This window comes from Seriola aureovittata, chromosome 10 (genome assembly GCF_021018895.1).
Source record: "Seriola aureovittata isolate HTS-2021-v1 ecotype China chromosome 10, ASM2101889v1, whole genome shotgun sequence".
Classification (NCBI taxonomy): Eukaryota; Metazoa; Chordata; class Actinopteri; order Carangiformes; family Carangidae; genus Seriola; species Seriola aureovittata.
In genome coordinates, this window is record NC_079373.1 from 20665626 (window position 1) to 20737714 (window position 72089).

General features: G+C 40.2%; 2 protein-coding genes across 6 annotated transcripts; one reads left to right on the plus strand and one right to left on the minus strand.

Moving 5' to 3' along the window:
• Positions 1-3572: 3572 nt before the first annotated feature.
• LOC130176671 (protein arginine N-methyltransferase 8-B) lies at positions 3573-28272 on the plus strand. Of its 5 annotated transcripts, none has more exons than XM_056387883.1 (11): positions 3573-3897; positions 4524-4854; positions 9192-9443; positions 11080-11235; positions 15818-15881; positions 16622-16764; positions 17739-17826; positions 19171-19286; positions 22685-22835; positions 25527-25648; positions 26111-28272. In XM_056387883.1, the coding sequence occupies exons 2-11, from the start codon at positions 4786-4788 to the stop codon at positions 26192-26194; spliced, it is 1245 nt and encodes a 414-aa protein (XP_056243858.1). In that variant the 5' UTR covers positions 3573-3897; positions 4524-4785; the 3' UTR covers positions 26195-28272. The 5 variants fall into 5 exon arrangements, with proteins under 5 accessions (XP_056243858.1, XP_056243860.1, XP_056243857.1 ...); XM_056387885.1 differs by having other exon boundaries at positions 3573-3842; XM_056387882.1 differs by lacking the exon at positions 3573-3897 and adding an exon at positions 4063-4426.
• Positions 28273-28351: 79 nt separating this feature from the next.
• On the minus strand, positions 28352-45018 carry cracr2aa (calcium release activated channel regulator 2Aa). The gene is made up of 18 exons (XM_056387880.1): positions 44887-45018; positions 40866-41261; positions 39134-39245; positions 38857-39046; positions 37496-37642; positions 37059-37149; positions 36830-36925; positions 35543-35730; positions 34861-34932; positions 34032-34077; positions 33767-33855; positions 33273-33624; positions 32788-32920; positions 32110-32191; positions 31636-31750; positions 31181-31282; positions 30710-30786; positions 28352-29831 (listed from the first exon to the last, which is right to left on the minus strand). The coding sequence occupies exons 2-18, from the start codon at positions 41073-41075 to the stop codon at positions 29744-29746; spliced, it is 2190 nt and encodes a 729-aa protein (XP_056243855.1). The 5' UTR covers positions 41076-41261; positions 44887-45018; the 3' UTR covers positions 28352-29743.
• Between the last annotated feature and the right edge of the window lie 27071 nt (positions 45019-72089).

Sequence of the window (72089 nt, forward strand, 5' to 3'; positions counted from 1 at the left end):
TTCTGTTGCTTCACAATATTTAATAAACACAACATCAATACCAGAGCAATCAAACAAATATGTAAAATTAAATAAAATGTCAGGTACCCTTTAAACTTTAATTGACCCTATCAAAAACACTTAATAAACAAAAGATTTAGACTAAACACACCTCAAAATTAACACTTTTTCTTTTTTTTCCCCGACAGAAAAATATGCCACAAACCAAAAACCTATGTGTATGTTTATCAGTGTATAGGTGCGTGTGTGTGTGTGTTGGTGAGAGTGTATTTGTGTGAATGAGCTTATTTATCAATCATATCAAACAGATAATATTGTAACCGGAATTGTATTCACCACAATGGAAAAGTAAGAATCAATTAAATTTGTGGTTAGACCGTTCAACCTTTAGAGCAGTGCTGACTATTACCAAGCACTTGGATTTCTAACTGTTGGGGCCCATTAGTTGGTGCAAATAAGAAGAAACAAAATCTGGCACAGTCAGTTACTCACAATACATGCAGTTCAGAAGAGTCCATGAGCTGGTAGATGATGTAGCAGCAGGCGAGGTGCACAGGTAGTTAGTTGTCTGTATCCAGATGCTGGTGCAGTAGCTGAGTCTGTCCTCACAAGCAGTAGCAACAGATGCCAATTAACACAGTGCTCCAGCACGTCCGTTTCCTTCCAGTCCTCAGCGAAAAATGAGGCTGGTGTTTACAGCTGACTGCCCCTCACGACGGTGCTAGCTTACACGTCCATGTTTTACAGTCCAAATTACACTTTTTACAATGCGAGTGAAAACAACAAACCGCGGATAACCTGGCTACACTTTCACTTTGAACGTCGGGAAAACACGTTATATGATAATACTTGTGCCGATACTATAGAAGTATTTTAGTCTACAAATATTAATCACCTCGATTATACAATTAGCTTTCACCGCTGCGCTGGCTATGTACACCTCTCTTCTTCAACATGTGCTCCTCTTTCTCCTTACCTATTTTTTCCAAGCTGATCTCCAATTGGCTAAGAGTGTAGCTCTTCCCGAAACAAATTATTTTGGGCCAAATCCCAATGTCCCACCCTCACAGACTTGGAGGCGCGTTCCCGGTGAGTTGGTGAGGGCTTAGGGCTGTCCCACTGTCAAACCATGGAGGGCATGAGGGCTCTCTAGCAGACAATTTGAGCTCTTTATGCAGACTTTTCGTAAGTCCGCATTTCTGCAGACTTTGCCTGAGGGTATTACCCAAAGTTCATAGCGTTGTGACATTCGACACGGTGTTGCCATGGTTATCAGGGGACTCCCGGAAGCGTTAAAAATGGCAAACAACGGCCATAAAACGCAAGTAAAATAGGATAGAGGAAGAACTGTTAACAAATAAGTATGAAAAGAATGAACCCTAATGTTAGCATAACAAGAAAAAAGACAGTATAATGACACCCAGATATTAATAAAACATAAAACTCTGTTATTTAGGTGTATTTTGTAGGTCTCTACATAGGCCCTCTCTTTATCTCATTATCTTATCATTTCCCTATAATGTTAAACAGTATATATAACCATGCATGGCACTGTGTTTCAGTCTTAGTGTTATCATCAAAGCCACGTTACAGCAAAGGTATTCAAGCTAGGTAGGGGGCGAAAAACATTTGAAATTTACACATCTACAGGTCGACAGCCCTCAGTGTCTTTTTAAAATCAAAATTCTTTTTTCCATTTTGTCAAAACTGGTAACCCTCCAACAAATTTTGCTTGCCTGTAATTTTAGTGCTTATGCATCGTAAGGACATCAATAACCCCATAAGATCTTGGGCTATTTTTTAAAAACTGAATCAGAGAAATAGCATTCCAGTTGGGAAAGAGATGTTAGGTTAAATGGGAAATGACAATGAAAACTAACTGAAAAAAAAAGAAAAAGCTCCCAGCCAAACCAAACTTTTTTCACTACACTGTAAAAGTAGACAAAATTCAGCACTCTCTATTAAAGCTCCATAGTTACACCAGACATGTAAACCTGTGGGGAAGATCTGCTCCATGTTCTATCAGCACCACAATTCATGTATGAAAATGTATATTTACTCTCTGCCAGGAAATGTATGTGAAGCAGTTTGAAAAATCCCTTCACTCAGCTGAAGATGAACCCACCGTGAACTCTAGATAAACCGACATAGAAAGAACAAATGCTAAGCCGAAATCAAACAAGAGCACGGGAGAGAGGGTGAGCGGGTGCAGGGTAAATGGAATACAGTTTGAATATTTATTAAAGTTGACTTTCCGTGAACTGAATGTATAAGTAAAGCAGCAAATACAAGTATTCTGATCTTTTTACAGCTGCCCAAGCTGAATCATAAACTGTATAATTAAGCATCTGACAGTTGTTCCTGTGGCTCTCATTTTACATTGAGGTTAATGAAGTCCAAATGATTTGATGCTTCTGTTACTTGTGCATGTTTGTAAGTGTGTAGCTACAATTCAGGAAGTTCATGTAAAAATGAAAGACGCAGAATTGCCTAATTAAGCTTCACAAGGCTGCAATGCCTTCTCAAAGATAATGACTAGCTCCTCACACACATACACTGAGAGAGTCAAAACACAGCTCCTCACTACACCAGAGGAGGAAGCAATTATTGTAACTCTGGACAATGGGCTATTACCATTGATCATAGCTTTGCTCTTTTATCAGAAAAAAAGTAACAAGGTATTTTCAGCGGCAATCAGCCCTGCGATGATAAAAGACACATCAGATACACATCAGAGGGAGCCAAAACGAGATAATTGAAGCGATTTCAGTGCATCTCAGGTTCTGATCCTCTCGCAGTGAAGACAGAAAAGGAGCGATGACCCAGTGAGAGAGCCAACTCATCCACAGTCGTTGTCAGAAAATGATATACCGCACATTATAGGAGAGTAATTACTAAGATCAAAGAACATTTTAGCAGTAATCTTCTTGACTGCATGATCAATTGTCTGTGTGATGAAATATTGATCCTCATGCTCTAGGAAGATCCAGAATTTGTGGGCTTCTCAGATGTTTTGGTCATGCTAGCAGCGTGGCTATAGAGATGATGTCGGTGCCGGTTCACCAGTTTGGTCCAGACTGAAATATCTCAACTATTTTTAGATGGATTGCTATTGCTATAATCTTTATACATTCATGGCCCTTAAATGATGAATCATTGGGTAATAAACATTAACATGCAAGCATTCTCATTCCTATCATGCTAGCATGCTAAAATGAGCATTTAGAGCTCCACCAAGTGTGGCTGCAGTTTTATTTGTTTGCATGCAATCTACATGCTTTCTGTGAGGCTGCCATGTTCATTTTTCTACAGTGCATGTGTACATCCATATTTTCATGCAAGACATGTGTGCATGTAACAGGTGTATTAACATATAAGATGGCACAATGAGTAGGCAACAAAAAGAGCACCGGGGCAGGTTTCTGTCTTGGTGCCTGCTTACTGCCCGGTGAGTGTCTGCCTACCCTCCCTGTTGAATAATGTAACAAGTGGTGAGTGGTGTGGGTGGCAGAGAGGGATGGCCTCTCCTCAAAATAGACTCCAGTGCAAAAGCTGAAGGCTTCAGAGACAAGATACAGTAGCACAGTTCTGACAGCGATGGCACTCTGCAGTAATTTACAAAATCACAACCACTGCAGTGTGAGCAGAATCCTATAGGTGCTCCAAAGAGATCTCCAGAGATCGTTCTGCTTGAGTAAAAGTCAAACAAGAGAGATTAAAATTGCAAAGAATAATACCACGTCAGCACATTACAGTGGAGTGAAGTGCAAAGAGAAATTTTCATTAGAGAGATACTGCATGGATGTAGCAGCTGGGAGAAGAAAGACGCATCAAGGAAAAGGGTGCGTATGTGTATGTGGAGGATATCCTGCTTCATCCCTGGAGTGAACAGAGCAGGTGAGCCACAGAATTGGCGTGCAAACAGCAGCCAGCACTGATAATGCCTCTCTGGCCAGTGAGACAGGAGTGGTCACTCCCCTGTACACTCTGTGTGTGTGTGTGTGTGTGTGTGTGTGTGTGTGTGTGTGTGTGTGTGTGTGTGTGTGTGCAACCTGAGCACAGAGCGTCCTCGTTTTTCCCAACTCCAACTTTCTCTGGACAGGCGACGGTCAGCACTTTGCGGAGATGGAGAGCGAATAAATGGCGCAAAGAGAGATCCCACTGAAAGATGATGAGCACCTGAAGACTTTAATGGTGGCATGTGTTGATAATAAATCCGTGGGCACGTTTTGAGAGTCATCAGATTTCTGTGCATGTACTCAGCAGTAAGTCTTTCCACTGTGTGAGGCAGCAGCGGCTGCATTGGTACTATTTTTAGCAACAATGTTGCGGTAGAGGAATCAATCAAACTGGGGCTAAAACAGTGTTTTCATGACAATCGGCTTTGGTGCTGCAGTCATCTGAGATCCCTATCTGCGCTTACCAGGTCATGGGATAGGACGTTAGCCTACATTTATAGCCTATCTTTTTTTTCTTAATCTCAGCTGATGCCTAATTATCCATTTTCCTCTCATGCTCTCCAGGAACCGGTGGACTGCAAACTTTTGCACCATGGGACACGCTACAGTTTATGGCAACAGTGGCTGCAATGCTTTTGGGACCTCCTGTACTTTAGTGTCTCTTCACAGTCTCATAATTTTTAAAGAACACTGCAGTTTGGGATGTGAATGAGAATTATTTGATGATAAAGAACAAAAGAGCCTGAGAATTGGGAGGCGCGTGTTGGGTTTTTTTCCTTTCTTCTTTCTCTTCTATCAAGTGCAAGCACATTTTTCGCTGGCTCTTATGGGAATTAAGCACTCGTCCCGCTGCATGCTCCTCAGGAGAAAAATGGCGGAGTCTGAGAGCAGTGAGGTAAGTGTGACAGACACCTTTGATTTTCCCTAATTAAAATGACAGCTAAGGGTTTTTTGGGGTTTTTTTTTGGAGTCCTCCTAAATGCACCCTGCAGCATGTGTCCTACCTTTAACAGAAGTTGCATCCCGGACAAAATGCAGTATGCTGACTGTCCGGATAGTGAGACAGCAATCTGAGTAATGAGTCTCGGTAAGGATGTTTAGTAGCCCCCTCGACAAAACAGGCATTTTGTGCCGAGCAGGCGCAAGAGAAGTGATTGTTCCCAACATCGAGTGCACTTAGAAATTTGTATGCAGTCTTGCTGTTCTTTTTTTCTCTTCCCGTGTATCTCCCAAGGTTAGGATGCTGTGGAGGAGGAGTAGCCTACGGTTTCACTTTTATTCTACTAGACAGAGCAGTGACAGGATGGAACAAAAAAAGTATCTGCTTTCCCTCCCATTCGTTCTCCGGGTAGAGATCCCTCTGCAAAGGTCTCATAACATCTACATGTATTTGCGGTCAAAGCACGTGAAAAAAGAAGCAGTTTGAATGAGGAGTGTCCTGTGAGAAATATGTGTTGGAACGGGAGGGAGTGCTGCTGCCTGACGCTGCGCTGAGATCGGAATTCCTTGCGCTGTCCAAGGTACTGCAGCACCTTGCAGAGGGAGCGGAGAGCGCGGGGACTTGATGTGGAGAGCAATTCTGCAGAAAGTAAGGTGAGCAAAAGACGTGCTGTGTCTTTGGCTTGAAAATGGACACGATGGGAGGTCTAAGTTGCTAGTTTAAGTCCAGCTTTCACAGCCCCTCCATCCCAAAATCTTGTACTGCAATTTCCCCAAATGCACAGCGAGGAATCCATCCACCCTGGCTCCTTTCTTTTTTTTTTTTTTTTTTTTTTTTTTTTTTTGGGGGGGGGGGGGGGGGGTGTACATTCAGCACAGCACAACATGATCCCTATGTTTTATTGAGTCCTGTGCCACATCTGTATTCACAATGTGGCTGGATACTGTAGGAGAGATTGCTGATTTATTTGAAAGTACTGCTTAGAGGATTCAAACACCCTGTGAAGTTGTAGACAGCCTCGTGTTGCTTCCTTATACATTATTCATTAGAAAACGTTTCCTCAAAGCAAGTTTATTCATGGCAGAAGCCTTCCACCTCAAACTCTCAGTGTTTTATCAATAGGCTCATACATCTGAGGGCAGAAGGAACCTGATACACGATAATAAGAGGACACTGGTTGGATGTTAGATGGATGAAGCTTTCTCTTCTGCTGCTGCTCTCTGCTGTTTGGGGTTGTCAGAACCATCTAAGAGGTGTAATGACAGAGGACCAAAATGAAAAATTAAGATGCCAATTTCCTTCGATTACTAAAGAAAACACCTTCCCCACAGAAGGCCATAATAAGTATTGTATGTGATTTTTTTTCATTGCAGTAAAACACCAAACATCCTTCAGCGTTGACATAGAGTTTACCCACAATCCAACCCCTGACATTACCACTGACTTCAGAATTAACAATACACAAACAGGAGGGGTCAACGTCAACAGTCAGACAGTTACAAAGTGAGTGTGTCCCCTCGCGCAGACAAGTACCGAGTCAATGTCCTTCTCAAATAACACGTCTCACTTCAGATGAGGATCCAGTGTGAAATAGAACCTCAGACGTGTTGATCTGTGTTGAGGGTCAGCAGCAAGGACGTGCGCCACCCTCTCCATCCTGTGTCAGGGCATCTCAGTTACACTCACTGCAGCTGCTCCCCAGGTCGACTTTAATCCATCCTTTAATGACACCCTGTAGTGACTTTGTTTTCTCTGCGCTGCAACTTCTGATTCTGTATTAAACTTGGCATCCTTAATCATCTCCTCGGTGGCCCTGTCTTGTAATTATTGACTCTGAGTGTTGGCTTCTTGCCAGCTGTTTATCAAATGCTGTTTTATTTATTTATTTATTTATTGCTTTTGCTGTTGTAAGTTGTTTTTTTTTTTTTTTTTTTAGAGATGCCAAGATTTAATTTGATCTGCGCTCTTTACACCCGGGTAAGAGATCAGTTGCTAAATGGAAAACATTTTATTAAAAGCATCAATTAAAGCACAAATTCAGGCAGTCACATTAAAGTTACCTCGACGACCCCAGTGATTAACATATTGTGTGAATATCTATAACAGAAATAGTGGGTTAATACTGTAGGCTGCAGTGTGCTGAGCCTCCGCAGATCATCGCCATGGCTTAACGGATTAGGAGAAGTTCAACAGTTGGTCTTTGCTTCTAAATTAAAAGTCAAACCTTCATTAAGTGTGTCATCTTTTATATAACCATCACAACACTCTGAACTTTACCCAGCACTTTTCCCAGCAGTTGGTTGCTAAAGAGTGAATGTTACTCTGCTTTCATTCATGTGACTTTTTCAAAAACAGTTTTCATGTTCAGATGCTTTATCACTGATGTTATTCATCCCAGTCAACTTCAAAAAGAATTTTCGTACAATTTAAGGTTTACATTTTGTATGATTTCATTCACTATTGATTTATTCAATCATGAATTCATTTATTCAGTCTAGCAGGCTCTGCGCTTACAGTGGTGCTTTAAAGTAAATGCGAATGTCAGCATGCTAACATGCTCACAGTGAGAAGTGTTTGGCAGCTGCAACATTTACCATGTTCACTTTTTACTTCAGCTAATTGCCACTAAACACAAAGTGCATCTGAGGCTGATGTCTTTAGCTATGCAGGTATTTGCTCATGATCCAAAGACAAATTGAAATCTTGACCTGATGATTGCGCTGGATGAAAAGTCAGGGGATCACCAACATGGCCACAAATCATCAAGAATATGAATGTCTGCATCAGATTTCATTGTAATCTATCATCTAATAGCTGTTGAGATATTCCAGTCTGAACCAACAGACAGGCATCGCCATAGAGCGACGCACAGCATGGCTTCTACTCTGACACAGGTCAGCTGCAGCCTGGATGCACCATGTTGTGACCAGGTATTTTCACGCATCATTTTCTTGGTCACCATGTCCTGGTCTGTGCTGCAGCAAAAAGGAAGAGGAAAATAGATACTCAGTGACGGCTGTTTTGAAGAGATAGATAGAGGTGAGAGGAGAAGAAGGGGGAACAGAAGAGCAATCGACTTGCACAAGGAAAAATCAATTCCACTGACAGAAATCTGGCTTAAAGTCCAGCAGATCTATGTGCCACAGCGCTGTTGCTGCTCCCAGCAGTACGACTTCATCCATTAATGAAGCCCACCTCACTCACTCTGCTGTATGTCAATCCTATTAGATTAAACTGAAGAATAAATGATAAATGTTGTCATTTAACTGAAACTGAAACAATTAACTGAAACTTCCTGAAATCAGAGTGGGTTGCACTTGCTACCGCAGGTTATTGTTGTAATTGCAACACTTCAGCCGCGGCATAATGAATGAAGCTGCTCTTAGACAACTTGGAATTCCTCATTCACAGGTGACGATATGTGCGACGCATAAAACGCAGCTCTGAAAAGTACACAAGCAAAATGTAATCATGCAAGAAATGCTTTAAATTCTAGCAGCAGCATGTTACATAATGCGCTGCAAGATCAGGCTGATAGATGCGAAATGAAGAGGCGATAACAGTAGAAAGATGTGAAGAAAAGATGTGTTTTTGCCACACTTTCAGGAACTAAAATGTTTTATCTTCTAGATAGGATATCAAATATTTATACTGTTGTAATACTGCAATATCCCTGTTAGCTGTCCAGCAACACATATTTCTGTCCACCTTTATGTATTTTTAGAAGCGTGAAAGTTGGAATGAGAATAAACACCAGAACGGCTTCCTGGCTCTCAACACTGAGATGCTGTTTCTCCATCCCTCTCTCTCTCTCTCTTTCTCTCTCTCCATCTCTCCATCTCTCTCTCTTTCTCTCTCTCTCTCTCTCTCTTTCAAACTCATAAACCAACACACACACTCCATGACTAGACCTTCCCAGCATGCTTTAGAGGTGATAATCAGGGCATTATGGATGTACCTTCTGTGCAGAGCAGAGCACTCTTGCCTTCTGCCTTCTGCTGACAGACTCTATGTCAGTGATCAGTGATCCTCCAGACTCAGTTGGACTCTCTGGTCTGGCCGAGCAGCGAGCTGACAGATGAGCTGAGAGGCATGAGAGCAGATAAAAATATTAAGGGGAATGGATAATGAGTCTGAGCCAATTACTGTCCTTGAATGCAAACCACACCCTCTGAGGTGTTGCTGTCACATCCTTGTTTTGCTTCTTACTCCAAAAGGAGTTGGACTGACTGAAGTCCAGGGTCTCCAGCCTTAATAAAGACTTTTTTTCTCCTTTATCTCTCCCTCTCCAGCTGCCACAGCCGCAGCCACAGCCGCAGCCAATCCGCATAATTCCATCCCAGTCGGCACAGCCCACCTCGTTGCCCAAGCCTGTGCCTTCCATCCAGCATGCCACGAGGCCTCCTCTCCCGCCGCACACGCCCCACGCCGCCAGCCTCCCAAGCTGTCCGGGGCGGGGCAAGATGTCCAAATTCCTTAATCCAGAGGAGATGACCTCACGGGACTACTATTTTGACTCCTATGCTCATTTTGGTATCCATGAGGTACGCCTGTACGTCCTATCACTGTATCTGTTATCGCCAGTGACAGACAGACGTGAATCATGCATGCTAACTGTTTTTTATGGGCTCTTGCACCACCTGTAGACAATACTTGACCATGTGGAATATGCATCTTCCCTGACAGACAGGTAATGGTAAACACAGCTCCACATAAAACTATGAGTTTTTGCAACAGCATAGAGTCAAAATTAAAACTCTTGTATGACACAGATGTTCACTGAAGCGGTGTCATAGTGCTAACTACTTATTTCTCACATTGTGAATCACTCAACGGCAGTGAATGCACCTGTTCTCATGTGTTGCATTTATAAAACTCTGTTTGGAGATGCAATAGATTAACATTGAACCAGATGTAGTTGACATCTACATGGCCTCTGTGCTTCCCCCATAAATGGCTCAGATAATACAGTTAGACCTCTGACTTCCTGTTTGATTACTGGTTTGGCTTCTCAGTGAACCTCTCGCAGAGTCACAGTGACTGCAGATCACAGCTATGAACTCTGTAGATGAGATGTCATCATGATAACCAATAGGAGTGATGGCTAAATAATGATTATGTCTATGTCTATTATGTCTAAAATTGTAATAGCTCAAAAAAAGAAAGAAAAAGAAACAAACATGAATGTAACTCACATGCAGATACAAATGCAGATTTTAGATGTTGTAAAAGCAACACTAATATTTACCTTCTTTTTATGCTGATGTTGGTGTCCACTTCTTTTTTCTCCTTTGTTTCTCCTCCTCTTTTAGACATAATTGTTTTACTCTGATTGTGATTTAATGATGTGTGACTTTTAGCTCACTCTCTTGATCTGTACTGCCCCAGCAACCTCTAAAAACCAAGAGCTTTATGTCATAAATGGTTAGGGCCGTGGTTGGGGTTTCGGTCAGCCAATCCCATCAAAGGACAGGAGATATGAACCCCCGTCTGGGAGAAGTTTCTGCCTGGGAGGCTCAGCTCAGGGCAGATGCCATGCTTAAGCTCTACACAGAGTGTGGGCATGGCAGAGAGTGGCTGGAGACTGGCGCTTGTTCAAAACTCCTGAAAGTTTTTCAACAGTGAGACATTATTTAACACCTTTCTTTATGTATCTCGCATTTCCACCATTCTGGAGCTGATATTTTCGTCTCTGTATGTGGTCGCCTCCTCCCTCAGGGTTCAGCGGCAGTCTAAAGAGAGGAGAGAGAAGGTGTTCGAGGCGGCATAAAAAAGAAACACGTTTCTCGTGTGACCTGCAAAATGAATATTTTATATTTTGGGAATGTAGGTCAGGTGTATTTTTGTCATTTCTGAACATTTTTCACACTCACATTCATGCACAGAGCGAGGCAGAGACAGAAAAAAAACAGGTGCAGACAGGCTGATCCTGCAGGCTCATGGGGCTTATTCAGAAACACCAGCCATGGATTTGAATGTAGAACCATATATCTGAGATGAGATTAGGCGAAGCCTGTGTGTTATTTGTCACTGCTCCACTGCAGATATCACAGCAAATCCAGACTCCTGATGTCCAGCCAACCTTTTTTTTTTCTTTCTAAACAAAACAAATTGTCACTCTCCTCAGGGTTTAGCTGTGCCAGCGTCTTCCTGATATTATTTGTCATATGCTAAAACCAGGAGATGCTGAAGGACGAAGTGAGGACGCTCACCTACAGGAACTCCATGTACCACAACAAGCACGTCTTCAAGGACAAAATAGTGCTGGATGTTGGGAGCGGGACTGGGATCCTGTCCATGTTCGCGGCCAAGGCGGGGGCAAAGCACGTGTATGGGGTAAGACGTGTTTCCTTTCAGCGGAGTGTTATCATGCTGAAGCATCAAGGTCTGATCACTGCAGAGAAACCAGCCTGACAAGCTGCTCACACATGTAGGATGCGTGTGTGAGGGGTTTCTTTGTGTGTCTGTACATACATTTGAACCAATCTTCCTCAGATGCCCTCTACGACTTCAAGGACTCTCTCGTCTGACAGGCAGGTGATAAAACTGTGTGGCCTCTCAGGAAGGTTGACAGGCCCGAGCCGTGGCGATTTGAGAGCTCTCACTGTTATCGTGTACCGGAGCAGAAGTAATTGCTAGTCTGAGAAAACATGCCGGATACACACCAGTAGCTTGGGATAACCACGTGGAACTTATTTTAGTTTTTTTGCTTCAGACAGCCCATATTTGCTTCAGGGGAAGAATGATTTACTCGGAATTGCCAAGAGAGTTGTCCTGAACTACTGCTTGACATTATGTGTTTATGTGTGTGTGACTTTGCCTCGTGCCTTGTGTTTGTTTGTCTTCACTCTTCTGCTGCTTCACTCACTTTCTCCCTCCCTGCCTCCTTCCCTCTCTCTCCCTCTCTCTCTCTCTCTCTCTCTCTCTCTCTCTCTCCTCCTGCTTTATGTGCTTTAAAGTGAAATCTCACTTCAGTTTGGGCTTTAGCTCACATTTGTGTTGCTGCTGTCCGTCTGGCAGGGTTTTAGCAGCGTAAATGGGACTAAGATTTAAGGGATTTAGTTCACTTTCGACTTAGATCCCTTCAGTTTTAAGTCCGCGCCAAATCCCATACCTTTATCATACCTAAAGCTTATAAAGCTTGATATAAACGTTAGGCCTGAGAGGTGGAAGGACTGGGCCCCGAGCCAACAGGAACATCATTCTGTCATATGGACGTCGTTAGAGACCAAAGAAAAGTGATGACTTCAATTCCGGATCCACCGAGTAGCAATAAAAGACTCTTTGGTGCTACTAAATTCCATATGTCAGAGAGCTATACATCCTGATACACTATGCCCACATATATGAGCCCACGTTTGTATACCATCAGTAAATGATTAACATAAAAACACCTAAAAACTGATATTATTAAAGCAATCTTTTTTGTTTTTGTTTATTTTCTCCTTAATTATGTAACAGAAAATTTCCAAGTTCAACAGTGTGGAAGTATAACATACTGCTTATTTGCACTCAAACAATCTGCAGTACATGCAACCGATTGCTAATGCTAATTTTATTTCAATCAGGAGAGAATAATAAGAGGAACAAAACAGTATGAGAAATTTGAATTAAAATGGAATTTATTGTGAACAGAAGGAATAGACTTTGGCACTTGCATCCCCCCACCCCCCCGGTAGGAAGTGGATGACCATGGGAAGCAGTCCATAGGTTTAAGTTCCTTCCACTTGGAGGAAACTTCCCCTGGAGCCTAGACACTGCGGCTCGTGATAAGGAATGGAGCTCGAGGGTGGGAACTTCTTCGTGAGAGGGAAACTTCTGACGGGATGGTTTGATCGCAGATGGTCAGGCATCCACGCCTGAGATGGTGGAGGGGTGGAGGTGGGTCACGAAATGTTCAAGGTGCTGAAATTATAGCAACATGAGATCACACGTTTAAAGTTTGACAGTTTACAAGTGATTGGCTAAAGGCCAGCGTGTCAGGTTGTGATTGGATGAAGACAAGAATGAGCTTGGTGGAGCTTAGAGACAGCGAGAAACGGTGCTTGTAACTTAGAGATGAAGGAACTTTCGCTAAGCTTCACTTGTAGGACTTACCTGTAGCAAGGAGGAGAGTACGGAGAGTAAATCATGTGTGTTTAGCGTGGTCAGTCCATATAGTTAAGTCGCCAGAAAACCGTGGACAGCCTGCAGTATGCAGTATGATACCTGCCCTGCTTGAAATCATAGAAAGCCAATGTCAACTAGACTTGCAAGCCGGTCTATCAGGGTCCAAACACCCAAAAGGACTCAGAACCAGAGGCGCAGCACCCAGGGGCAACCAGGATGCTAAGATCATTGTGGACCAAAGCTGATGTACTGGGTAGGCTCAGATGCCTGTTTGCAGTGCTTACAGACAGGATCTGATCCAGCCTTGGCTAAACAAATCATTTTGCAGCTCATTCACTGGAGTTAAAGGGTCTCGTAGTTTGGAAACTTTCACCAGGTTTTGTAACTTTGAAAACCTCCTTTGGGCAGACATTAACTCCTCTGCCTTGAAGAACGTCGCCAGCGTTTCTCAGCGAGTGTGTCCTCTCGCGCGGCCGTGTCTCTGAAGCGGGTTCTGCCCTCTTCCACTCACAGAACACACAGAGACAGTTTTGAAGTAGGCTTCAGCTGCTTTCACTGAAAATAGCTGGCAACAGTGAAGAGAGCCAGATACTTGTGATACACCATAAATGTGTTGAGGTGAGATGAACACAGCTCCCGAGATTTTGTTTCTCCTGCATGTAACATTAGGCAAATGAGCCCGATTGGCTCCTATAGCTTCACTCTAGTGTGGCTTTAGTGGAAAACAACTTTGGCTATAGCACATGATTTATACAAGACTGACTCTGTCCTTACTTTACTGTTTCCCAACACACTGTGTGACTCGCAGGTTAACAGCTCAGGCCGAGGAGAGAAGTGCCATGACACCTGGGTGAAGTTACAAACTTGTACTTGCTGTGTCTCCGGAGAGGAGGCCGAGTGGGAGCCCGCGGGGATGAGCACAGTGACAGTGACTCTTCCTGACACTAGTGAGAGGTGCAAGAGGCATCGTGTGAGGGGGTGTTGACTGTAAACACGCCTCCGGGCTTCAGTGCTCCCACTGAAGCGTGACTCTGATGGACACATGGCTAATGGCTGTCTCTCCTCACTGAGATTCAGCAAGACATCAGGAATCATCGCCAATTAGAGGGCTGGCGTTGGCAGCCCTATTATCACGCACTATCAAAGCACAGCAATACACATACACACACACACACACATGTGAGTGCACGCTTTCCTGCAGCTGGTATAACCATAGGTATTGCTGTTTGTTTACACAGTTGACACAGCCTGATTTTTAATGGGCAGCTGCAGGTGTTGTGTCAGAAGGCTGTGGGCGCCACCAGCAGCCTCCTGACCGGTCCTCTGCTAATAGGCAGCAGAGAATAGGGCTGCTCCAGGGAGGCAGAGCTAATGTGAAGTCCTGCATTCTGTATGCATGCTCGGTAGGGAAACTGGAGACCTCAGCTAGAAAGCTCAAGTTAATTTCAGTATGCACCGCGCAACAAAAACGAGAAAGATCCCTTTATTTGTCTAGCTCACAGTCGGTGTGTTGCCCATAAAGCATGTCTAATCAGTTCCTGCCCCCCAAAATAAAAGACCCTATAGACCTAATTCTTCCATGAAAGCCGAGGCACAGCTGAGCGCTTCAATTTTCAAGCCCGCTCTCTTGACAAGGGTCCCAGCCTGGCTTTGCTTTTTTTATGATCCAGAGCACCTAGAGTTCATTCAAAAGTCCTCTGCTTGATTACGACCAGATGGATTTCTATGGCAGCATGAATAAGTCCACACACCTCTGACAAACAGAATCCGGGGGAAAGTGGAACAGAGCGTACACACTCAGGTGAAAATCTATACCCTCTTCCTGACTATGCCTGATAATGTAAAAGCTTGGTATTCACAAATGCCTCCTGCTGAATCATGTCCTTATTTTGTTTGAACACTGCTTACGAAAGTGTCCGGAGTTTATTCTTTTTATAACTCTGTTACTGCTGGCGCCTGAATAAATCAGTCATGAGCTGTGCATTGGTGGGCAGAGCAGGAAGTAAGAAAATGTCAGGCAAGGATTTCAGGATTCAGAGAAGAGAGGGCAGAAAAGAAAAGGTGTAAAAGAGAGAGCAGGGAGGAAAACGTGACAGAGATGCAGACATTTCAGGAGGAGAGAAATGGGAGAGAAGCAGTGGGGTAAGGATCATTTAAAAGAATTTAAAATGTCAGAAGAGTAATGAAAGTAAAGTTGAAGGTCTCATTGGAGCTAAATGGCTGGTTGCAGATGAGCAGTGACTAATCGTCATTGTAATTACATTTGAATAAAATGCTGTGGCAGCGCTTCAGCTTCAGTGATAGTGTGAATTCCGTCCCTGTATCTTAAACCATCCACTATTTTCAAATTGACTCCGGGACACTTCATGCATTTCTCAATTCACCACAGTGCAGGATGCCAGATGATAATCCCTCTTTTCTTAGCCCCTGCTGCCCTCAGGCTCACAAGTCACAAACGTACTGTAAGCGATAAAAACCTGCTTATTGCCATCAAACACGGCTCATTAGCTCACCTCCACCAGCTGGCAAACATCCAGCTGCCCGGTTTTCCATTTTGCAGTTGTTTGGTTTAAAGGAATAAAGTGCGTCGAAGATTTTCTAACCAGGTGCAAGCCAACGGTGCTGTATTCAGGACTGGACTGGAAGTCGTGCAAAGAGAGAGACTAAATTAAGCTGATCTTGTTTCACCTCATGGGTGGCTGCAGTGTTGGACAGACATGATGTTCCATTAAAGATATTCCTCCCGAAATATCACAGTCCTTCGTGTACAGTCAGTGAATTGGTTTTTCTCTTTTTTTTTTTCTTCCAGATTGAATGTTCCAGTATATCCGAGTACTCAGAGAGGATCATCAAGTCCAACCACCTCGACAGCGGTAAGAGCTGCTCATCATCTCTCCCTTTTAATGACACTGCACTTCATCCTCAGTGAAGTGAGCAACAGTCCAGGTTACGGTAGTGACAGAGGGAAGGAAGAAGAGGAAGCAGAGAAGGCTGGCAGAGGAGATGCATGAAGAGAGGTGGTCACCGTTCAGGATCTGATCTGAGGGGACGGTCAAATTCAGAGTCTGTTTGCCATTCCTCACTGCACTGGGCCGACTCATTTGTATTTCATTTGCATAAACACGCTTTCAACTTATGGAACTTCAAAGGTATGTCGTATCATGTAACACCTCTGCAAGTTCGAAAACAAATTTACAGCCAAGCTACTGCATCTACCAAATAACAGTAACTGAGCGTAGAGTTCACAGTAGATTCAGTCCGAGTTTTGGACCGTGAATAAGCAAAAAGCAATCAGCAGACACTTGTATCACTAGGGAAACTCTTCAGTAACTTCTTGCCAAAGCAGAGCAAACAAAGCTGAAGTCAGCTAATCACAGGCAGGGCAAAGATCCACTCCTCCATTGTGAAGTAGGTCCCAGCCGGACTGATTACCATAAGAAAAGCAAGGCTGCCATGGTAGCACATACTGTACCAACGGATTTCTTTCTTTCTTTCTTTCTTACAGTTTTAGGCCTGATCAGTCCTGAATTTCAGTCTGGTTTGTAAAGATTCTTTTCTTCATGCCAAAATATGAGCGCTAATTATGCTTTAAAAAATACAATCTTTGTTTCAGTGATCACCATCTTCAAAGGCAAGGTGGAGGAGGTGGAGCTTCCTGTGGAGAAGGTTGACATCATTATATCTGAGTGGATGGGCTACTGCCTCTTCTATGAATCCATGCTCAACACCGTCATCTTTGCCAGGGACAAGTGGCTGGTATGATGTATGGAGTCTGTGTGAGTGCGTGGCATGATACTGTTTGTTCATGTATGCTGTAATAACATCAGGGACTTAGCTCCCTGGGACAAAACAAACCATAAATGGATTTTTTTGTTTTTTTAGCAAATAGTTTCATAGCCCCCCAACATAAGGCTTCTTGGCTGAAGATTTCTAGCTCTAAAAAAATTTTCAACTGATAACCTCATAACAGTCTAAATTCAATTAGCAGCTGTGGCTCTTTAAAACAGAGAATTTCAACCTTTTCAGTTTGTGACCCTTTGAAAAGAAGCACTGTGTCCTTGCAAAGTGTTTCTCATGCATATTGAATGCGAATAATTTCCCCGAAAAATGAAAAATTATCCAAGACAAAAAAACAATCAGTAAAGTTTAAAATAACTTTTGTTGCAGAAATGTTTTTTACTTCTTTGCTGTTTATAAGGAAGCAGATTACTGCCACTTCAAAATAAAGGTTTTTATCATTATTCTTAGTGTTTTTTCCCAAAATTTTCCCAAATATTCAGATAACTGTATGTAATTAGTATGATGTCATTAAGAACTCATAGATTTAGTGATGAGAGTGCTTTTAAAGGGTTGCTCATTAGCTACATGATGCTACAACTAAAAGCAGAGATGAGTTAACTTCATTACTAATTGCTAAACTCGATAGTGCAAAAATTACAGAAATAAAACAATGCAATGGTAGATTTTATTACATTAATATAATGTTAGTGGGATGTTACATTATTAGCTAATACCTTGTGTTTCTGCTTGATAATTTGTATTATCAGTTATAATTATAGTCCTGTAGTTATAAATCATGAACAGTGAACACAATTGGAACAATAACACCTCAATAATTTCAACTTTTTCTTGGCTGTGGAATGAAATGTCACTAGTGCTGTAATGTGGACATTTTATAATGTGTTCAGGATTAATTGCTGAATTATTTCCTTGCCTCATTTGTCAAACAGAAACCCGGTGGATTAATGTTTCCTGACCGTGCCTCTCTGTACGTGGTGGCCATCGAGGACAGGCAGTACAAAGACTTTAAAATACATTGTAAGTTCAGTGTGAGAGAGTGTGTGAGTGTGTGAGTGTGTGTGGGAGGTGAGTGTTCCCATTACCTGAACTTGTACTGTGAGATGCCACTTACCTGTACTGTGCCGGGTGTACTCGGCGCAGCTCTTGGGTGGCTATAACCAAGATTATGTCTCTACATTATAAATGAACCATGGATGTAGAACATCATCCACACCTCCGCACTGCACTCACACAATTGTGGGTGCACTCATACAGTACACAGCCTTGCCAGCACTGCAAATGATTTTGAACTTTTCCTCAGGCATAACACTGGGGGCGATAATTGATATTATAAGTCAACAAGCCTCTCCATCTCTGTATCATCCCACTCTAAAACCCGCCAGGAGGACTGTGGGCGATGTTTTGCTGTTGGACACAAAGCATAAGAACAGCGCCAAAGTCAATGTTAAGCCAGTGCACAACCTAGATGACAAAAGGCAAACAGAACCACAGCCCATGGGCCTCCTACTCACACTCCCCCATACATGTGGGAAATTATACAACCACACTGCACCAGATAATATCCGCAGAAAGTCATATCACATTGTCTCGCTGCGTCGCAGGCTTTCCTATCACGTCTGGATACTTCAATTTAGTCTGCCATTATTCTGTATTTCAGAGCTTTACACATGACTGAAGTGAGTGGTGAGACAAGTGCACATACTGACCACATACTTCTTTCTCTCCAGGCAGATGGCCAGAGACGACCTTTAGACTGAGTTAGAAGCAGCCCTCTGAGATAGTCCGGTATTCTAAGAGCATCCTGTGGTCATTAGTGCTACTCTGGGCTGCACACTGCCTGAGTTAAGTGGGCAGCAAAAAATGCAAATACAGTACATTACAAAAATCCCCGGTGGTTTGTGACCTGTTCATTATCACCAGCTCTCGACGCACTCAAGCAATTCTCTCCGTTTGGGTCACAACATAGATGTTTGCTCACGCACTATTTTCAGGAGCTTAATGAATAATGTATGGGATGGTTTAGCCTGAGCAGCGAGGCTATCCCGGGCAAGAGTGGACTCTGTGTTCAAGGAGAGTCATATTTACAAATCAATACAATATGACTTTCATCTGTCAAAATGAAAACTGTTCCAAAACACCACGAAGTCTAACTCTAAGGTCATAGATCAGAAGATTCTGGGAAGCTCTGTAAATAAAGACCCAACTGCAGCTGCAGCCCAACTGCTTACACCTCCTGTGGCTTTTCCCATCCTACAAGCTGAATAAAAACTTGGACAGAAGAAAAGTGTGTCATATGTTTGCAATTGACAAATAACATATGAAAAATAGATTGAAATAATTCAATGATGGTGTATTTGACAGGGTGGGAGAATGTATATGGCTTTGACATGACCTGTATCCGTAACGTGGCGATGAAGGAACCACTGGTGGACGTGGTGGACCAAAAACAGGTGGTGACCAACTCCTGCTTGGTAAAGGTTAGTAAAATGTTGATCATATTTTGGCTGCAGGGGAGAGAAGGCCAAGTTCTGTCATAATGTCATGAAGTAGTGGGCTGTTAACTCCATTATTCTGTGACCAAGATACACACAGTACACAGTAGTAAACTCTGTAATGGAGACTGTAATGGCCGTTTTACTATGCTCCATCTTCCTAGACCACTTAGTCTGCAGGGTATCTTGTTTTGACCTGTGTTACACTGAATTAAATCCAAGCTTATTGTGAAAACCCAATGTTGTTACACTTGAACAAGGGTTTATTTGTGTATACAAGCATCAAAGCAGGTGATCCAATCTCACATCTCAGCCCTACTCTACATACTGATGGCGGTAAATCCGTTGGATATCACACAGTCAAAAACTTGTATTGATCCAAACTGTGCTGACCTCTTGGTGTCTTATTAGCGCTGTTTTATCCAAAGCACTGAACTGTTTTACGGCATAATCACCTCTCATAAACTACAAATAGTGGGGCAGATAGGAAAACTAATTGTGCCTTTTATGACTAAAGCATGAAAGTTTCAGCATATTTTTGCGACATTTCTTTATTATAATCATGTATATCTTTGCCAAAATTGCACTGTAAACACATAATAAAGATGCCGCTATGACTATGTAACATAATTTTGCTTTGGGCACCAGTTTTGCAGGGGAACTGAAAAGCCCACCATTTCCTGGTGTTAATGTAGCTACAGCTTGTTAAAAAACATTGACAACTTCTGCTTTTTGTTCCATGGAATTACATGACTAGCTAGCACATTGGTGAAAACACTCATCAAAAACTAGCATGCTAGCTTGGTCTGGACCACACTCATGTCTAAGGGGTCAAATCTGAAATGCCTTTACATCTGAAAATAAACTTCATGGATTATAGAAACACTGAAGAAAGTTTCATGCTTTTGTCATAAAATGCACAATAACATTCCATATACAAGCTTATCTTATCTGCTGCGCTAAACCATATAACTGTATTCCCACACTTTACAGCAGAATGCAAAAGAGTAGCAGTAAAGACATCAATCTCACCACAAGATCACTTAAAAAGTGTCTGAAAGCTCCATGAATGCACCTCTTGGTGAGATCAACATCATCATCACTACTAATTATTACCAAGGTGCTAATGGCACACACACATTATCAGCCACATTTTATGATGCCAGTCCACTTGTCACTTGTGGGGGAAAACTAGGCCAATATGTTACAGACCAGGTAGGTGGACTCAATAGGCAGAGACTGGAGGCAGAGGGCGGTTACAAAGAGTTTTATTGCAAGAGAAGGTGCGGGGCAGATGAAGGGACGGATGATGAGGCGGATGATGGCTGGAGGAGTGTGGCAGGCAGGAGAGCTGAGCCGGGCAGGGGATCTGGAAGCTGGAGGCAGGGTGGGAGTGCAGGTGATCCTGGGCAGAAGAGAACAGGTTAGAATGGCTCTACGGCAGACTGAATGGAAACAACTAGAATACGTTTTTTTGGGAGCTGGAGAAGGAACTAACTCTGTAGCTGAGTCTACAATCCAGCGCTGACTGACTGACGCAGGGAGCTTAAATAGGCTGAGGATGCAGACAGCAATCAGCGACACCTGGGCACTCCAGCACAGCCGACCGGCATCAGCAATTAGCAACCTGCACAGAGAGAGGGAGAGGACTAGGAGGCAGAGGGCATGACACAATAGTAACTAATAACGAGTGATTACCACGTTGAGTGTATAGTCTCAGTGTATTGTAAGTTGTTGCGGGGATGCTGGCATGATTTCAGTGGTCAAAAACACACACACACACACACACACACACACACACACACACACACACACACATAAATTTTACTATAACTACTCACAGAGACTGATTGATAGCTAAACATATTGTGTGACATGCTGCGGCCCCAGTCTGACCTTGATGTGTGGCCTTTGCCCTGTCTGTGTATCTCACTGTGTGGATTAGACTGATCTGCCAGCTGTGCCATGCATGTCAATAGCAGCCTGTCTAGTCGTCCTGATTGTGCTCCTTGTCATACTGACCTTCTTATCGCTGGCGTTGATTAGACAGCTCTGGCCTGTCTCACCTCTGTCCTGGAGGAAAATTGCTGTGCGATCGTGACTATACCTCCACTTCCGCGTCTTTGCTGCTGATTGCTGATTGTTTGTGTTTTCTTTCATATCAGTCAGACTTTCATTTTAAATGCAGTGAGAAATTGCATTAAACTTTTACAACAATTTTACCCCACTGACAAGCTTTATAGTCTTTAAATGGATTACTGCATGACCTCATTAAAGGTGTACAGCCCAGTAATGGTACACATAGGACCAGTGTTATTACACTGCTGCTTGAAACTAACAATAATCAGTGAGGATCATTACCCGGTATAATCCTGTAGAAAATAATTTATTTAACATTAACAACCTGCATTATAATACTCTTTAAATTTTTATTTTGTCTTTAGAGTAACTGTGAGAGACTAAACATTGCAGCGCATTACATCGCTGTATTAAACTTTGAAATGTGACTTTGAGAAGTTTATACTGCATAACCACAGTAAATATCTTCAAAACGTGTTTATGGGAGTAATTATTTTTTAAAGACAGCAGGGGGAAGCTGACATTAATATTGCATGTTTTTATTGCCAACAAACATAAGGCTCATTCCTCCACAGCAAATGTGGCATCTGGCACCAAAAGCCAATGAGCAAGCAGCAAATATCTATTAGCATCGTTGGTACATGAAACACGATTATCACACCTCTGCCTACATGTTTACCCCGCAGTGTATGGTTTCAGGTGAGCTGCCCCCCCCCAAAAAAAAAAAAAAAATGAAAAAGCTAACATGATATGTGATGCAGTGCTGTTCATGACAGCAAACCAGGGAGTAGAACAACATGTTCTTCTCTGAACATGGCCTAGAGGGACGAGGAGGTATCAGATACCCTGCTAAACTGGCTGAAACCAGGGGACATACACATATTTGGCTTGTAAACACCATACATGAATAACACGTGCAGTCTGACAACAGTGTTCCCACAAGCATGACTCCTTGTCCCACCTATATATAAGGGTTACTGGCCTCATTCTTGATGGGTATTAGGAGCTTGGCACAATCAGAGTGAGGTTTAGTGGTGACAATATATTTTTTCGCTGGTGGAAGTTGTACTTTACTTCATGTCGTTCTTTTGGTCTCCTTTATGTCTTGTACATAACATCACAAATCTTCTGGATTTGTTTCTGCACCAGCAGCTCTGCAGAAGCATCATAGCATTAGAGCGGTATTTTCTCAGCTCAACTCTTTGCAAGAACGCAAACAGGAATATCCTTAACGACTTACACTGTCAGACTTTTGTTTATGTAGTCCAGACGTGTGAGAACAGTCCATCTCTTTACTCTTTCAGGAGGTGGACATCTACACAGTGAAGACTGAGGACCTCTCATTCACCTCATCGTTCTGCCTTCAGATCCAGAGGAATGACTACATTCATGCACTGGTCACCTACTTCAACATCGAGTTCACCAAGTGTCATAAGAAAACTGGTTTTTCTACTGGTAAGATGCTTCACACTTTCTCATATGTTACAGCTGTATCCTTAAAGATGCATTAAATCTATTTAAATGACAGTAATGATAATCTCAAACTTGGTTTAAAGAGAGGTATGAGTGAAACTTCAGCAATAAAACAGCGCCCTCCAGAGTTCAGAGTCTGTATCTTGCTGAAGGCCACTGACAGTACAGCAGACTTTACTGAAGCTGTGGCTGCTTTTGGTTCCACATTAATGAACTGTCTTAACCTCAGTTTGAGAGAGAGAGTGTCCAAAAGTGTCCAACATCACATCGCTGTTAATTTTGGGATACAGTTTCCTACTGGTTGCAAGCACTTTACAGTATACACTTGCTGCAAGGGAGCAAAATGAGGGAACAAGGGAGGATATATTGTCGGACTTTTATGTCCAGCAATGTCGGCTTTTTAACATTATTACTTAACAGTTAATGTGGGAGCTAATACTCCCGGTTCCAGGACAGCTTCATTAGTCACTTGCAGTATCAATGTAGCTGAAGTAAAATGGGAGTACCAGGCGCAAAGCATGACAGTGGCCCAACAAAAATCCAAAGCTTATTCTGTTTCATCCCGGCCTGGGTGACTTTCATACTAATAACTAACCTTGTTAGCTGCTTACTTCTCCTAGACAAGAGAGGTAAGAAGTCTGGTTATGTTTTGGGTGAAGTCACTCTGCCATCTTCCCTCAAGATGATTAGAAATACCTCTAATCATAGATGAAAGACAGTTTTCTGATGTGGTCCTTGATGAGGCTTTAAAGGCAAGGATCGCCATATATCAGAAGCAGTTCAGATCAGGCTTCCTGATGAGATCCAAACAGTGCTGGATTGGAGTGATTTTGTATGGCTGGCCTCCGAGCTGATGTGTCAAAATCTGTGTGTGACTGACATCTAGTGGTGTTGGAGTGAATGACATCTTTGAAAAAATACCATATAATGAAATGAGATGTCAAGGAGAATGAATTGCTTCAAATGCTGGTTTGAGCAATTGATGTTTTGGCCCTCTGGTATTGATAACTGTGTGTAACCACTGACTATTTGCTTTCAAAATAATGCCATCACCACTTTCACTTAAAGAAATATGTAAAAAAATCCCCTTCTAACCTCAACATTTTCTGCCCTACCCACTTCCACTCTTTCTGTAAGTTTGTCTGTCAAGCAAGGTTTCCAGTGTCAGCCCTGAAGAGTCTTTGACTGCCAAAACTTTAAGCTTCGGATCTAAACTTGCACACAAAGAGCCAAAGTGTTTGATTGATTCCCCATACAGTCAGACTCTCAGCCAAGGGGAAAAAGGCAGGTAGGGGTCAAAGATTACAATTCATGCTGGACAGTAGAAATGCCATCTCATCTGCTGAATTAGTATAAGAAACACATCTAACCTGTCAGTGTCTTTATTGAGCTATGCCCATAAACCAAGAGCCAGGCCTGTGCAGCAGCCATGCTGATTGGCAGGTTCTTTTATCTATGGACTCACAAAGAGCCCGTGTATAAAGGCAGAGCCACCAATCTGCCCCAGGACAGCTGGCAGAAATTGGATTTAAGTGCTACTGACCTTTTGAATCGTGGCCAAGCGATCAGTGATGGTCAGGCCACTGGGGAATGCGCACACTTGTTTTGGGGCTTGGGTTTCACGTTGTACCCACCTGTGTTTCCAGGCATACATGCGCACACACACACACACACACACACGGACAGATGAATGCACATAGGGTAGCACAACAGACACAACGTGAAATGTTAATGAAAGCAGATTGACTCGAGCAGCAGGGGAGAGGTCAAGAATGCAGTCATGCGTTTTCTGCCTTTGACTTCAGTGCTGTCATGGTGAACTCAAGAGGAGACGCCTGTTCCTCACAACAAGCACACTGACTCTATTCTCTGCCTCTGCCCGTCCTCTGTACATTTTGTTTATTCTCTTGTTGGCATTCACGTCAGATAGATAGGAGACTGTATAGGTATAATTGTCTCTCCTCATTGGCCTCCTGACAACCTGTCCAGGTGTCTTCCCCCCCCCCCCCCCCCCCGCGCCTTCTGCCCAGTCTATACTTGAATAGACATCACATCCTTGGCCAGAGTAAATGGAGGTTAACTGGGTGGAGAAATTAGGCCTCATTGACGTATTTGCTGTTGCTTTGCCTCCGAGACATTTAGTTGGTTTGTTGCCAATGTTTAAAACTTTGTTGGTACAACTTTCTTATAAGGCAATCTTTGTAAGAGCTTATATTGTAACTAATGGCTTTTTTAAATGGTTAATAAATTGTTTGGTATTTCTTCATAGATCAGTTATAACCCATTAATGAGAGCAACTTTTGTGTTGTGTGGCTGCAGAAAAATACAATGGTGCTATTTAGTAATTATGCAATCAAAAATGCTGGTAATCATTAATAAATACTCATTGGTTTCTCAGTCAGTACTAAATATGACATCTTTATTAAGCACCTTTTTAAAATAAGCCAGTTATAGATTTCAAAAAGATGATTTTGATCCAGTGGCTTATATCTGATCTGTGAAGCATCAATCAAGCAGTGCACGATTTACCAGTCTTTGCTACAAAGTTATTATTACATACAACTTCTAAACCTTTATAAAGGCTGCCTTAATAGAAAGTGGTACAGTTTTTGCAAAAGAAATGGCTGGGGTTAATTTTGAAAGCGTTTGTTTCTGTGTGTGTGTTTGTCCCAGCTCCAGATGCTCCGTACACCCACTGGAAGCAGACCGTGTTTTACCTGGAGGACTATTTGACGGTGCGGAGAGGAGAGGAGATTGTTGGCAGCATTGCTATGAAGCCTAATGAGAAAAACATTGTGAGTATTGCACACGCTAATGTTCATATTGTGTTAGTAGTCGGTGGAATTATAACCAACAGCAATGATAATGGAATCCTCCTTTAAGCATCTGAGCACATTTTTATAGCCGCTAAGAAATGACTCATTTCCTGAGCTGCGTGCCCACGGCAGGTTATTTCCTCCTCGGTGTTGGAGAGCGGTCAAACAGGCAGCAGCGCTACAGCGACTTTCACACAAACAGCAACAGAATCTATTGTTGACTCTGTCAGTGTCCTCTCCCAGCCCTGTAGTGGTGTCTGACTCAAACAATCTGTGCTTATTTAATACCATATTCTGCTGTCAGGTCAAAATGCAAAACCAGAGAGCACTTTCTCACCTTACTTTTTTTTTTCTCACTTATGGCTACATGTTTGCTTAATCATTACTTCCCGTTTTCTTGTGAAAACCATTTTTAGTCTTCTCTCTCTGTTTCACCTGCAGCGTGACTTGGACTTTACCTTCGAGCTGGATTTTAAAGGACAGCTGTGTGAAGCAGCCATATCGCATGACTACAAGATGCGTTAAGTTTGACTGCGGGGACCTCGGTGCCCCATCAAGTACAACCCTTGAGCACCAGAGGGAGACAGAGACACTCCCATGACCACAGACAGACACACTGAGTAATGTAAAAGGGGCCAACAATAAGAGGGAAGACCGGGCCAAAGACCAGGCAGTAGGTGGCCCCACTGACAATATCACCATTGTCACTACAGTGTATGATGAAAGCAGGAAGTTACTGATGCTGACTGTTAAACAGTTCTGAATGTAACACTGACAAAAAAGAGGTCAGGAATATTTTCTAGTCTCGATGAATGTTATAGATTATTGATGTACGTGTGGTGTGAGATGGAGTGATGTACCTGTGTGTTTTGTTCAGTATTAATTTCCCACAATGACTTGGATCTTAAGGAGGGAGAGTTGGCATTTTAAAAAAAAAAAAAACAGTAGAGCTCATCTGATGAATTACTGTATTGTCCACATTCTGTTATAAATAGATGATGAATTTAAGGCGTAGTTCTTATGTCATACTATGTACTGTAGGGAATGATTGTCAGAGAAACATTCTAATTTATAGCTGTGTCAATTTAGCGATGTTGGAAAACTGACAACAATCCAAAACCACAGCCAAGGACAAACCTGCGTAGGTCAGTACTGTACGTGTAATGTGAAAGGTAACGTGTTTGCATAGTCAGTGTACCAGTAGCTTTCTGTGAGTGTGTAATAGAAGGTGTCGAAGCTCACAGTGTTGCACAGCTTGGACTCCAGAAGTTTGAGCTGTGATGTTGACATGCCGATAACACACCTCCCCCATCCTAAATGCCTTGACCAATTGCCGAAGTCTACCCAACTCTTTTCCGCACTGATGCATTTAGCGGTTTTCTATAGTTTCATGTATGGATAATAACCAAACATTTATTGGTTTGAGACTAGATATTACTTAAAAACACAAGCCATGAAGCTTCTGTAGTCTACATCTGGACATAATTCACGTTAAGCACTCTAACCCTAAGTATATTATGAATTCCTTTGTACCTGGACGTTGTGCTCCTTGACAAGGCTTGTTTCTAAGCCTTTTTAGCCAGTGACTAGCTCTGATGTCAGATAACAAGGAAGTACTTGTAAGAGTGAGTGTGACGATGATGAAAACTGGAGACCCACAGTGTTCCTGTGCTGATCTTTATGTCTAATGAGATCAGGAATCCTGTTTCCTGAGCCATTTATACAAGCTTCATGATGTGGATTTGGAGTTTACAGACTGTATTGCAGTCTCATGGTTTATTGAAGCTGATGAAAAATCTTTCAACTTCACATATGCTCTTACTAATGTCATTGCCAAGGTACTACTGAAGGAATTTCTTCAATCAAGACATATAGATCTGGGCAAAGACTACCTGAAAATACTTTTAAAACGTAACTTTAATGTTCCTAGTATTAGCCTCAAATATCTACAAAAGATTACAATAAAAAAATTTTTTTTTTCTTGAAAGAGTTTAACTCTTTTCCAGATTGTAACTGTGTGTTCTATGATATTGTCCTGTCCATAAACAGCCAAGAACCAGCCTCTGTCCTTACGTCGTCTACAACATGCACAGCCCCTACTGAATCTTTTCAGGGCTGTAACCAAAATGTACAGTGTGGACACTGACTGTCATTTATAAAGAAAGCAACTACTGCTGATAACAATCAACAAAAAGTGCAGTCTCAAACTGAGCGCTGCTTCCTCTGAGCAGCAAGTCTGACTATTTCTGTTATCCTGTGCATTTTGCAGGGCACTGGCTGGTACAAAATAATAAATAAAAAAAAGCAATACAATGTTAAGAGTCATTCATACTTACAATCAACTATACATGGTAAGTAATCTTATTTATTTAGAATAATTGTATAATTGTATTGAAAGAGCAGCTTTGGAATCTGTCCACACAAACACGACGGAGCAAAGCTGCTCTAATTAAACACAAATCTAGATTGCCATATAATTTATAAATCAAAGATTCGAATAAATTGGCATGTTGATTCCACATGTATTACTTATATTGAATATGTTGTTTCACATATTGTCATGTCAACTTGAAAAATTGAATAAACAGCAATGTCCAAACTCATGTCACCGGGTGATGCTGTATGGCTTATTTTAATTTCACTGTACCAGGAACAGATGAATAAGTCACCAGGTGCTTTACATATAATACACACAAAAACAAACGTTTATTCATTTGTTTTACGCTAATTACATTTTTATATTTACATTAAAGTGATGTGCAAGACACTGGCAGTAGTGAAGCACTATTAGTGATAATAGTGCAATATCAAACAGTAAAATCTGAACGTTTTACCAAAACTTCTACAACTGTGACCGTCCTGTAACAGATAACATAATTTACTTGACATGTTACAGTGGCACTATTTTATTAAAATACTTGGCACTGAGGCAGATTAAGGTGACATGAAATAAATATTTTGTGCACTCGACGTCATTTGGTCTGTACTGTCTTCTAACTGTTAAAAAGCACAACACAGCTGAGCCAACTTCCCAGCCTAACAACCTTCTGTATAACAAAAACAACACAAAATTATAATTCACTTACTGTACAATTCACAGAGCGGACAAAATAACACCTGTAAAATATAACACTAAATATAACAGCCCGGGAGGAAACACTACATTTGAAGCTAATAATTTTCATTTGAAGTCCACAATAATTTATTGTTTATTCAGTGGAACTACATTGCTTCTGCACTGTGCTGCATGATAGTTAGTGTTTTTGTCCACCAGGTGAAGACACCTGTACAATATTCATAGTTTATACTGCATAGCCAGTAGCAGTGCCACATAACCACGAGAAATCAAATAACCACTGAATTAAATTAACACCTCTCTGACATAATGTCAACATCAAAAGCTTCACTAAGGTAGTGATAACTGCACGGCTGTTTGAATATGCATTACATTTTACAGTTGTTCAGGTGACTATGTATATATTTCATATACAGTGGGGTCCAAAAGTTTGTTGTCTAAGGCATTTGGACCCCACTGCATGTGTACAAAAATTGGAAAAGCAAAACAGCTAAAAATATTACACATAACACTGAATGACTATATTAATACATACAGTAAAAATGCCTTTGGAGCCTAAATAAATATTTGAGAGTTACAGTCAGAATTTGAGAGAGTATTCAACATTTACAAAATGAAAAAGTCTTAGTTTGATTCCAAAGGGACAAATTTGTTCAGTTATTTTTACCTCAAAGGGAACATTTGAACTTTTCTTACATTATTATCAATGTTTATATTATTATATCTTCATAAAATATAAATTCAAGGTTATTTGTAAACTGCAAATACTACCTTGGAAAATCATATAGAGTAGACTGTTATAATAGTGCAATAACATGTGTGACACGTGACAGTATATATTCTGATGTTGGGTTTACCCAGACTGCTACAAGGCTGAAGAATAGGTGAAAAGCTGACATTTAAAATAAGGTTCCCTCACTGATACGTGTGGTCACACTTTAACATTGTGTATGTGAGTAAAGGGTAGTGCTACTGCGTATGTGTTTACTGTTTAACTGTTAGCAGCAGGATCTCTTCTTCTCTGAAGGGCTGCTGACCAGCTGGACAGTCTTCTCCTTCTCTCTGTCCTCTTGTTCTTTCAGAATTCTGGAAAAACGTAACGAGATATAAACACATGAAGCAGCGATGACAGGACATCCTAATGTGCATCATAATGTCCTTTGACCTTTGTACACGCTCAGCTCTGAAAACTGATGTGTGTTTTGTGGCTGCAACTGCTACTGCATCTCAACCTGCATAAGCTGTATCAGGTCTGCATGAACCCTGCAGTGTCATTTTTTCACTGAGGGATTAGTTTGCAGCACTTCCTGCTGTTATTTGTCATGTAGCAAACGTTGTAGAACCATGATGTCAGGTCATTTGCAACAGCACTGTGTGGTTATTCCATGCAGAAATGCCAGTGAGAGCAGATTACTGGCAGTTCTAGCAGTAACATAGATTAAATAAGGGAGTGGTGCAGCTTTCTAATGCAAAAGGAATGAAGCACACTGCACCACAGTTTGACAATAGGTCTCTAATTAAAGAAAGTCAGTGACATACATACACACACACACACACACACACACACACACACACACACACACACAGAGGAAACAATATGGTGCACATAATCACATGAACATTTGATTTTGCACTTCGCACCAATTAAATTGTGAACAACACCAGATATTTTCACTTGCGAGTAACTGTTTCCTGCTGTGCTGTACAGAACCAGCTTACAAGAAAAGGTCCTTTGTGCCTCCAACACAGCACAAATTAAACATTTGGCTCTCTATGAATTGCCTTATTTCAGTGCAGAAATAATCCCACTTTAAAAGCTGTTCAAGCAGACAATTGCTCCATATTTAGACGAACACAATTATTGTTTCTTTGTTTTCCTGTTGCATAAACTCACTCACACTCACACACACACACACACACACACACACACACACACACACACACACACACACACTCACGCTCACCTGGCTAAATACACCATGGACTCCACCACGTTGTGTCCAGAGCATGCACTACACTCATAGAAAGTCATTTGGTAGTCCTGAAAAAGAGCCAAATGAAAATGATGACTGTCGATACCACAAAAGAGAAAGGCTCCTGTGATTAAAATACACTGTTTTACAACACAACAATTTCAACTACACACTGATGAGTGTAAGCCTATCAAGAAACATTTGAGTAAATTCACAGAGTTCTTTCCAGTCTCCATAGAAACTACACTGCACAACAGAGACTAGAGGAATAAAAAAATGAACAAAAGATGAAGATAAAACACCCACAGAATTATACTGCCTCCACATAAAACTCTATTCAACATTAATTGTGTTTCTTTCATTTAAAAAACTAAAAAAAGCACCACTTTATGACTGTGGTCTGTAACTGACACCGATTTGCCCAGAACTTTGAGCCGGGCAAAGTAAGACAGACGCACAGACCTTGGCTAGTCTTTCACCCACTCCTTTCTGAACTTGTCTCTCAATCTCCTTGTCTGTTTTGTTTCCCAAAAGCATAATAGGAATGTCCTCGCCTGCACCCTCCTATAAAGGAAGAGAAGGAAAGAACACAGAAAACAAGGAAATTATCTTTAGAGAGTCCACTGTGGTTAAAGGACGACTGTAGTCCACCAGCTTCCCTGTTGCTCTTTGTTCCCAAATGGAAAACCAGTCAGCAGTGAATAGACACATCACTGTTAATAGATACAGCAACTGACCTACATTTGTCTTTTATTTTCTACAATATTATACTGTGGAAAATATTCAACATACACCCACTCTGTTTCTTAGAGAGCTGATTTCAGTCTACTGTAGGGACTCAAAATAACTACACAGAGACTTGAAGCAAAACAATACTCATCTGCTCAGTGTTTCTGTGGTGAATGTTACTGTGTCACCTTTACACTCGTCAGCCACTGTCTGACAGCTGTGAAGCTCTGCTCAGCTGTGATGTCATACATCACAATCACACCGTCAGCCTTGCGAAAGAATTGTTTGGTGATGCTTCGATACCTGCAGTGGGAGGAGGAGGAATCAGGCAAAAGAGGAAGTTATGTTTTCACTGGTATATTAGAAAACCCTGAAAAATGCAGGAGTAACGGTTTCATATTTGCTCACTGAGCTAGATTAAGTTCAAAAGAATAATGGTAACCATACTGTAAGTCTGACTGAATGATGCAGCACAAGGAAAGAAAACAAAGTGGTGTGTATTTTGAACTTTTACAAGAAACAAGGAAATTGATTTTCTATCAACTACACTGATGTTGGTGTCAAGTGGCATCATACAGTGACTCATCAAAAAACCACAACAGACAGTTCCCCTTTGGCTTCATTTAATACACTACATATACATATACTACATATAACCACACCTTTCCTGTCCTGCTGTGTCCCACATCTGCAGTGCCACCTGGCTGTTGTCCACAGTTACTGTCTTTACACTGTAGTCTATACCTGCACATACAGATAAGAAAATCAACAACAAACATCATATATATTTCTATGACAAAAATGAGTGTAGAGACATGTGAAGATATACCAACTGGAAATGTACACAATGACCTGAATGAGCTAATCCTAACAAATTCTAAGTGTGAATATGTTCATATAAAATAATGCTCGGATCAATGGAAAAAATTAAAGAACTGAAAATGGAGGCTTTTATTGATGAATACAACACAAAGTGTGCTACTTCCAAACATAATCAAAATTAAATCCTACAAACAGTTGTATCTTTTAAAAAATTAAGTGTGAAGATTTATATTCTTTACATGCCAAATCGAAAATATGTGATCAAAACAAAATACTTCACTATGCTGAAGGTTGCAGGACCAAAACCTGATGCCTTTTTCATCTTTCTTTTCAGTGTTAAAACCATCAGGTAGAATAAAGTGCTTTGTAGGCAAACACATACAGAGTCTGGGGTCAACCAAAGGGCTAGCTGTTTTGATGCCTTTGCTCACAGGAAGTGAGTCAAGGCATCAAAAACATTCACCCCTGTGGTTGAGCTCAGACTCTGTATGTGTGTGTTTGCAGTGTATAGTACATACCCACAGTGGCAGAAGTGCCAGGGTAGAAGCAGTCATCACAAAATCGTCTAAGTAGGGAGGTCTTTCCTACACTAGAGTTCCCCACCAGAACGATCTTGAAGAGGCGATCAGGAGGCGAGGGCCTGCCCTCATCCTGGATAAAGAGAGGAATGATGGGAGCAGATATTGGAAGAAGGTTTTAGGAACTCCCTTTAAATAAATCAGTCAGGTGGCTGGCTCTTATTGGTGTGAGGTAGGCTACAACAGGGTAATGATTTCTCTCACTGAGAAATGTAACACCTGTCTCCTTCCAGTATAATACCTGTTTGGAAAGGCTATTTTTCCAATAAACAAAAGAAACCCATTTAATGACTTACAGTAAATGTATTAATGTAGTATTTCAATGTTGATAACAGAATTGAAACATTATTCTATTATTATTAATATTATCTATTATTCTATTCTTACATGCAGTATATTACTTGACTCTCAGTCCACATGCTTACACTTATGCTGGTCTCCTTGCCAACAGGCTGACCCCTTGGAGATGTGGGGGTTTCCCTTTTCTCCACATTTCCCTTTGACTGTTGCTGCCGGGGAGAAGACGCACACGGGTGAATGTCACTCATCACTAAGTCTATATTCTCCTCACTGTCGGTGGCTTCCTCTCCTTCACTACACTCCTGGAGAGGGGTTTGAGCCTGACAGTCACTCTGGAGCAAGTGTGGGAGGTGGTCTTCTTCGATGGAGATGATCCTCTGAAGGTGCCCTCTTTTCTCCACTGGGAAAGATGGCTGGCATGACTCATTGGCTAGGTTCTGCCTCATCAAGCTGGAGGTCAGCTCCTCCTCATCCCCACTGCAGACACAAAGTAATATTACAGCCCACATGACTAATGGAAACAAAGCAGATCCAATACATCTGATAAAACCAATAAAGGCATGAGCAGGCACAGCACATACTGTGGCTTAAGAGAAAAGTAATGAATGTGATGGTTTACCTTTTGAAGAAATTTGTGTTTGTGTGTTTCACAACACTGATTGAAGGCCTCTGCTTCAAACATGGTGTTTTCTTGGAGTTCTTTGGATTCTGCAGAAAATAAAATATGAAATTTTAATTCATATCAAAATTGGAATGAGATTCAGGGTTGAGTCAACATTTTTGGATTGCTATTACATTACATTTTTTCTATTCCTCACATTTTTAAAAAGAGGACACGAGGTGCAGAAATGAGAATTAATTTTGCTATGATGAATGGCACCCACCTGATAGCACATGTCCCTTTCATCCCGTAAATGTTTGTTCATTTCCCTGGATACAACAAAGAAATAAAGATACCGAAGACACTGTGAGAACCTTCTTTTCATACTATTGAACTATTACGCAATTTTCAGCATTGTGCGACAGGCCAAAGTCACTATCAATTATGCTGTTTGCGGTTGTACAATTTTCTAGCCATAATGACTGACAGCTCTCTCCCAGGTTCATGGCGACACATCTCTCCATGGCTAATCATGACATGATGTCAGTGGTGTAAAAGGCTGTAGGATAGGCTGTAGAATGAGGATTTCCCAGGAAGGAATCACTGTCATTGATTTTGAAGCAGATCATTTCTGAGAAGGAGCTTAAACGCTCATCAATTCTTCCTTCTAACTGAGATTTTAAGCTCAGTAAGCAATCCGTCCTGCTTTGTGCTGTGACCACTGCACTAATATGAGGTGAATTACCCGCTGAGGTATGATGTTGATGATGATGATGATGATTTTGTCTGACCAATACTGTAATGATGTGGCACCTATAAGTAATATGTCACAAAAATAATGAGACTACACCAGTAATATCTATTACAGGGGGAAGATACCTGGTATGACCTATTCTGCTTCACAGAGTTGAAGGTCAGAATCATCCTCAACCCTCATCCCCACAAAATAACATTACTCAAGTTAAGGAACAAAACACTTTCTCATTACCCACTTTTTCAAATTTGTTGAGTAAGCTTCCCAACTCATCATATAATTCAAAGTATAAAAAGGAACAGAAAAACATTACAATTACAATATCTAAGCTGTACCTCTATTTTTATTCTGATCATACCTCAATAGGTCCAGTTGTTTGAGGAGGCTTGCTCGCTCCCGCTGCAGTCCCTCAGTCACTCTGTAAATTTCCCTGTGTTGAAAAACAATGCATCCTTTATTACTAATGGCTGCGACTAAGTAGACACAGTGTGTGGAGTGGTTACACTTTAAAAACTGGCAAGAAAGTATAACCCAGAGCAAAGAAAGGCAAAATGATGAGTGATTTAATAGGAAACAGACACATGCTCTTTTCTTGCCTACTCGCGGTATCACAGCATTTGAAACATGAGACCCGTCTTTATAACAGGATGTAGATGGACAGTACAAGAAAATAAACCTCTGAGGAATCATAAGAAAGAGACACACAGAAATAATTTGTGGGTTACAGCAACTCAGCATCAACACGTAAATGATTTCAATAGTTTTACAGGTGGTGAGAACAGAAACACTTGTGAAATGTGAGAGTCAGTTGATACTATTATTACTATTATTCAAGGTAGCTGTTCAGCTCTTGCTCACTAACAATATAAATTGTGTATGAACACATTGCCATGTTTTACTGCCTCTCTATTTGTTTGAAGCAATATAATATGATTGCATCCTAACCATTGAGAAAGAAATAAGAAACAGAGAGGCCAAACAATCAGGCCTGGAGATATAAAGAAACCTGAGTAACTAAGATTAGCTACAGTATAACTCACATCTCCTTCTCCTCATGAAGCCGTGTGGACTGCTCCTGCAGCAGACTCAGCTGCTCTTGTGCCAAGATCAGCTCTTGGCTGGTGTGCTCCAGCTCCCGCGCCAACTCGTCATTTGTCTGCTTCAGCTTCACGTTCTCTACTTTGGTCACATGTTGCTCGCTGTGAAGGTCCTGACACTGAAGCTCCAGCTGGAGAGAGACCCAAGGTCAAAAACGAAACAAGAGAAGTGAAGACATCTCAGATAAGATACCTAAATACTTTTTGGATAATCCAGGCATTGCCTCCTTGATCACATCAACATAAATAAAATCTGTAACATTTGAAATGTATTTCTTAATCTTAAATCCCTGCGTTTAGGATGATGAGGAAGTGTCTGACGTGGGCGACTCCTAGTGGTACACATTCACAGCGTGATATCAAGACACAATACAAGTTGGAAGCAGCTGACAGCTCTTTTTCAACAAACTAAATACTTTTAAAGCTGTGCCAGCAGTTATACCACTGTATGGACCACTGTTCTCCACAAACAGGAAACTTAGTAAACACTTGGCAAGCAGCTGACATATTAATTAGTGGTGTTAAGGAGCTGTGAAGAGAAGAAAAGTCCTTGTTTGGCGTGACCAGAATTCATTTCAGTTCACTAATTGGCCTTAAAAGCCTGACTGTAAGTCTGTAAATAAAGCTGTGACAAAACCTATTAACATCTATCAGTACCTATCAACACAAGCTATTGTTGCTTCTGCAGAAGAAGCTCATTGGAGAATCATTGGTTACACTGTGTTTGATATCAGTTTGAAAATAACAACTCCATATAATTGAGGATTAAAGGTTAATGCTGCTGTACTGAACATATCAAGTATATCAAATTAGTGAGCTTGGTCTCAGTCTAGGGGGGAAACCCAGTGATCCTCTGGCTAACATTTGGTATAACTAAATACTTCCAATTCTCATTGATGTTTTGTATTAGACAGCATGTCAGAGTTTGAACATGTAAGAAAATATATCTGAGTATCAGTGAGCATTGGGCAAACATATTTATCATTGTGTTTCAATGGCATTTCAATAGGTGCATTGATGTTAGAGTGGTATTTAATCACTTTATTAGCTTTTTTACAGCACTGTGTTATCTGTCAACTTGTTTAATGTGCCTCACGTGTGTTGCTGCTGTGACAGTCTGACAAAATTTCCTCATAGGAAAACTGAAAGAAATCAGTGTGCATGTAAAGCCATAGACTGTGAACACTGCAGTGCACTCTGGGGGAAATCATTTTGATAGATCTCACTCACCCTTCTCTTATTCTGGAAGAGCTGTTCCAGCTCTTTCTCTTTACTGGACAGCTGCAGCTGTAGGTCTTGACTCCGAGACAGAAACCGCTCATAGTCCTTTAGTCCAGTGATAGAAGAAGGAGGGAAGAGGCGAACAAAGCAAAAGGGTGAGAAGGAAGCGGATGTACAGTATTTGATAGAATTAACAACAAAGTGAAAAACTTGTTTGACATTACTAGCAGCTGTTTACCTGCAGCACAATCCTGTCTTTTTCATTCTTTATTTGCTGCTCCATTTCTTCATATAGGCGCTGGATCTCATCATCGTGTGTTGCTGCTTTTCTGTATGGATAAAATTCAGATGTGATAACATGCTATGTACTGTATTTACCTCACATAATACATGTTTTTGAAACAACTGCCTAGGTCGACACAATTGAAGTAATCTTGTTTATTTATAGAGGTCAATAATGCCTTTGATATGCCCTAAAAACAACAGGTCTATGAAAGCCATCATTCAAGAGCACAAAGCATGAAAGCAACTTCTTTAAATGATGTAACTTCAGAGCTCATCTTTAGTCAGCCAAATACTCCTCAGTGGAGACATAAGAATTCAATAAACCTCTAATTATCTCTGAACCTTCCACACTGTCTGATATCCAAATACACAAACATGCCCTGCCCTGACCTCTTGAGAGCGCTTTCCATCTCCCTCTTCTCCTGGTTGGCCTCTATGATCTGGGATGTCACTCTGGCCAAGAAGTCCTCAAAATTGGATAAAAGGTGTGGTTCATCCCGGCGCAGCTGGGCCCACAAACTGCGCACCTCAGCAGGACTGATGGGACAGAATGAAGGAGCAGGTGTAACTAAGTGCAGCATCGCAGTCAATTTCTTTAATGGCATTTGCAGTCTTTGTCACAGGGTTTCACTCTGAATTGATGATCCTATTTTAGCATAAAAGTAGAAAAAATATGGTGAGGATATGGGTGGAAATAATAGCACAATTATAGCACAATCGGACACAATCACAAACACAAAGGGTAGCTCAGCTAGCAAGACATGATGTTCTTTGCCTTGAAAAATCAATTAATCTTCACAGTATAAACAATCTGGCAGTAGTCATGACTGCTTTTCTGTGTTCCAAGATCTGCTACCAATACACTCACAAGACAGCACGAGTAAAACACTGGATATAAGCAATGATTTAAGTTGTGAAATTTGCATTCAAATCATTTGCGAGACATAAAGAACAGTGTGATGACAGAAATGGAACAATGATGTAATTATCTTTCCACAAGAAACAATGTAATGTGGCTGTGAGCTATGATAAGGTAAGGAAAATCAAACAAATCCCTAAAAGCCTTTTCAACAGTTACAAATACTTATCCTTAAAGTCTGGCCAGCATCAATATCAGTTAGTGGTGCACAAACTGATCTGATATAAAATGTCATCTCAGGCTCTAACCAGGTGGGTGGAAGCCAATAGGATGTTTAAATCTGGCATCCACCTCCTCTACTGTTTACTTATATTGAGTTGGAGTTGTTTGTTAAAGGTGAGTCTAGTCATGCATTTCATAAGATCCTGTTATTATATATTTATATCTTTCCGTCTAACAAAGCAATGTCTAAACAGGCCTCAAGGAGAGTTACTAATGACCTGTATGAAATAACAACGCAGAGAAAGTTCATAGTAATGATTTAGAAGCCTGTGAAGGTGTTTTAAGGGTGAATGTTTTCTGGACGTTTTCAGATTTAAATAGAAATTTCAATGTTTCAAATGCAAGATTATCAAAAAAACTTGATAGTTTAAGTAGACTGCTCACAGTGGAAACTGCCAACTCTTGTGTAGTTTGCACAGCTGATTATGGTCTCAGGCTTAAAATATACTGTAGGAAATGTTGACAAAGTGTGCAAAGATATGAAGTAGACCTACAAAGGCTCGCATTACACACACACACACACACACACACACACACACACACACACACACACACACACACACACACACACACACACACACACACACACACACACACACACAGTACTCACTCTTCAAAGACACTGTTTGCTCCAAGGCTCTCCATTAACATGCAGAAGTGTTTCTCTTCTTCATCCTCGTCTCCTCTTGCTCGGCTCTCCTCCCAGCGGGTCTGGTACAGGACCTCTGACGGGCTCTTACAGGGGTTTTTGTCCTCCATGCTTTCCTCTACAGAAATCTCCCGGCCAAATAAAAACTTACCTAGAAAAATCAAAAGCACAATCGAAACATCAGATTACTGATGACACTGGAGGCATTGTTACAAGTAGAAACAGACTGTAAACGTACTAAAGCCTGAGGAGAACTCATCGAGGGTAAGGAATCCGTTGCCGTCGGAATCGAGGGTATCGAATACGTTCTCCAAGTCCTCTGCACTGAGAGGGAGCTCGCCGTTCAGCCTCTGTTTAACAGGACACAAAAAACAGCTGCTATTGACAAGAACAAAGCCTCAAGAACATTAACTAGACTGTAGCTATAACAACTGCTACTTGAGACTCATAAGGACAGTCATTTGTGCAATGGTGATCATGTGCTACAGAGCAATTAGTGGTAGTCCCAAATAGTTTTAACCCTTGACGGTCTAAATTAGAGTAAATTAGCGCTAATAACACAGGACATGAGTCATATTCCAAATAACCTCTTTCTAACTCTCATTTCAACCAAAATGTTTAAAGCGCAAACATGCATCCTCTTCAGCATCACAGTGCTTCACACTCATATAGTTCACTCATTTACACCTGGGAACTTCCCAGTGTAGTTTGTCTTCAACCCCTGGGTAGCTCCATTGGAACAGATGTTGGCTCAAGTGAAACCTTTGACAAAAGATCCAAAGTAGATAAATAGAGATAGTACTTGAGAGAGGAGTGACAGCTGCTCCTTCAGTAATCCAATGTGAGACCCTCCCAAAAAACTGTGTGACCATGACAGTAACTGCTGGACCATTTAAAAAGCCAACACAGACACACCTCTGTAAGCAGCTTGGTTTTTATACTGTGTTTACACTGCTGCAAATGTTGACTGAGGCAACCCATACAATCCAGGGGAGGGACAGGGAGAGGATAGCATCAGTGTAAGACTATCTGCTGTTCTTGTAAAATGTGTTATCTGGGCAGAACATATCCCTTATGTCAGCAAACAGTAGAAGTAAAGCTTGTGAAGCTTGTCTGTTGGTGGTCATGGTGTGCAGCAAATTTTAAGCTGTGAAGATCCAACAAAAGATATTGTGATAGTGAAATAGTCTGTGAAAATACTGTGTCAAACAAATGTAAGAAGTACCGCTAATTTAGCTGATCTAGAAACTTCGGCCAACAAAAGGAAAGTGTAAAAAAACTGACAGTAAAAGTATCAACTGCTGCTACAGTCTGTGCTCTTCTATACAACCGGTTCAGTGGACCACTGCCCTGGTTGCCATCTAATTTTCAAATCCATTATCATAAACACCAGATCAAAGCCTCCCCTCTATGTATTTATGCTCCTCGCAATGAAAGCCTACAAGTGCTTCATCAAAGGATTAGCTGTGGCAGGGATGAACATCTGAAGCACAAGTGAATCTGCACAATAATGTGAGTGGAGGAGTTGCGTGACAAAGCTGCCGTATGGCTCACTGTGTCTCAGTCTCTTTTATGCTGCTTTGAATAAGGTGCACATGCTCTATTCGTGTCCTGTTCAGAATCATTAATGAGTGCACAAACCATCCCTGTATTTCATGTCCATTCTGGATGAATGTTATCTCTAAAAATGAAGAAAATGTGAATGTAATTCATTGTACACTGCGGATGCTAAAAATCAGCGTTGACACTTGGTGATTAGGCTTCTTCACAAGTTAATAAGTTAGTTACAACAGGTTTCTATTACTTTCAGGGTAATATGCCACTATATTTAATCTATGCTAACATAAAATCAAAAAGTTCTCCTATTTGAATTACTTGTATACAACAAAGATCAGTCCTCACACTATTTTTCAGAAAAAAGAGCTTAATGGGTCCAGACACAGCACATATCATTGTATCAGTAACCTCACCTGCATGTCACGTCGGGTGATGAAGCCCTTGTTTTCGATGTCACACATCTGGAAGAACTCGTGGGTTTTCTCCACGATAGTGTTTTGTCCCACATCCCCATTCTCATATTTCCCCTCCTCTTCGCCGCTTCCTTGCCTTTGCCATGCAGTCGGGGCCACCGTGGAGGTCGTAGTATTGGAGATGGCACAAGGAGCAGTAAAAGCTGCCATGGTATTTATGAGTCTGTTGATAGAAGAGCGTTTCCTGTGTCCTTCACATGAGCCAGGTACAGAGAGACGTGTAGCGGAAAAAGATCCTGGAGAAGTCGAGCTTCAGGCTGCTGTACATCAGACGCTTTCACCAATGTCACAGATTGCCATCTCTTAGCAACCACCTCTTTAATTAGTCGATGAAACCTAGGAGAGAGATAGAAGAGTCTTCAGTTTAAATAAGTACAGCCTTGCCCATTGAGTACAGTTAATAACAATATTCTAAATGTATGTACATCAAATAGTACTATTTAAACTTAATAAATCAGAAAGATAGTTGAATAAAGGATATAGTACAGTCTCCAGCACATTAAGAACACAATAACACATATGTATTATTAGCAATATTATTATTGTTAACTAGAATTAACGAAATAATGAAAATGTCTTAATATTTGTGTTTGTCAGTTCATTTCATACATCAGCCTACAGTATTTTGGGTATGGGATATGAAATCTATGTTCCAGTTTTTTAGCTGTGCCAGATGGATCAGTACCTTCCAGATGTCTGGCTCACAGTGTACAACCAGTACATGTAGCACCTTAGGCAAGTGCTGGACAGTCCAGTTCATTTTGAGTTGGTTCATCTAAATAAATGGAACCTCCAGCGTGTGTGGGGTTTTTGAGTGTTTTGTGTGAACTTAACTGAAGTAAATAGGCAAACCTGCTAAACTAATTAAAACTAAACTGAAATTGAAAGCAAAAAGTCAAAACAAAATAAAAGTAAAAACTGATGAAAATTCCAAAACAATTGTAACCTTGATTATGAGAATAAACTTAAGAGAATCTGATCAGTCCATTTGTGTTGAAAAAGGGTATGTTAATAGTAATTATACAGCACCTGTATGTTTGCTCTCTCTCTTTCTGCCACTCTTTCACACACATTATCAATCTGAATTTTGATTTAACTAGAGATGCAATATTAAACATGGCCCACTGTGTGCTGCACACCTAAAACAACTGCTGCTCTTCTACTTCACTTCAGGTACGGCTCTTGCTGAGACTAATGTCATCTGACAAGTAAAAAGTAAAGCCAAAAGTGAAAACAAAGTTGTGGTATGACGAGGAGGGGTCCTGTCTGCCTGGAAATATTGACTGATATAACTCACTTAGTGGTGGGTCTCACGCAGCACAGTTCTTTGTGCACTGGTTTGGAAGACTGGCTTCCGGAGGCTGCTGTGCATCATGAGTTGGCTCAGTCGATTCATGAACAAGAGCATCTGACAGTGTGTGTGTGTGTGTGTGTGTTGACCCACGCAAATGTAGACATGTGGGACTGGTATAAGACAAACAGTGGAAAAAAAGTGACATGCATGTAGGCAGGTAGAAGGCCAGGAGAAAATATAGGGTCAGAGACATTACACACACACATGCACAAACCGACTATAAGCCCTCTAACTCTGCTACTACTACAAGTATAATCTATATCTTTTGCTTGTAAATCTTACTGTCTGTATCTCTCATTTCTTAAAAGCTGTACTGAACCTATATATAATAAAATCCACTTTTATCAATCCATTTTCATGTTTATTAAATATTTCAATTAAAACATTTGGTTTGGCATAAACATTTATTGTCTCAACATTTCTACAAAGTGATGTGGACTTAATGAAATATTTGCTATTTCTGAATCTGTCATGCTTGTAAGTGCGAGCCTGCACATTGTGCAACGTATTACAAGCATGACAAACTTCACGAGGGAAGTCACCAACACACAATAAGCAACATTCAAACTTTAAGCAGCTGGGGTTTAAGAAAGGGAACTATTGCTATTTGGACAGAGTAATGTAGTAGACACATTCTAATACATAATATTTGTCTAATCTTTACAGACTGTTCCATGGGCTAGAAGCCAAACATTTACGGCTCCTTTGTTAAAACTTGGTTTAGTTTGTTGAGACAGGTGGCCAGTGACCTAAGATTACAGCAGAAGGATATCAGACAAGAAAAACACTCAGATGCCGTTTGCCATTTTGCCCAGAGACCACACCTCGCACATGATTTATTGCTAAACTGTCTGCGTGTCTAGTGTTGAGTTAGTACTCATTCACATATTTGGTCTAACTTTACTAAACTGCGGTCAATTATAAGTTTGGGGAATAAAATAATATTTGCATTGAAAAAAAAAAAAAAACTATGTCTCATTTTCCTATGATCTATGGTTGAATGCTGGAGCTCACCGCTTTGCATACAGTTACCTTATCTGTTTTAGGGTTTGACCTGAAACAGCTGTTAGACCTACTGCCGTTTTTACCGGCTAAGCACAATGAGTTCAAACAGAAACTCAAACTGTGTTTAACATGACGCAAATTAAGGGAGCAGTGAAATCATAGTTATGAATAATCACTACATTCAACAGGCTATACACAGATGAAGTGCAATGTGCTCAGCAGACATGAGTTTCTCTTGTCTATTTGAACACACAGGAGAGGGACTGTATTTGAAGTAGAAAATGACATTGTGGTGAAGACTACAGCAAAACAAATTTAGGTTGTGGTCTATAGCTGTGACCACACCGGCTTGAAAAATGTCACCATTGTACCAAGTCTCTATAGAAAACAATAAAGAGTGACAATTTCAACTTTCTATGACATAATTTCTATTATATATCTGCCGTCTATATATCTGCCATCTCTCACTCCTGCCTGTGCCTTCTGCAGTCAAATATCAGTTTGGTTACCGTTTAAATATGAGACAACTACTGAGTAAAAGCCAGCTGTAATAACTCACTGAGCTACATTGCATTCATTATTTCCAAAAATGAACAGCGTGCATAGATTTGCTCAGATGAAAATTGATTTAAGTGTCTGTCTGTGAAAACAAATGACAGGGCTGTTCAGAAAGCGTGAAACGCTTTGTACATGCTGCCTGTTTTGTTTGAAAAAAATAGAGTAACTGACGGAGCTGCTGTGACACCTGTCTCTTCAACTCACCTTTAGTGAAAAAGGTATGTTACGTGTTCATGTTGTCGCACACTTTTTTAATTGCATAGTTTTGCTTTTGTTGGACGATTCCTAACTTCAGTGGGTCATCGTTGTGTCCGTCTATTGTCAAATCGCGCAAGCTTTTCATAACGCTATGGGCTGCAGTATCGTATCCAACCCAGCACAATAAATCTGTAGAGAGATGATGTGCAGAGGGTATTAAGTTTTACCCAAATACTAATCTAACAACACATCCGTCTGACATGCTGGAGGTATTTCAGGTATAACAAGTCAAGTCGCCAAGTTCCATTTCCTGGAGAGTGGTCACGGCGATTTTTCACATATGACAAAAATCATCAGTCATGTGCAGCTACCGGGGGTCACCCTTTAAATAACTGTATACCACCAAGTTTCACCTGTCAAGTGCTTACTTGCTACAACAGAAATGTCATAAAAATAATACAAGTGCTTGCATGTAAATATTATATCAGCAGAAGAAGAACGGCATGTGACAAGGAAAACAATAGTCAGATGAGGGCCACAGGTTCCAGTTTCACAAAACACGTGTAACAGGATAAAACGTCCACTTCCTTCCCTATAGCCACGCTTTTTATTCTATTGTGAAACTTCCTATAACAGATAAAGCCTCTTTGACATTGTGCTCTTACACCTTATACATAAACTCAAAGTTAACTTTACCCAGAAAGGACTTCCCTAAAACACCCAGTAGATAGTAGGTGTAACGTCAGGCTAACGTCAACAGCAAAGAGCAGGCTGTCAGGGTAATTAAGCTAAAGTGCTCACTGGTGTAGCCAGCGGGCCAGCAGGGAACAAAAGTTGGTTACGTACCGGTAAAAGTGAAATTCAGCTCGGAAGAATTCATTGACTTGCTCTATCAGCCTTATCCGCTTTGTGCGAAGTTCTCTGTTTACAAGTGTCAACTGGTGAGAGTGCAGGAATTTGACTGAGCACTGACGGAGCAAACCTGGAGGGAGGGACTTCTAAAAGTCATCACCGGTAGCCATAGAAACGCTAACAAGGAAGTCTACACGCAGCAAACCAGAATTTATTTTTCTCTCTTTCTTTCTTTCTTTGTTCCCTTTTGGTCAGACAAGAACATGACATGACAAAAAGAAGTGGTTTGTTCATAAATTTAAATATATTAATCACAGAACTAAAAAAAGAATTGGCCTTGTGGAGTTCTATGTGTGTCTATTGAAAGCCTTTTATGATCTTTATCTCTGTCAATAACATATGAGATAATAACTAAAACTAATTTCAACACAGCCTACAGCATAGTGATTGAGTTTTTCCAGTATAAGACAACAGAGTGTGGTCATGTGGATAGAGCAGGTTGTTGTTCTGTGGTGGACAGTGAGGAACAGGGTTTGCCTGCAATGAAATCATATGCATATACATACAGGCCGTACTCTGTAGTGTACAATACTGTACATTAATATTACATAATGTTCACTGGCATGTAGGAATTAAATAGGAATATTATTTTGATAGTCTGAATATGCAGATGCATCAAACATAGAAACAGTGGTAAATGCCATGTGCTTTTATAAGCACTAAACTCTTCTTCCAACAAACAACAACAAACCCGAAAAACAGTCCTTTCTTAACAACTTTTGGAAAGATGTGAAGGAAAATTCACAAGGTCTTAGGAAAAGACGATGGCAGTGCTAAGAGAATCCAATTGCACTCTACTAGGCTTTTTTATTAAACCAACTTTATAATGCCGGGAAGATAAGTACAGTGACACTCAATGCTGTAGGCTTTCAATTCAAGTAAGTTTTCCTGTACAGTACAGAATCATACCTCCTAAAAAAGGATGTTTTCCGTTTTCATTTAACCATCAATTAACCACAGGAGGTAACAATTTTACTACGATATTACTACTTTTCTAAATACCACTGGGTTCCAGTCACAAATTATCTAGAAGAGGGAAGTGACCATTAGAGTTTTCAAAAATGCTGACCTAATTTATTCATCATGAATGTAAATGTTTGCCTCACATTTTTGACTTCATGTCATGTACCATTGCAGAAGCCTGTAGGTTCTACCACATGGACAGATTCATTTTTGCAGAATAAGTGGTGTGGTTTAAACTGCATACATTGATAACAATAATATTACTGTTTATACTTTCTCTTCAAATGCTGTTTAGCACTGAAGCACACATGAGAGTTCCATCAGTCATCAAGAATAAGGAGTTAAAACAATTTTCAGTTTGAGTTTCTCTGTATTAATTGTTACCAGTTTATCAAAACTACAAACACTAATCAGTAAGGAAAAGGCTCAAATACTTGAAGACATTTAAACACAAACTGTTGACAATTACTTGTTGTGCAGTTGTAATACCAATGAGCCTCTGATGAGGGCAGTATAGGTCCTCCTAAGGATTCATTGAAACTAAACGAAAAGTGTTTCAATACTAGTTTTCCATCATAAAACAGGAAACCTATGTTTAATCAGCTGCTTTATAGAAGTTATTATTGTACTTATTGACCTTTCAACATACTGTAGCAGATTTTACGCTCTCCATCTGGCCAGATATAGTCTAATAAATGGTTCAGATGAGCTTGGACTCTGTTTTATAACAAGTGGGGCTAATTTACAGGGGGAACAGTCTTGTACTGTACCATAAAAATGTGCCTGCTCCATTGCACAGCAGCCCAGCAGGTGTAAAAACACTCTCCCCTGCCACGACTGTCACACTGTCCCATTTCACAGACTGAAACTACGTGGATGTTCCTCATGTGTGGTGGTGATGAGGGCCCTTGAGCTTCAACTGTCTCCTCTTCAAGTTGTTTTTGAAAGGCTGATTTGCAGCAAGCACATGCATGCAAAGCAATGCTCCAGCTGAGATTTCAGAGCCAGATGTGTTTACACTGGAGCACACTGAGTAATGAACATTTGAACAGCACTCGTTTTGTGCATGAGTGGGAGCAGACAACAGCAAGGACGTGTGATAGATTTTATTTGGTTTTAAAGTCTGTATTTTAATTCTCTGTATAAAATGCAAAAATCTACTATTAAAAATTGAGTATTATCTGCTTTAAAAATCTATATTGATTTCCTCAGGTTGTTACAGTTCTTTGAACACTATCATCCATGAAGCTCAGAGGGGAGATAGAAAACTACAGCCAGGCTCTGCAGACGAGTAAAGATCCACTACTACTGGACCTCTGGGAGCCATTTCCACCAGTGGAGAGAAGAACCAGAGCAGAATGGCGAGAAAGAGAAGAGAGTGTGTGCAGCCAGTGTCACCACACTGCTCTGGTTTAAGGTCTCGGAAGGACTGACATCACACTTGGAGAGCTTCATTCTGCTCTGCATCTCAGGGTATGGGGGGGGTGTGTGGTTGGGGGCTTGGAGTCATCTGTGCCACTGCTTTAGTGGTCTTCCAGTGCCTCTGGGATCACGCTATGTGGGTATGATCAGAGATATGCCAGTGGCTGGGGATGTGGCTATGCATGTGGACAATTCTTCCATTCAAAGCCATGGCCTTTACTGTATCATTGTGTATCTTTGTGGCTACGGTTTCGGGTTTTGCTCGTCTACAGTCATTCCCTTTTGTGCTTTTAGTCTCGTAACGATTGAAGGTTTTTGTGCCAGGGAAAACTGAAGAACTCATTCACATATTTGTGCCGCAGCAGAAAGACTGTAAAAGTTTATGAGGAGCTCTTGATCTTTTGTCATTGCATCTCCTCAGTCTGGGTAAACAATTGAAAACTCACATGTAGGACAGACCTACTTTGAAGAGTTATCATCACCTAGAAGGCCTCCAAATTTAGACCATTTCTGACATCTATGATACAGTGTTTGCTCTTATTTTCACCTCGAGGATCCCCAATGGCACTCAGACTTCATTTACTTCAGCCCCTTTGCATAAGGTTCACTGGCTATTGTTCTGTGGCAGCCTCAAGATAACTTTAACCTAGTTGTTTTCAAGTTCAATGCAAAAAAACAAAAAAATGTTGCATATAACATTATTTGTGTATGTGCACAAGAAATGATGGGTTTTATAATGTATCACTCACAACTGACAACTCCCTTGGGGTTTCACTTTCTTACTACAACCTCTAGATGGCACTCTAAAGTAGGTTAATGTGGTGAAAGAATACAGCTCATCACCTGTGGACTTAATTTGCAGCCAAACCACTCACACTAATGACCTCTGGATATGGAGATCGAGTATGTCATGGTTAATTTATCGCTGCTGAGTAGTAAAGATGATTTTATGAATGGATCATCTAAGTTCTTCCATTCTATTATCGGCACATTTCTGCAAGAGAAGAGGATTTCCAATGTGCCGTTCATTCTTGGTATGTTGTGTGAAAAAGGGGATTATTTTTGGAGAGAAATGCAGGTGCTTCATACTGTAAATTGGGTGTGAGAGTGTCTGGGAGCTATAGTTAAATTGCTTTTGCAGCAAAATACCACAATTGCCTTACTTCTGTCACAAAACACCTCCATCCTTCATGTTCTCCCTCTGAAGTCTGCTATTTCTCAGTATTTTTACATTACATCGATGAAAGATCTGACCAATGTGACTTATTTTTCCAAGGATGTGGTGATGGTTGGGCGCGCACTCATGTGGCAACCTGGCCCCTGACTGGGGCCAAGTTGGAAGCACTGTAGTGTGCATGCAAAGCAAGCATGCTGCTGCTATTGCTTCTTATCACACAAAGTCTTATTGTGCAAGACAAGCTATTACACGCTCCATTTACAGGTTGGCTGCTGATGCACTGAGGGCCAGAATATTTAGCCTGATGTGTGACATAGTGGAAAGCTTCCAAAGCTGCCATAGTTGCGTCATCGATCCACCCCATTCAGCCTCTGTGGATTCCATTATGATAAACATACAACCCCCAAATGATTAGTGAAGCTCTTATGGTGACCAGTGTTGTTACTGTACATTTGCATCAGGGATTTCCATTCACTCTTGCAACAGGATTTATGCCATTAGACATGATTGCATGTAAGTACCACTTGCTACAGGCCTCACCCCAGGGGAATATGAGAAAAGTGTGTTTCCCATTGTTTCATTAGTTTCTTCACATGTTCACACTGACTTTTCCATTATCTCAATGCACTTGTGTACTTCGACAGACTCCCTTATCATCTTTCGGTTTGTCTTAAGATTCTATCACCTAATGGTATTACACTGGTGGAGTGAATCAGAAAATAAATACTAACGTTACCATATATATGATGTTGAATCATGCTCATTTTGGCAAATGTTTGTTTGCCTTCTTTCCGAGAGATAGATGAGACTAATAACACACTGTAGCCTGCTAGCTCCAGCTTCGTATTTAGCATACAGACATGACTTGTACCAATCTCCTCATCTAACTCTTGGAAAGGAAGTGAATAAGCATATTACCCAACATATTGAACTATTCTAACTATTAAACTCATAATCTTTTCACTTTCTGTCCCTGAACCAATGTCCTTAACCAACAAAGCTGATTCCAGCCTGATGAACTATAATAGGAGGGAGCAAACTGACTTTTAGACCTTCAATAAAATACATAAAAGAACACTTGAGCCTTGCAGAATAATTTTCCCTGTGGTGTTTGAAACACATGCTTTACTTTCAGCCACTTCCATAACCTGGGCAAGTGAAAACATTATCTTTTTATCTTTTATTTGGCCCAGACTTTCACAAGTCCTATTTTACAACCCACAGGAAGAAAAAGGCCAATTTTCTGGCCTACAGAGCTTTAAGATAAATGCTGCTCTCTAAAAAATGAATTGCAGGTGTTATTTCAATCATGCCATAGCTTTTTTAATATCTGAAATTTGTCTCAAAGTGAACTAAGCTAAGATGATTTTGCTGTTCAACCAAAGAAAGGACTAGAATAACACTGCATCACTATGTGTCATTTAGTAAAGTAAAGGTTGTAGTTCACACTCTTGACTAAGAATATACCCACCCTGATAGAAGAGAGAGAGCTGGATTTGGTGTTATTAGTTATGCTTTTGCTGAGCACATCTACTTTTAGATTTGCAATTCACACGGCAGTTTGACAGAGCTTCTCATTTTCTCAGTGTGACAGGATAAAATACATTTTTGAGAGTTCTAGAATTGTAAATGCAGAAATGCAAAAAGGGTTGATCGTATAGTTTTTTAAATCACTTGTCAACTTGGTCTCACTTCATGGTATCATTTATCCAGTCTTCACTGTCTCCTACAGTATAGTGAAAATGTAGAAAAGGGACTTTTCTTAGCTTTTTTCCCCGTCTAGAGAACATTTGACCAGATCCAGAGCAGCGAGAACTGGTCTCAGCTACAGAGTTATACAAGTTATACATGTAAAGCAACTTTACATGTACATGTCTCACCAGTTTACATGTACATCACCAGTCACCAGCTCTGAATCCAACAGAACACTTTCGGGATGTGGTAGAACATGAATGTGCAGCTGAGAAATGTGCAGAAATAATGCGATGCAGTCATGTTAACACAATATATAGCTAATTAACAATATAAATCAGCTATACACTCAAAAAAACTGCTGGGTTAAAAAAAAACCTAAACTCCGCCACTAGGTAAGTATGGGGCAGAACAAACATGGGTTGGCTTGACAGAAATGCTGGGTTTTACCCAGAATGCTGTTGTTCATTTGACCCAACCTGGTGAGTGAAATTAACTCTGTTGCTGGGTTACATATTACCCATATACCGGGTTATTTCCTGTCTCATTGGCTTGATATTTTTATATTCAATAATAATACTAAGAATAAGAAGAAGAACAGTATATTATATACCAACTATTACATGTGTATTTAATGACATTTTACAATTTTTCTACCAAAATGACATTATGCAGGAACACAAATATACATAATATACAATACAGTGCATGCTATGGAAACTCACAAGTTAAGAGGCACTGATTGGTGTAATTGATGTCAAAGATCATGAAACAAACTTCTACAGCCACCAGCAAAGACCTGAAATAATGGTGAATGGCTGGCACGTTGTCATTTCATCCCCAAGGCACAAAATGTGCAGGAACGGTTGGCTGGTCTTTGCATTTTGTATATATTCAACCATGTAGACCCCATCTGTTAATTACACATCAGTCACTTAGTGTTGCAATACAACCGACCTTAAGTTAACAAGTTTATTTTGTGGAAGGGTTAGAGTTATTGCATTGATTGCAAACATTGTATAAATATTTCAAAATATGGCCAAATACAAATATGTGAAAGGCAAAACTAAACTAAATGTAAAAGTTATTTTGAAATAGTAGTTTCGGTAGTTTTTCAATGTTACTTTAATGTGGATATTGTGATTAACATTTAAACACACACAGCCACACAGCTTGTTTGCACACACCAGATCTTACAGGCATAGTGATTAGGAAACACATTACATTATTTGGATGATTACACAGGACATGAAGGGCCACACCAATTGAGCCATCAGTAACTTCAGTCATGCCCCTACATTTAAGAGTATTGGGCAGCGCTGCCATAAAAATCAGCACTACTGAACTCTAGTAATCTCTGGAGGGTTATCTGTGAAGGTAATTTAGGGCCATAATGTTTGAAAGCAAAAAAGAACAAACTGTGAATGTTCAACAAAAGTCATAAATGAGGGAGGGAAAATTAAACTGTAAATGAAACCGAGAACAAGAACACTGAACTGAGAATTAAAAAATTGTAACATGAAAGAAAGAAGTGTTACATTATCAAAACAGGACAATTGATTTCAATTGTTGTCTCCTTTAGATTTAGATTTCATTTTTCACTTACAGTTTTCTTTTGCTTGCTTTTTGTTAGGGTTGTGATTTCTCATTTGCATTTTTTTGTCCATTTCACCATTTGGTTTTCTCCTTTACAGGTTTGGTTTTACATTTACATTTGATTTTTTATCATTTATGGCTTTTGCTTTCAAACATTCTAGCCCTAAATTACCTACAAAGTAATCAGGCATATCAAGCAGTACACACAACCACCCTTACTGAAGTAGAAAAAGTAAAAGCAAAACTTACAGACTGCATATCAATAAATGACCTCCAGGACTCCTCAGTGGTGGGTCTGAAGACTTTATCTCCTCTCCTGTACAGTAGATGGATAGGGGTAACAGAGTTGGCAGGACACTTCTCTCTCTCACCTTTAGCAAATAAACAGTCTGAGCATAACACAGAGTGTTGCATTAACATTTAAATAGTATGCTATAAATGACAATTGATATTTCTGAAGCACTATTTCGGATTTCGTCTGTTGACTTTGGTACCCATAAGTGTTGATAATGTAGCCTAATATAATGCCACAAAGTCACAAACCGCATTAAAGTTATGTCGATTAGCTAATGTTGTTATATGTTGTTATGTGTTATAAACTCACCGATAGGCACCAGGATTTCCCCTCTGAAATGTTTCTCCTCTGTGTCGCTGATGTGAAAATACAAAAGGGGAGATGGAAAAACAGAAAAAGATTAGAAGCAAAATAGCAGCTAATGCTACCCTTGTAATGTCTAAACTTTAGAACTTTGGCAGCTAATGCTGACACTCTATTCTTTTTCCAAGAACTAGTAGCTAAAGTTAGCCTTGTAATTTTTACAGGTGAGGAGGAGCAGAAGCCATCTTTGTAATTGTAAGGTCTAAAAGTCAGAGGCTTATGCCAGCCTAATGTACAAAGGTTAGCTAATACTAACCTTGAAATGTCCAAAAGTAGCAGTTAATGCTAGTCTTATAATGTCCTAACTTTAAGAGAGTAGCTAATGCTAGCCTTGTAATGTCCAAACTTTAGAACTTTGGCAGCTAATGCTAGCACTGTTAATAGCACTGTGTAATGTATCTTAATGCTAGTCCTTGTCCAAGAGCTAGTAGCTAAAGCTAGCCATGTAATATTCAGAGGTTATGGGGAGCTGAATCTGTCTGTGTAATTGTAAGGTCTAAAAGTCAGAAGCTTATGCTAGCCTGGTCTGCAAATGTTAGTTAATGCTAGCTTTGAAATGTCCAAAAGAAGCAGGTAAGGCTAGCATTATATGTCCAAACTTTAAGATAGCATCTAATGCTAGCCTTATAATGTTTGATTTATGTTAGTGACACTGCACTGCTGAGCTTCATGCTAGTCTTGTTTTGTATAAGTTAGCAGCTAATGCTACTGACATGTTTTCATTTTATCTTAGCATTAAGATCAAATCAAACAGTGCTGATGTTACTGGTATTGTTTAATGAAGCTTAATACCAGCCTTGTAATATCCAAAGGGTTAGATTATAGCCTTTAAATATTCAGAGGTTAGGTTATCTTTGTAATTGTCATAGCCAAAGGTTTGCAACTAATGCCACTTACACTATATTTCTGTGTGTGTTTTGTGTGTGTGTGTGTGTGTACAGCAACTGTGATTACCATTTTGATCTTTAGCACTGCAAAAACTTAGTATGACAGCTTTGTTATGGTTAGCATTGTGTTTTGTTACAGCTACCATCACTATTTTTTGCTTAAATAGACACAGTTCTACTGTACTGGTTTAATCTGAGCACTTCAAGCCTCCACACTCACCATGGACTCCATTAGACCAAAGGGGTGTGGCAGCCAAACACTTCCCTGTTTTATGCTCTTGCTGATGTCATCAATGATATCAAGGGTTATACTATGACTGTGGGGGTGGTCACAAGTTTAATATACTTTGTTAATAAGTATTTTTCTGATTTCAAGCGATTATATAGTATGTTTATAAAATTAAAATTTAAGAATTCTTTGTTCTGTTGATGTTTACAAATAAAAGTAACTTTTTGTCAATAAGACTTTTTAATTGAGATAGACTTAGACCCCTGAATGAAGTTTGGTTCTGCCAGGCCAATTGTTTAGTACAGAAAGGGACTATATAAGCAGTTGTTCTTTCTCAAGCACACATTATCTGCTCTGACTATGTTTCAGTTCTTAGCAGCCTGAGATCCTTCAATTCTAGCGGCCAAGATATCCTGTTTGAAGTGTTACAAGGTATGTCAATTAAATTCATGTTGGTTCCAGCACATGTAGGTCTGAGGGGAAATGAGGAGGTGGACAGGCTAGAGAAACAAGCATTACATAAAGACACCACAGATTTGCAAATCGCATTAAGTAAAGCAGAAGTCAAAGCAATAATTTGAAATAAAGCAACAGCGGAATGGCAAGGGAAGTGGAATACAGAAACAAGGGATTATGGATGATTTCTTGGAGGCACTGTAATGTAGAAACCTGTTTAAGTGTGCAGTAGTTAAGAGCTGACCTCTCTTTTAGCTGACACAATTAAATGCAGAAAATGTAACTTCCTTTGTGAAATGCACACCTTCCACCTTATGCAACATTTTGGTAGGTGTGAACGTTAGCTGAAAGAACTAAGGCAAACTTCTCAGTGTTTTGCACCTCTTACTGTTGTGAAAGTGTGTTAGACAATTTCTGTAAAGCCTTAACACTGTGTAAATCCACTTTCACTTTTGTGAAACCTTCATTCTATGATGTCCAACATGTTTCCCGCTATTTTCCCCCCATCTTTGGTCCATTGCCCAGTTACATATGGAAAGGTGATGGTTTTGAGCCAGAGAGGAAGATGACATCAGAGGTTTTCCTTTGTAAAATGGAAATCTGACAGGTCCCCCTACAGTAGTCCATTAATTCTGGTGACTGATAAAATAAAACAGACAGAAGGTGGATGAAATGAAACGAGACATGCTTTGGCAGAATTGGCTGGCAATGCACCACAATTTATAACCTAATCTGAATACAATGTAGTCATAAAGCAATTAAACACCTTCTTACAACACTTACACTGAATTTATGTATATCTGGTAATAAAACTGAATTGTGTGTCTTGCACAATTTTAACACCCACTTATATTTTATCAACCTAAGTGTGACCTTTGACCTCTTTGAATAGCCGGCCTCCCCAGGGCCTCCTAACCTTTTCGAACCAGCGTGTATCAGTATTATACAGAGCAATATGCAAGGTGAAGCATATGTAAAAATGATATTCCAGGTCCACCAAATTCTTTATAGGCCTGACCATAAATACATGACTGATTTATGAAGCTGATAGGCAGCCAGATGAAATAATCTAGTTCTGTTTCTTAGTTCATGCAGGTTGTAATGCCTAAGTCTCATTCCGCTATTGTCTGACTTTACTGTAGTAAATATACTTTTCAAACCAGCTTGGTAGGGCATATCTCTCCAGAATTTGATCAGGTCTTGAGTGTGACAGGATCAAAATCACATTGCAAGATAAACAATATGTTACAAGAAACACTTTAAGAGGTGAATAAGATGAAGTAAAGCACATGCCAATATAGCATGTAGACTGCACTGCACATCTTGAAATGGTTGTGAAGTTCCACTATAGTCAGCAGTATGTCAGAAGTATCTGTGCGCAACAGCACACGTCATTTGGTCAACAAACATCCCTCTTTGTAAAATAGGGTGTGGTGTGGTACAATGTTAAAAATCTGTCATTTATCAGGGAAATAATATACAAAAGAAAGCATAAAGGCCAAATTCTTTGGATTTTCCCGGAAAATGTGTGTTGTCCTTTATGTAGAAATCAATCAACTGGCTGTAATAGGGAACCGAGGAAGTCAGGGAAGGTCTCATTTTTTAAGTTACAATCTGTTGACACATTGGCACTAAAAAAGCGATTAATAGGTCTACATGTAAATTGCTTCACATTCTTACGATGATGATAATATGTCGGTGTTGTGTACACAGCTTGTTTCTGCTGCCTTCAAGAGGACAAGAAAAGGTTTAACTTCATGTAAAATGAGAGTAACTATTCTTTTGCCTTTAGGGTACTCTGAAAGTCAATGTTTTCAACAGTAGATAAAGTATACATTTTGTTTTTGAGTTCAGCTGTGAAATCACAAGGAAAACAGTGCAAAGTTTTGAATTTTATGGTTTACCCTCTCTGGTTCCAGTTTGTTATAGGGATATAACACTATTGTGTACATAGCATTATAGATCTTGTTTCTTTTCTGGAACAGTACGTTTCTCTTGTGGCTGAAGCCAACTGTGGTTTCCAAACATTAAAATTAGTTTGCTCACCTTATACATGTTTTCCAGTGTTTTATATTCCTTACTAGAAGTTTTTTCAAACATTAAATGAAGATGAAGTGGGGAGTAGGGAGATCATTCATTGATCATTCACTAAATTGATTCCCACATTTCACATACTACAGAGCTACTTGCACATACATGGAAGTGCATGTTTTCTTACTTTTGATAATACTAGAAACCTATATTTTTCAGTTGGAATGCTCACTTACAAATATAATATTATATCATATACATTTCTGAAGGTGAATTTCACTTAATTCTGTTCTATTTATTCACTCTTGACTGTTTTTTCATATGTCATAGTAGCACAAAAATACCACATTTATTTTCTCCTGTGAGGAATGCCAGAATGTAACTGGCTTCAAAGCGCTCTCAATAAGTTTAATATCACCCTGCAGCTCTGTAGAATATGAGTGTGGTGAGAACTATATCTTCCTCAAGGGATCAGGGGGCTTCAGTTTAGAGCTACAGCTCCTTTTCCACAGCCAGACTCCTACTGATACTTTCCATCCTGGCTCTCCGTCAGCACTTCTGCCAAAATGCAATCTTTTTCACATAGTGAGAATCTGTAAACCAGAGAGCACAGCACACATAGCTCAGCAGCCTCAGAGACTTCCAGCTGTCCGCAGGGGGGTTAGAACAGCTTCTAAAGGTGGATGATTGGTTTTCAGGTGAGTTATTAGGTGCATAGGTTTTGTATTATGGTCACACCTGATCTGAAGACTACCAGACTCAATGTCATTATTAAATCTTGAACAGTTTATCATGTAGTCAGGAATTTATCTCCAGACATGGTGTCAGATTAGGTATGTAATGGAAGAGACAGGGAGGGAGAGACTGGACCTCCCACTGATAATCACTGTGCTGAATGGGCACTGCCTTCTCACTGGGTGGCACATCTTGTAAATGCCTACTCAGACCAGAAGGCAAATACCACAGCAGCACCAGCCACGTGCTGGGTCAGACTGAAGGGCAGGCCAGAGAAGAAAAGGTTTCATAACCTCACCCAAGGCCGAGCACAGCAGCTGATGTACAGCAGGTTGTTATTATAACCATTCTGTGGAAGAAGTGAATACTTTTTTCTGGATGCTTGATGACTTTAATTGGTGTGTCAGACGTGATTTAACACAAACGAAACAATATAATATAGTAAATGTTGGTTGAAAGTTGATGAAACAAGCTCTTCCAAATTTTAATTCATGGATATAACTAGAGCTGAATTTTGTTGACATTTTCACTTAAGTCCCATTCCTCCACATTCCTGTACATCACAGCAAGCCATTCTATGAAGTCAGTCTGTTTTCCAGGGAGCTCTTTTACACTAGAACCATTCTGTTATTTATGCAAATCCTGATTTAGGACAGCCTCCTTTGGTCCAGCTGAGAACCTAAAAGATAATTTAAAACAATTGAATTTATTAACTTTTGGCATAAGATGATAACGGTAAAAGTCTACCCCATAAGTCAAAGAGGTTCTCTGGATGATCGCAGCAGTATTGGTATGTACAGTATTTTATAGATGAGAAAGCATTGCTATTAATCCTGGTTGCTTTTTTGTGTTGCTATTGCAAGCCTCAGGTCTTGTTCCTGTCCCCGTTGAATCTTGACTGAGCCAGTCTCCTCAGAATGTTGCCACGAAGCTTTAGGGTTTGCAGATGGTGGTGTATACTTTGAGCCTACTAATCAGATTAAAGTGGGTCACTGATTTGGATTGGGATCAGAATCATTATTCAAAAAAACTACATTAAAGTTATGGGAATCCAGAACTTCTTACTTGTCATCTCCACTGTTGGGCAAGTTAGTCATGTAATCAGTTACTCATATTACTAATTCTAAAGTGATAAGTATTAAGTAAGGGTGGTTCTTAGCATTACAATCATCCTTTACAATCATGGGAATAATTCTTACTACCCCTTACTGACAACATTAATAATTTCTTTGGTTTTGTTAGTCATCTCCACATCACATCTTCTGTATCTAAGATGTGTAGAAACAGAAAACAAGACATTTTTCGAGACATTGGCAAAACAAGCAGCATGCTAACCATCAACAGCTAGCTGGACGTTGGCTTTGGTGACTGCACTCAGCTCTCCAGCAGTTCTGTTCACACGGTGAAGCTATGGGTTCACACAATTATAAAACTTAGCATAGCTTACCAGTGGCTAACGGTAGCACTCAACGTGTAATTAAGGCAATTTTGGAGTTACTGGAGTGGCATTTCTTATCTTTTCATGGAGGCTAACCTACGCCCCACTCCTCCAGCCACTACACCATGCCAACACTTCCTGCATAAAGTCTGTCCACTGAATGAAGAGAAACCAAACCAATCATCCATCCAACTACTGGTAAGATAGCAAACAAGCTGACATCCATATTGTTAGTGGGTAACTGTGATGCAATTACTACACTTTTTAAATTATAATCCCTTATACCTCTCATTACTAAAAAAAAAAAAAAAGATAAATAGATAAATGTAATGCATTAGAAGTATAAGTAAAGTATAATATCCTTTAAATCCTTATCTTTTACAGCTGGCCATCTAACTAGAGACACACATCATCAGGAATTTTTTGTGGAGGTGTTGAATAGTTGATGTTGGCTTCAGATGCCTGTGGTTGGAAGGACAAAGTATTCTGGGAATAAAAATGTCTACATTTATGCCATGAAAGAGTCTTATCCAAGCACTGCTGCAGCAAGGGATTTGGTGATTCCATGAGTGGCTTGTTTACTTCAGTAAAAGCAGTTTTCAAAACATACCACTTACATGGTTTGACCTTTCAGCCTCTGGGGTCTGTGCTGCCTGAGTCTATTATATCCAAAACAAAAAGGAATACATTGTGAACGATATAGTTCTTGGTCAACATTCTACAATAAAGTCTGAGCCCCACAAAAGCCGAATGTTTGATGTGTTTTACGCCTGTCAGAGTGTGAAGTCAAATGGGAGCTGTCACGACTCTGTATCTGAAACCCAAGCCACTTAGCTGCAATTCCAGTCTGCCCTGAAATAAATCTAAGTATAGTGCCTTTCTCGAGCCCACATCCTGTTGCAGATGTTCCTATGAATAGATTGCGTGTGAAGTACCCTGGTACTTGTTATGGATTATTTGAATAAATTGCCATGTAGATGTCCGCATGAATTTACTGAGCTGCAAGTTCTACATGCATTTCTGCTCGCTTCTTAGAGTGACGCTCACGGGAGTGTCAATTGGTTACGGTGTGAGTCATGAATGTGAATTCATTTGTTCTACAGGGAAGCACTAGACAAAGAGGTGTTCTGTGCACAATTATTCAGCTATTCTCAAAACAATAACAAAGCACCAAAGACCATGATGTAATACCAAAACAAATGCACCTACTTTACAATTTATGAGCCTCTCAGAGACTTTTTCAACGGATAAGTATAGAGGTTGCTTTGTCCTCACCTTAGAGAGTGTAATGGGAAGATAATCTGATGTTATGAAGCTGCCAATAGAAAAAAAACATACATAGGTATTATATTGTTTATTCTTGGATGTAGTGTAAAGGATGTGCAGACAATGTGCGTATGCTTCAGTGTAGCTTCTTAATTTTGTAATCTCTGGACTCAGAACAGTGGCTGCCCACCATCAGTTATTACCAACAAACCAGTTTAAAGCCTTAGCCTATTCATTTGACATCGCTTCAGTTTGCAGGATGAATGATCTTTATATCTGTGTGCCAGTCCTTGTTTCTCTGGCGAGAGTGTTCAGAAAATGTAAGACTACATTAAATGAATTAAGTTGATATATAACTGTATAACAGAAATCACCTGTTGCTAATTTGTCCTTCATGATTTTCCATGCTAAGGTTTCACTCTCTGAAACCTGCTACATTCCTTTCCTCATGCTTTCACACAGGTCCACAATATCAAATGACATATTCTAAGCATACTGTGCATCTGACCTTGAAATAAAACAATTGAAATGAATGTAATGGATGTCTGCGGGAGAGAAATATGTCCAGCTATACAGAGTACATAAACACAACACCCTTCCAAGTAATCACCTAAAATGAAGTCATTTTTTAATCCATGATGGATGACTTGTTCTTGACTTCAGTTTCTGCTCCTTAAGTTTTGTTAATGGCAGAGCTGTGCTGGCCCCTCTCAGCGTATTAATCATTTCTGAGTGTTGCTAGTACAGGGAACACTTTGGAACCAGCTTTAAACAAGCTCTGGTTCTGGCAGAGGAAGTGCAAACTCTGTGAGGAAATAAACTGCTAGGAATGATAATCTGATGGTGGTGGAGGAGTGTGTTTTGGCTTCGGTCAGCAGGAATCTTGTGTTTCATTGGAATCTGGCAGTGCCAAAGAAAAATCAAGGAATCCAAAATGATTCCTTCCCAGTCAATCCAGATATGCAGATGTCTCTTGATTTAATGGGAAGTTGGTGAACTTGTTATACGTTGCCATTAGTCCACATCTACTATCTACTCTGGTCTATTTCATTTTATTTTATGAAGTGATTATTATTGTCTAACTGACATGGCCTTTTTTGTTTCAGTTAGCATAAGGGCCCATAAACACCTACAGACAATTGGAAAATAAACCTAGCATGGCTGGATGTTGAGATATAAAACAGAGATTTTCTTATTCCTGCTTCCTGAAACCTTTATTCATGCTGAGACAGACATTTTCCACAACGCAGCACTGATTACGATCAATCATCCTTCCCTCGAGGTACATCTTTGCGAAGCCGATCCAAGAAATACTAATAGTTTATTGTATTTATTGTCCTTATGGGATATGATAATTCCACTGATTTCAAGTGTATCTTCCTTTAAAAAGGCAGATTTGTTCGTCATTTGCCCTTTTATGTCATGACGCTCACCTCTCAAAACATTACAAATAAAGAAACATGTGAGTTTGATTATTACTACACCTTTAACTACCATTTCATCATTTTTATTCAATGTTTCAACAGCAATTGTGACGCTAAATGAACTGGAAAATAGATTTTTGTTTCCTGCTTTGGCAGATAAACACAGTATGTGCTGTCTCACTGACTTTTGAAAGCTGATATACATTAAAATATGTTATTGAGAATTTAGAGAAAGTGGGGGCATTTCTACATCAAGTGTACTGTACACAGATGCCTACTGCCAATGGCCCAGGGGCCTCGGGCACATGCAAATTAAAAGTCGTTTTTTCTACTATTCCTAATTCCTCAATGGGTCAAAATAAATTAGTAATTAAATCTAATTATTACCCTTTTTAAGCAATTCTTCTATTAATTACTTCATGACTACTACTTCAGCATCAGTACTTGGCCATTGGACTTAATGCCATCTGTCTTTAACAGATGATTACCTCATTCTACTCACCTCAATCATACACTGAACACTGGTAAAATAAATGAATTAAGGAGGCATTCGAAAACAAATGCTCTTTTGTTGCCGACGGCGGAGAGCACAGCAGGTCATTTTGATTTTCTTCCATCCCGCCATATGTTTCCAGTTTTTATTGTTTTGGTTTTGAAAAGCAAAGACCGCTGTCAGAAAAAAGATAAGAGCCATCAAGCTGAGCAAGAAACCATGAATCAAATCTTTTCTTTTCCAACGTATGATGAACTATTGAACGAATCTGCACACCACATGGTCGATAAATTCTCCTGGACTGTACCTGGAAGAAAAAGACTCAGCTGTATTCTGCATGCAATCCCTGTTTTTCTGTTTGGATGGAGCGGGGTCAGGTCGATGAGTAACACTAATATCATACAGCACAAACAACAAGAAAGACATTCTTGAATGCTTGCGTAATTGCTGAAATTCTCCTTTGATTCTGCTGTACACAAATTAGGGTTTGGTGATTTGTTCCAGCCTCCCTGTTGTTTTACAGGGATGTCCTCTGGATAGCTTTTTCTAAGATGTGATGAGTAGCGCACTGTCCTCAAAGAACAATAACAACAATAACCCCCTGAGGATGCTGCCTTGTTAAGACCGCCAGTTTTCAATTTGATTTGACATCACAATAAATAAAAGTACGAATATCTGCCATTATAGTCTGTTCATCTCACAGGCAAGTCCTGAGATGTTGCCAGACTGAAAACATCCATCATCATGGATATCATGGTACATGGGAAAGCATGTACAGTGTTTGACAGACTTTAAATGGCTTAAGAATGATCATATTTTTTGGTTTGCATGCTGAAGATGTAACGTATATATGAAAGCCAGACATCAATCATACAGGAAGAACACTCGTGTTCTGTTAGCAGAGATGCTTACAGCGACACTAGCTCAAAATTACAGAAGTGATATTGATTTTTCTCTTTCCATGCCAGCCATCTTTACAGGCCTTAACTTTGGTTTGAATGAGCTATGAATAAAAGGAAAAGTTCTAAAAACTGCTCAAATAGACGTATTAACTCATATTTTTAAAAATGCATTGTAAATCATTTCAAACCAAACTGGGATATTGTGTTGCAGCTATCATGCATGAGTTGATCATTAAAAGAAAAGTCTTGGGGCCTTTAAGATGTCAGTCACTGAAAACAAAACCTCTGTCAGTTTGAAGTCAATGAGTTTCAGATGGTAAGACTAAGACGATGTGGCTTTTCATAGAGTCCCCAGAGACGGGAATGTTTTGGCCATGAAGCTTATGCGGGCTCACTACACACATGACAAGCAGTTGTTGTCTCACTCGAAGCTGTCGTTACCATCTGAGGAGATCATTTTAAGTCTGAATGTACTCTGTTATGACAGATTGTAAACGTGTCAGACGTCTAATGACCCGTAATCCCAGAGTTTGTTCATTAGAAATTCATATACACAAATCCATTAGCAGGGAAGGAATAAACAGAACAGTGACAATATCTGCTAGGACATATCAATTTAATTTGAATATGTTTGAATTGTAATCTGTGTTTTTTGTTCTTCAGAATGTAGGAATAAGAAAACATAACTTTGCTTAGTACATCCAGATGATTTGTCATTGTCGCTCTGACATAATATGACCATCACTTTAGACATTTTGACAGGTGTTTTCAATACACTGTCTGATAAACCAACATCCATGAGGATGCATGTCTCCTCACATGAACTGAATACTTGGTCGGTTCATGCAACCAGTGAAGTCAGATCAAAGAAACGAGAAGCACATCTTATTATTTAAAGCATAAAATACAGTTACATCTTTGTTTCATGTTTTTATGGTGGATTTATTATGCTCTGACCACAAAGTCTGAAGATGCATCTTTTTCATTTTCTGATAAACAGCAAGGAGGGAGTGAATCATTATCAAAAGAAAGGGGGGGGTATGGGTTATCTTAAAGTTTCTGTTATCTGTCATGTGCTCAACACTCAAAACCAAACACCCACGGAATAATAGATCACATTCGAACAGTTTCTTTATGTTTTATGCCCAAAGTTTATGATAAGAGGACCGTTACGTGTAAACACTAAGATAAATGATGAGAGTGGCTGATATGCCGTAACATCTGGGTGTGTTGTAAAACTTGGCTCATGAGAAGCTCATCTGCTGAACTCTCGGACAAACGCACAGGGTGAGGAGGTAAACGAGGTCTGGGTATTTGCTTTTCAAATAATTCTTAATGAATACTGTGTTCTAGCATTTTTCTTTTCGCTTTTTCAGTCTGCTCTTCACAAAAACATATGGATACTTTCCTGGACACTCCACACAGAATCGTCCAGTGTGTGTGTGTGTGTGTGTGTGTGTGTGTGTGTGTGTGTGTGTGTGTTCTTCTGTGCCTTCAGCCAAGCTTTAAAGCAAAAAGCTAACCATTATTTACACATCCACTCTCACAGAGGAGCCGTATAGGAAAATGTAAAAGAGGAAAAACACATAGAAACAATATAAACCCCCGAGGCTATTACTTTGCAAATGTTTAGTGTGAAATTACACTCTCTTAAACACAGGAAATTGCACCATTTGAGCTCAATTAAATATATACACAGTTCTACTTGTGATGTATTGCACATACAGCTAATGAGTGAGGTGGCTACTGATTATGAGTCATTGCTTTTTTTTTTTTCTGAGCTCTGATCTGTCTGTCAGACACTGAGCATCCCTCCTCCAACATATTTTTATTATTAAAGAAAATTCTATATGGCTGACTGCACAAAGTATTAGCTACAGTGGGCATGTGGTGGATATGTAATATTTGTTTTTCAGATTTTGTAGCATTCATGCAATGAGATTAAGAGTGAAATACTTAACAAATACTGTTACCTAACTGATTGGTCATTAGTGCAAAGTTTGCAATTTTAGTTAGTGTATATTGTGTTACTACTCCTCTTATCTGGAGGACTGATGTTAAAATAAGTTTAGCAAAGATATCCAGATAATTTAGCAAGACCCCAGAAATCAATTTACATGATTTAGTTTTGTGTTACTTAGATGTCGACCAATCTGAAAGTGAACGCAGGTTCCTACATTTTGGTTTCAATCTCAGTGGCGTTGTTGCGTTTCATTCACTTTTGGATCAGTATCAAAAAGCAGTATCAAATATTTTGAGACAAAGCTGTCAAAAATGCCATCAGGCTTCAAAACACAAAAAGCTGATACTATAGTGAGGTGTTTACTGATGTCTTTTGCTATCTTGTTCTATGGGCTTTCTACCACTACCTTCTCTAACTTTTTTTCTTTTGTTAAAACAAATCTTCTACATATTTTGCTGTGCAACCTGCAGATATTGCAAATACATTAAATTTTGCTTGGCTCATTCAAATTCAACCAGACCTGACAATCAAATGTGTACGACAGTTAAGTTATCCGTGCATTTGCCTGGATTGTACCTTTTAACCCTGCAAAATGAACGTGTCTTACAGATTCTGTAACTGATGTAGCACTGCAGCATCGCAGACCAAAACAAACACTTCATATTCCACAACTGCGGCCCCCGCTCAGTCAGTCACCCTTCCCCTGCCTCCACCTTCTCAGTCAGCAATGTGTTAGAAAGCTCACTGAACACAAAACACACAACAAGAAACACAACTGAATAAAGTTACTTTGTGTACACGAGAGCCAACAAAATACAATCCAACCACAACCAGTCAGCCAACGTTAACATTTCCGTGATATGCTTTGCAGCAAAGCCAGCTAGTAATAGTTAGCAAACATTATTATGCCTACTGCAACTGGTCACAAATGACATGTAGCATCATAGCCATGTAGCCTTAAAGTTACCTACGCATTGAGAAGAAGAGCCAGTTCTGAGTCAAGCTGGAGCGTTTAAGCAGCTAGTAGCGTTCTCCATCTCGGTAAGAGCCTGATGGCTCCACGGTTGGACTGGAAAAGATATTCAGCCTTGGATTTATCTGCCGCAACCAGCCGCACTAAGGGAAAACTTTATGGGTGTTTTTGAAGGGTCCGCCAGCTGACCAGAATTTGAGGTGGTAGTCCCCATGGCCAGTCCGCCTGTGCTCTGTTCTTTTCTCTTTCTTTGTTGGAATCCCTTTTAAAAGAAAACGTGGTTTCTTCAGTGGAGGAAATCCTGAGAGGTACTCTCACCTGAAGGCTGTGTACTGCACTGTGCCATCTCACCTGTGGGCGGCCCCTGCATGTTAATAAATGTGGGGAAGACCAAGAAGGACTCATGCATGAGCATGCATGAGTACATGCACTAACACGCACGCGCTATCAGTCCTGCAACCCAAATGAACAACAAAGAAACTCAGGTCACTATGGTAACAACAAATACAGAGGCAGTGTGACCTCTCTTCTCATGACACCATTACTCCAGCCATTCTAAGAAGCAGTACATTTGGATTATCTTATTGTTTGAAAATGTAATTTCTTCTACAGTTATTCCTATAGTCTACTCCATTTAGTCGCCTCTCTTTTGCCAGCCATATTGTATGGTGATTTAGTCACAGTTATTGTCTAATGACTTCAGTTTTGTCACGTCAACATTTTGTCTTTGTCACACAGTTTTTGTTAACAAAATTAACTCAGTCTGTTTTAATCTTGGCACGTGTAAAGCTCCACATTGTTTTAAGTAGCCCAGAGAGCTGCTGCAGGGAGCTGGTTGCAAGGGCACCTTGAGCTGTATGGATCTTCTTGACATAATATTTAATTTTAACCAGAAAGCAGATCAAATAGTAAAAGTGTCAGGGATTTTATGACCTTCTCATGGACACCATTATTATCTTTTGACATCTTCTTATCTCATGTTCATGTTTACCAGTTTTACTAGTTTAATGCCCTAACACATGCAGAGCACATGTAGAAATCACAAACACAGCGTGTCTGCAGGCTCAGTTTCCAGCAACTGCATCCTGAAAGCCTGCTGAAATTAGATCAATGGAAAGCCTGTGAGAAAGAACCTTCTTTGTGTGTGTGTGTGTGTGTGTGTGTGTGTGTGTGTGTGTGTGTGTGTTCGCCATGTGTGTTTATGTGTGTCATGCATTTGAGTAATCTGTCCTGTTTGTATAATTCCACACACATTTTGCGATGTACACAAACCTGAGGCAAAAATGTATCTTGCTGACAACCCCAGTATTAATTTGGTATGCCGGCCTTATTTTGGGTTTCATCTTCAAAACAAAACACAGGCTAAACTCATTTTAGCAAAGCTTCATTCAAGCTGTCTTATGAGCTGCATCCATTGCGAGTGACTCTAAAGCTAGTGATCCTTTATTTTTTTATAATCTAAACATTCTTTTCCATAGATGTACTTTTTGTGCCCTTGAATCGTCCTGATGAAGGCTATGCAAGTAAAGTTTCTTCACTGAAATCTGCGCAGATTATGAGAGTCATCCCAGTATCTACAGTGTCTGTGAGATATTGCACAGGTTTTGTGGCCATTCAAGACCTTACCAATCATCATCAAGTATGAATGAGTACAACAGTGCAGCAGACTAGTTGGTGTTTATGTGGAAATAATCTACTGTATACAGACAATGTTTACTAAAGCAGCACTTAAACATAATGTCGGGTTTACGTGAAAAATCTTTTGGCTCTGGATAAAAAATAACTGTTTAAAAATCATATAAACTGGTACTTTTGGTAATCTTTATCCTCCTGTTTGTATCTTCTCCACTGCAAATACTTTGAAGATGAGTTTACCACAGCCTAAATTATGGCAATTTACAGCAATTTAATCTCTTTATATTTTTATACGTTGGCATAACCTCCTCCGTATGCACTCTGAAATGAGCCCTTTTTCAAGTCAGAGGAGAGGAAAAGCACAAAACAGAGACAGAAGTGAGTGCGACTGTCATTCTCATACTCAAATGTTGTTGTCCACCCAACTCATCTGAGAAAATGCTTTTCTTTAAGATGACACAGTCCCTGAGAGGACATTTCACTTCAATCAGATGACAATTTACGTCTTGTCGAACAGTGATATGTCACTTTAAGCCAATCTGTTCCACAGGATGGTCATGGTGTCATTGAAAGTCTGAGGCAGGAAGCATCAGCAGGCGGGATCCACTATCCATGGATTCACGGCACTCTGTTGCTGTGCGAGTCCTCACTGATCCTGCTGACAGGGGTGCTTGTGTTGGAAAAGCCACCATGGCCTCTGGTTGTTCCTGTAACCCCACACCCGGTGTATCCTGGTTGAGGAGTATATGGAGAGCTCTGTGTGTGTGTGTGTGTGTGTGTGTGTGTGTGTGTGTGTGTGTGTGTGTGTGTGTGTGTGTGTGTGTGTGGGGCACCGCGGGGGTGTACTATAATCCAGTTGTCAAACGAGAGAAGGATGAATGGTGGACGAAATATAGGAGGTCCTTGAAACTTTTTTCGCTATTGAAACGGTCGTTGTGGGAGGCTATCACACTACAGATTGTTAATTAAACTGACATACTGGTCTTTTGCATGACATAAACAGACGCAGTTGTTAAAGGAGGAATCCTTCTCTCCGTTGTGGAGGATAAGTTCTAATTAGAGCTGGGGACAAATTGTCTGTGCATCCAAGAAAATCAAATCAGGAACACGCGAGCTCCATATTGCAGATGATTTTGTGTAATTTAGCTTGTTTTGTTCTGGAGCTTGTGGGGCTCCAGCAGTACTCTACCAGATGTTATTCTTTGATTCCTTGAAGTGATTATTAAAACATACTTTTCCACCAGGGTTTGGTAGATGCTGTCAAAAATGTGTCTAATGAAACTGGGGATCTGGGATGTGTTATTATTTATGTCATGAGGTTTATGTTTCCCGCAGAGAGAACACCATTATCTGCACCAACAGTTCTGCGGTATTGTAGCCCAAGGACAGAAACAGCTACTTGATTTTCATTTATGCATTTTAGAGTTATTTAATTTAGCTAATTAACATCAAACCTGTTTAAATCAGATTAATTTCAGTTGAGCAGATGGGACAAATTCATCAACAGAATTAATTCTTTATCTTTGCCCATGTGCATTTCGATTCTTTATTTCCAAAGTCGCTTATAAACTTTGTCACTGGTGAAAAAACTCAATGAGAAGTTGTTAGGATTTTATACTTGTTTCACCTTTCAGTTACCACTGGTTTTCACTTATCAGGTGAAATATCTCAACTTCTGCTGGATGGATTATCATCATGAAAGTCTTTCAATTTCAATTTATGAAATGATCGATGATTGATGACTTAACATTTCCATCAGCCCAAGGCGTACTTTGTGTTTAGTGCTAATTAGCAAATGTTAGCACGTGAACACGCTAGCTAGATCAGCATGTTAGCATTGACATTGTGAGTGTAGCCATTCCAAGTGAAAGCAGGTATAAACTGTAGCTACTATAGCTCCTACAAAATATTAGCTGAATTAATTGTACTAGTGTTAACATAGCGGCGGTGCATTTGCATCCTTTCTGTCCGTCATTCATTCCACTGAGTGGGAGATATCATTTGTGTCAGAAATTCTCAATATCTCCGACTCCAAAGTTTGAGGCTGACATGAACACTGTTTTTTTTCCCCACTCGGCTGCTCGTAATGACAGTTTAAACAATACGACGTGAACATGTCATATAGCATTTATAGTTTCTCATTAATGTACAGTACATTCAGACCAGACTGCATTTTTGCAAAGACCCGAGATCATCAGGTCAAATGTTTCTCAGTATGTATCTGACCATTCTTCACTTTTACAGCTGAAGGTCTCATGGATTTCATTGTGTGGAATTTCCTGTAATGTAGTAAAGATGGCTTCGCTGCAACAAACCATCTCCACAGCTGAAACGTTCATTGGTATTTTTTTTTTTTTGTGTGTGTGTGTAACAAGTGATATTTAGGTTAAATCATGATCCATCAATTGATGTTTCCACCTCTTATAACCCAATAAGACTAAATATTTATATTGGAGAGATATATTGATTGTTCTTGGCTATGACACCTCAGCTATACAGTGCAACTATCTGCCAGTTTTCTGCATGAATAATACAGTCGATTGCTTTTCTTGACTACAGCCCAAATCACAGGAGAACAGCAGACATCACTCGCAACCTATTATAGTTCAAAGCTTGCTGCTTTGGAAGCCACTAGATCAGACACTGGTTCTTACACAAAAGAAATTTTGTTTTGTCACATAACTGCTTCATAAAGTCTCACACCTGGGGCTTTAGTGAGTCCGAACCTGCTGAGAGAAAAGCTGAAGCTCCTCTTGCGTATCCATGAGGATCATGCATTATCTCATGTTCTCTAAGAAAGACAGTACTATTGATGTGTGGGAGTATGAGTGGGGAGTTACAGAATTGATTCAATGCCATAGAGAGGTGATGGCCCCCATCTGGCCTCTGGTTCAAGATCCCTCCTCAGTCTGCTGTGTTGTTTGCATATGAAATAATCCCCTTACTCAGCGCTGTGGTCTTAACAAAGCTATGAACCATAGCTTGCTTTGATTGAAAATATATAGATATGTTGCCTTCATCCCTTTGAGGTTTGAATCTTGTGCGAATGGGTTCATCACAAATAACAGCAACAGAGCGGTTATTGATTTTCACAGGTTCCCTCTGGACAGATGCTACAATGCAAGGGATCACTACTGTAGATGTATCTGTCTGTAGCAGCAATATAAAGCCTGGCAGAGAGGAACTTCTTTGCACAGTGCAGCAAACTTGTTGTGTCCTGTGAGCACAATAATGGTACATACACATATCCTGCCTCCAGCAGCTGTCTAATTTGAGCAGTACATTTCCCCCCTCACTGTTTTTTTCCATGCAGTTGTGTCAGATACAAGACACCGCAAATGCCACCCTGTCTGAATTGTTCTGATGAGAGACAGCAATTGAAAATGCTCTGTACACTTACATGTTCTGGAAGAAGTGTAAGAATTTACAAAGAAGGCTGTGTAGCTTCTTGCAATACTAAAAATCCAGCTCAAGCTATAGCACTTCAGTAGACAATAAATGGTTTAAATCCTCAACAGTTAAACTTAATCTGTAAATGTTCACTATATTCAAGTGTACAGATAAAGAATGGATGGACAGGACAAGAGAAACATCACAAACTACATAAATCATGAAATGTAGAGCTATAATATCAAGAGACATATCCTGCATACGACAAGAAAATGTAGACATGAAAATGTGGTATTGTAGTAAGGCTTGAAATGGCGTCAGTGTTGACTGCTGACTGCCTATACTGGGTGTATTTTACTCCTGTAAATACAAATACATTAAGTTAATCCATATATCTTTCCATCACTTAGCTTGTTGCTCGTTTGACACTCTGCACAACTGACGCAGACTAGATTGAGACAGTTTGGAAAATTTAGTTAAACCCAGCTGATTTCTAAACTGGTTTGGAGGTCTGGGTCTTTGATTTTGCCAAAACTGCCTGGCGCCAGCTGGGATTGCACATCCACCCAAACACATAAACACACACAAACGCAAACGCCGACACAATAGAGAGGTAATACATCTGTCGGTGTAACATTTACAGTAATTACAGAACCCACGGTAAAGGCTTCATTACTGCTGAGAGGACATTCATCTGTGTGTGTGCTTTAAATGTCACTGAGCGTGTTCAGTCTGTGAGGTACAACCTCGTACCTGAACTGCTGAATCCTTGTGGTTCCCTTTCACAGGCACATCAGATAGGACAGCTCACTTCAGGAGGTATCATTGAGCTGTCAGTGTATGTTATTAGCATTTCATTTACATTAATTTGCATCACTGTTTAGTCAGGGCCTCATTAATCAATAGCTGCTGTACATACACAAAAGAGAAAAGGTGCACCTGTCACATCTGTCAAATGAGCCATCGTGTGCTTTTTTTTTTTTTTTTTTTAAATGCAAAACATCAACATGCTGTCATTGCCTAACTTGAAACTATGGAAACTATGAAAATTGCTTTCAGTGAAAGCAAAAACCCCTGTTTTAGTTTCCTTTATAATTTTCACTCCATTTATTTAATCTCTATGAAAACAGTTTGGTTAGCGTGTGTTGTTTTTAATAACAAATAAATTAACTTGACTTAACTTTGGACTCCAATCTTAGATATGTGAAAAAGGCCAGGAGAAAGTGAATACTGAATGTTATGTCCATCAGTGAGCTCTGCAACAACAACACAAGAAACATCATGAATCAGCTTTTTCAGTGCCAGCTCCGGCATCTCCACGTTCATTTGTTTCAGTCTGGGCACCTTCTGATGTTCATCTGAGAACACAGCTCTGCTTTCGCTAAAGCCCCCATGCCTTGGATGGTTGTTTTATTTATGTGACAGTTCAGAGGCTTTATTTTGAGCAACCGTCTAACATTCCTGCATGTGTTGTGTTTTGGTGCGCCGCCAGGACCTGCACCTGTTTGCGTTTTTGAAAATATGAAACATTGAACTGCGGATTGTCAAAGTGAAATGTAGCTCGCTAGCGGGAGACTTTGAAACCGAGGTAAACTAATACCTGCCTGACACACACACAAAGCTATGAGTTACTTAAACCTAATAGCCAACGCTGAGCTGAGCTTACTGAGTCGAAACTCCTCTTTAAAACAGAGAAACGCGATGCTGAGCTTTCCACTCCTAAGTCATCTCACTGTTTACCGAATGACGCCTCCTCTCTGTAGTGCCTGTGCATTGTGTTTTGCAAATGCAGAAATTCAATGTGAGC

Coding starts and splice junctions, on each gene's coding strand:
- LOC130176671 (XM_056387883.1), top strand. CDS start 4,786: ATGGGAATTAAGCACTCGTCCCGCTGCATGCTCCTCAGGAGAAAAATG. Junction 15,882..16,621: donor GTCCAACCACCTCGACAGCG/GTAAGAGCTGCT, acceptor TCTTTGTTTCAG/TGATCACCATCTTCAAAGGC. Junction 19,287..22,684: donor CCAACTCCTGCTTGGTAAAG/GTTAGTAAAATG, acceptor TTACTCTTTCAG/GAGGTGGACATCTACACAGT.
- cracr2aa (XM_056387880.1), bottom strand. CDS start 41,075: ATGGCAGCTTTTACTGCTCCTTGTGCCATCTCCAATACTACGACCTCC. Junction 34,078..34,860: donor AAACAACTGGACCTATTGAG/GTATGATCAGAA, acceptor TGTTGTATCCAG/GGAAATGAACAAACATTTAC. Junction 30,787..31,180: donor TGGGTGAAAGACTAGCCAAG/GTCTGTGCGTCT, acceptor GCTCTTTTTCAG/GACTACCAAATGACTTTCTA.